The sequence below is a fragment of the Impatiens glandulifera genome, chromosome 7 (assembly GCF_907164915.1).
Source record: "Impatiens glandulifera chromosome 7, dImpGla2.1, whole genome shotgun sequence".
Taxonomy (NCBI): domain Eukaryota; kingdom Viridiplantae; phylum Streptophyta; class Magnoliopsida; order Ericales; family Balsaminaceae; genus Impatiens; species Impatiens glandulifera.
In genome coordinates, this window is record NC_061868.1 from 12,056,599 (window position 1) to 12,128,687 (window position 72,089).

A 72,089-nucleotide genomic window follows, 5' to 3' on the forward strand; every position below is an offset into this window, starting at 1 on the left:
TATTTTTATTTAACTTTTCTAATTATGATTTAATTATCACAATAATTAATCATAATTTACTTTTTAACCTCTCCTTTCGATTATTTTGAATTTAAAAAATTCAAAAAATTGTTTTAATATTATTATAAATTAGTAATATTATTTTAATATTATAAATTGGGATATGTAAAATTTTCATATTTACGGTATTATATTTATGTGTTGATATTTGATTAAAAAAATTCTTAATTAAATGAAATGCAATAATTAAAATTAAAAAATAGTACCAAACTTAGTTATGTAAAATTTAAAAAGGTAATAAAAAGAATAATAAATATTAAAAGACATTCTTTTCATTATTTTTGTTTTGAAAAAATAACATAATGTCATTAAATAAAAGACTCGAAACGGTAAAGGATTACATGAGTTCAGGATTTAGGCAGAACAAACATTTGCTAAAACTGAATGAACCAATAAGATGGAAATAGATAAAACAACTAAAATGAGAACAAAAGTTAAGGACACAAACAAAGAAACATGGAGCGCCTTGAAATCAGAAGTAATGGTGACTTTCTCTTATACAATGCTCCATCTTCGAAAAATCAACCAATTTATTTCAAAAGAGGGAATTCACCTTTGTTAGAAAAATTACATAAGTCAATTTTTAAACCGGACAACACTTACAAGTTTTGAATATTTATTCTAAATAATCAAAAAGAGAGAAATTGTTAGAAAAATTAAAATAAGTTAAGTTTAAACCGGCAAAAGTACTTAATCAGCTTCAAACTCTTTATGCAGGTACAACTCAAGCCACACCGGACCGGTTGAGACTTTATGTTAAGATGATCCGGACATTATCAAGTAAACCGGTTTGTCTACCCTCACTGGATCGGATGAAATATAAATCATATGAAGCATCAATTCCGGCTGGCTCAATATATCGAAGATCTCAAGGCCAACGGGAAAATTATTTAAAGTGATGAAATCTATGAAGATGACGTAATGAAGATTTCTTGGAAATGCACAAAAGAAAGATCCGATATAAAGCATGAGGGAAATCTAATCATTGCAGATCTTAATAAAATGCACAAACAACCCTCATGGTACAGGCGGCTACCTTCGTGCATGACTGTCACATGTACAAAAAGCAAGGCTACCTACTCCAGCCGGTTCGGCTGACCAATCAATAGATGAGAGAGAAATATGACCGTTGTCATATTCTCTATATAAAGGAAGCCAGGAGCAATAGAAAACATACAACGCGCGCGAGCTAGAAACAACTCAGTTTTCATATAATCAAGCCCGAAAGACATCCTGAGTTGATATAGCTTTTCTGATTCAAAGTGAAACAGTTATAAAATAAATCTATGTATTTTACCTTGTGTAAAAGTATTACATCATTGTGTGAGTGGTGTAACCGACGAGCAGTAAATAAGACTCGATCGGAGTGTACTTGTGAAATATTCTAGTTAGTGAATATCCTTCTCACTGTTTGAGAAGAAGGGGTGACGTAGGAGAGTTTGCTCCGAACATCCATAAAAATTTGTCTTGTGTTCTTTATTTTATATTCCGGTTTACTTACTCTAACCGAACCGAAATACTATTCACTCAAACCGAACCGACCCTCTCTCCACCTTAACCGACTCCTTCTAATACCTTCCAAACCGAATTGTGTGAGTTGCTTCAGATTGAAACAGATATTTCCGCACTTGAACTCGGTTCAAGAGTCTGTGGCAATCTGTGTAGTGTTAAGAGCGGTTCTAGTCTTTAACCGGATTAGTTCCAATTAGTGTGTGTTGTGTTGTATAAGCGATCTACCTTTAGCCGAATCCCGGTCTCCGATCGGCGATCCCGATCCTAACAGAATTCACCTCCACGTTCGAATAAGTGAGTTTCCATCAAAGATAATTTCATTCCAAATAAACTCCACATTATTTTGAACCCTTGAAAATTTTATTGTGTTCCTCTCCATCCAAATATGATAAATATTGTTTGCAAAGAATCACTTGAAGACATTTGAACTAAAGGCATTACCCGTTATTTTGATGATTGTCATTTCCTTCATATCAGTCCATTCTTTTGGGAAAATATGAAGACTTATTGATGTAGAAAAATTACCCAAAAGTAAGGAAACAAATGGGAAGTCCTCAAAGAGATGGTCAATGGTCTCCTCATTTCCCATACAAAGAAGATAGCTGGGATCCGGGATATTCATATACCTCTTAATTCGATCGCGTGTGTTATGTCTTTCACGAAACATCAACAAACAAATGAATTGGTGTCTAGGAATAATTTTCGTGTACCACACTAAATGGGACCATGGAACCACATCCCCTCTATTGTGAAAAATATTCCATATTAATCCCGAGTTAAACCTGACTTCATTTTCAACACTCCAAACTCAAGAATCCTCACAATTATTAAAGTGGCGGGAAGGTAGAGTATTGAGGATGCTCATACCTTCTAGAATTCCCCTCGGAAGGTTACTTCATTCTCCATTATTGACTTATTGGACAATAGGCAGTTGACATTTCCGTCTTATTTGAATAAGAGAGAAGACACTATTATGAATAATAGGGTGATCCTCGAACTAGGGGTCATGCCAAAATAGAGTTCGATTTTCAATCCCAATATGAAGTTTGATCATCTTACCAACACTATCATTGAGCTTCATAATTTTTTTAAGGGACCATGCCATTTCCATCTTAATATTGGACGTCCATAGGATGATTTCCATTTTAATGAACCTCGAATGAACCCATCTAACCCATAGTGAGTCTTGTTTTTTCTCCAATGCCCAAAAATGTCGATATGTTAGAGTTTTATTCTAAGTAACGCAGTCTTTAATTCCAATTTCACCTTTTTACTTTGGCTTACAAACATCAAGCCACTACACCTTTTTTCCTCTACGCCCTTGAGCTAGATGAAGTTCTTCATCAATTGATCAAGCTCTTTCATAACTTTCTTTGGGAGGACCATCTGTTATGTCTAGTATCTGATGATGCCCATAGAAACTCTCATGATTAATTCAATTCGTCCTGCATAAGATAATCTTTGTGTAGCCCATCCCATGATAGAGTTATCTACCTTTTTAATCATTGGCCTAAAATGAGAGATTTGGAGTTGTTTTGACTATAAAGGGATATCAAGATAACTAATCGGTGATGACCATTCATTGATTCCATGATGTCGAAGATGCTTTCCTTTGTTTCCTCATTCACACGGTCATATAAGGCCATACTTTTACTCTAACTAATGCTAAGATTTGTAACACTAGAAAAAAATATTGTTAATGCATCCTTGATAATTTCGACAGATTCAACATCAACATGCATTAAGATGAATAAATTGTCTACGAAATAGATATGAGTGAGTCTTTATTCCCTATAATATGGATAGTGAGTAAATGAGAATTACTTTAGAAGCATTTTAAAAATGCACTCAAAGATCTTCATGATGAAGACAAAAAGGTAATAAGACAGTGAATCCCCTTGGCTAATCCCATTTTCCCCTTTGAAAACTCCATTATGGATACCATTCACGGTAACAATAAAGTGAGGAGTAAAAACACACTACATAATCCACTCAATAAAAATGCAAGAAAAAACTAAAACAGTTAAGAACTCTTGAATAGAACTTCATTTAATGGAATCAAAAGCTTTTTTGAATATCCACCTTAAAATCCACTCGAGGTGAAATTGACTTCCTCGATTGATAAATTGTAATATGGTCAAAAGGCCGGATATGGAGACAACTTAAGTTGGGATAGCTAGATTGTAGTCTTTGTTCATTGTAATCTGTTTTCGTAATGTGATTTGACTACTACCATTCATAAATTGTTGGGTCTTTTGTTTTTCATCTTACAATCAAAACTACGGGTTGTTTAGTTTTGATTATTGACCCTCCCACTTTTGGGCTTCTTAATGAAATGGTTTTAACCGTTTTCTCCCCCCAAAAAAATTGAATATCAAACTTAAAATCCATTCGAGATGAAATAGACTTCCTACCATAGCGCTTTAATAATCTCTACATAAGTAAGATGTTAAGGGAAATAAATTTACTAAGGATGAATGTCGATTGCCCAAGACTAATCAGGTTTTTAATAACAGTTTTAAAGAGTTTGGCTATGATTTTAAAAATAATTTTGTATATTACATTTCAACAAGATATGGGACAGAAGTCTTGAATCCTTTCGTCGCTTAAGCAACATACGATTCTAAAAGAATTTCAAAATTTCATCACTAACACTTTGTCTAACGATCCCCTAGTTAGCCTTGAAGAAGGTAGCCTTAAAGCCATCCAGCGTTGGACTTTTATCGCCTTTCATGCAAAATAAAGCTTTCTTTATCTCATTTGTAGTAACCATCTGAATGAGCTTCTTGTTATCCTCCTTTGTAACCTTCCTAATTCCAATCTGGTGTAGGAAACCCAAGTAGCTTGAGGGTTCATTTCTAGTGCCAATAAGCTCCCAATAGAAGTTAATATCCTCCTAGTGCATCTTATTTTTCTCTTGAGTCGTACTCTCATCATTCCATTTGAGCCGAAAGACACAATTTAAAAAATTTCTAATAGAAAACTTCCGATAGAAGAAAGTTGTATTCTTGTCACAAAGCGATAATAAATTTTGTCTTGATTTATGGAGGGGAAAACTCTCCTCACATGAGCCGAGTTCACGAAATTTAGTCAAGGATTCCTTATCATCGTCTTGCTTGTGGCTCATACCACGATAATGTAGATATATGTTCTGGATTGCTTCCATCTTGGATTTAACTTCTAAAACTCTTAAGGAAATATTGCTATATATTTCCTATCAAGATTTTGAAAATTGATGCTGAGAAGCTTCAACTTTGAACTTACTTGGTACATCTTAGATTCATGAATTTGCTCAGCCCACACTTTATCCATAATGTCACTGAAATAACTGACATTCATCTAAAAATTAAAGAACTTAATGCTCTTTTAACTCTTTCTTCATTATCCCACGTTTCGTTAACTAATCATATATCAATGCGACTCTTCTTCATCGAATGAAAGACCAAGTAAAGAAGTTTCTAAAGCACGCTGGTTCAATACAACCCATGTCCTTAATACAATCATTGAAGTCTAACACCCCTCGGGTAATTTCATAAGTTGGAGACCTTTCATTCGCATGCCTAGTAACATCGAAGTCCCCAATAATAGACCATTGTTTTCTATCGTCAATACTTGCCCTTACTCTGCTCCAAAGCTCTGATCTTCTGATGTTATCTGAGTTATTACCATAGACAATGGCAATATTAAGAACATTGAAACTCTTCTTTCCCTTAATTTTAACCATAATAACTTGATCATTGTTATTAATTTCTTTAGCTTCAACCATCTTTGACTCCCAAACAACAAAAAATTTACCGGACCTCCTATTCGATTTATGAATAAAATTTCACCTATCAGTAAAATAAAGTGAACTAATTCTATCAATGTTGTTCAACTAAACTTTAGTCTCAAGGATTCCTATAACCGTAATTTTCTCCTTCTTAATAATTCTTATAATTTCTTTGCACTTGAGGGGATCGTTAATACCCCTGATGTTTTAAGTCGTAATAATCATAAATGTTTGTAGAATCTTTACTTCTGATTTTCCTCCTCCTACTTACTTTTATTCCTCTTCTTATTCTCCATTTTCCTTGACCGTGGTGTTTTAGACTCAATAGTGTTGACCTCTTTTCTAGAAGGTGATTTTGCATTTTCATTTGAAGGCAACAGTTTCAAACTACTATAGTCCTTTCTTAGGCTAGAATCACTTGCTTCCAAGGAGGTATCGTTTGTAGTGGGGTCGTTGGTATCGACATTTTGCCTTGCATTCATTGCATGTGCATCCTTGGAAGGAAGATGCGATTCGATAGTTGTTTGATTTGTTGCATCAGGGTTAGCGTTTCTACCTAAATCACTCTTTAGCCAATTGAGATTATCTAGTTCCACATTCGTTTTCCTTGCTTTTTCATTCTCCAGGTGTATCTCAATTCCCTTTCTCTTCTTCCCATCATTCTTCCCATTGAGTTTATATATTTCCTCATTTTTTCTTTTACATGTTTCCCTTTCCAAGCATATCACACTATCCTTGAACTTATGCCCTTCATTCTACTTTGTTGTTAGTCATTTCTTGGAAACCAAATTGCCATTTCTTTTGTACAGAGGAGGCCATATCTGCCATTTATAATGAACTTGTTGAAGCTCCATTGTATAGTCGTGCGCTTTCCTACTTACATATGATGTTGTATTTGTGTCCTCGGTTTTCCTATGATTTTCATCATCGTCATTAGCATCATTACTTTTCCAACTACATCATTCACATTTCCAACTGCTTCTTTAACTATTTTGTATGTGTTTTCAACTTTGTTCCCTACTTTAGTGACCAAGAGATTCTCCCTATCCCTATCTTATGAAATACTCTCACTATTATGCTCGATTTGCACCACACTTTGACCATTGTCATCATTCTGCCTCATTTCCCCTTTAAGCCCTACTCCTACGTTATCATTCTGCATCTCTTCACCTTTGCCATTCTGAATCGCTTTCTCAACTTTGTCGTGATTATCTTTATCGGTGTTTATCCAAGTGACTTATCGCTTTTTGGGCATTTGAGAATTGAGTGAGTAAAGGTTTTACATTTAATACACCTATCAGACCTCCATTCATAATAAACTCCAATGTGGTATATATTTCCCAACATATCAACAAATTCTAGCTCATATGGAAAGATGCTTTTAGGATGAAACTCAACATCACCTTGGCAGTAGACGCTTTGTTATCACCATCAATGGCAGTATCCAACCTCAAAGGTTTCCCTAGTAGACTGTTAAAGTAGCTAATTGCCCTATCATTGCATAAGTGTGGGGTATGTCTCAAATGGTTAATGAGATCTGTTCCAATTTCGGGGACTTTTTATTAAGAACCATACCTTCTTTCCATTTTCATAACTTGAAGCATTGATTTGATATGAAGTAAAATTCATTGTCATATCTTTTCTTAGTTTCACTCCCGTTTCAAAATTGAAGGAAGTAATAACCAAAGTTGTTCATCATCAGCTTCTCAAGTCCCTCATTCTCCCAATGGCTAATAATCTTTAACATTTCTGAATGGAGCCTTATAACCCCCTATAAAATGACCAACCATGACAGAGTCCCATGCACGGACACACTCCTTTTCAATCTATAGAGGGATTTAAATTTAGAACGGGGGTTGAGAGTAGTTACTCACTACAACAAAATATACTTTCAGCGACCCTTATATGCCAACCCATATTAAGCGTGGGTAAAAATTAAAAGAAAAAAACTTTTGCCAACCTTTATATCTATACCACCACCTTTATTTTTTTTATATACCAACTTTGTAACTTTGTTAAAACCTTATAATTTAAATATTCTAAATTTTAATAATTTTTATATTTTATTTTTAAACTTTGTAAATATTTTTTTTTAATTTTTTAATTTTTAAAAAATTAAATTTGACTTAAAATTTTGTTAACATTAAAATTTAATTAATATTTTTTATATAACATAATTTTTAAACTTTTTATAGTATTATTAATATATGTCTTTTATTTAATTATTATTTAAATTTAATTAAATTAAAAATAAAATATGAGAGAGTTCATTAGTTTCTGAAGTGTTAATATGACATTTATCCCACATCGGAGAAAAAGAAGAAGTTTTTGGTATATAAAATATGAGAGAGTTCATTAGTTTCTGAAGTGTTTTTAAGGTTATAATGTGCTGGAATATGGGTTCACCCTAAGGGTTTAAGGTTATGTTCATTAGGTACTTGAGAGTTGATCACAAATGTGATAATAGTAGAGATAAAAAAATAACATCTAAAATGAAAATAGAAAAAAAAAAATTAAAAATAGTTTAAAAATAAAATAGACTTTTAGCGACGTTTTTTAATTTTGCCAACGCTTAAATAAGCGTCATTAAAACTTTCGCCTTTCGGCAACGCTTGTACCGACGCTTAAATAAGCGTGGTAAAAACTTGCGCCCACCCTGCTTCTGGCGACGCAAGAATAAGTGTCGGTAATGTTTTTGGCGACGCTTTTAAAGGTTGGCAGAAGTCTTTTTAAGCGTCGCCGAAAATCATTTTTGTTGTAATGACTGTAGGAATAAACTCATTCATATAAAATTTTGCCTTTGTTTGAGTTTGATAACCCTTACCAAACATTATTGCTTTGCTAGGTCTGGTTTAGGACTGTCCGAATATGATAGGTCCTCATTTTAGCACATTTCCCAAATTCTTTCATTGTCTTAACTGACTAATCAACCATCTCATCATACTCAGTTATTTTGAGTAAGTTTCAATCATGAAGGTAGAAGACATTAGTGAGTTGAGTGCTTCATTCATTAATCATCGTTAGATCTTGCCTTTGAACTTGAGTGGTGGATTTTTTATTTTGGTTTCTCATGACTGTCAAATTTGCAACTTCGTTTCGCCTCATGATCCAACTCTTAATTTCTTCACTATTAGCCATCATAGACTCACTTCCTTTATTTCCAGTTTTGTTGTTGACATAATTAGTTGTATTCGTTTTTGGGCTTTCCTAAGTTATTTTGTCATCCACTTCCCTTAGAACATTAGGTCCATTCCGCCTAACACATTTAGAATCAAAATTTGTTCATGTTCATCATTTAATGCAACATCAAGGTTCAAATTTCTTACATCACTCTTTTCTTGATTAATATCTATACTATCCACAACCTGCAGCAAAGTTAGATCATCATCATACTCGAAGAATGCTTCATCACCTAGATTCGGATTCACATAAGCAAAGGTTTTTGACGTTCCATCAAGACTTTTCTCGAGAGGGTGATTAATTTCATCATTATTTAGAATCTTCATGCATAATAGTTCATTAGTCTGGTTGCTCACTTCAGCTGCCTTTTCAGCATCATGCTTCATTAATTATGTAAGCAACTCTGCTATATACCCAATCCCATCATCCATTTATTGCTCAGAATTCAATTTATCAGTATTGTTTTCATAAATATCATCATTAGATGTCTCCTGTGATGCAGTTTTACCTTCTCACATATTACCCAGTATGCCATCATGATTGGCATCATTTGTTATTTCAGAATTCACACTCAAAGGATTCGAGATTGTCTTTGCAGATATAGTCCCAATAATAATAGTATTTAATCTAGAAAAGTTGTCATTTATTAAAACAGTTTCATCGTGATCAAACATATTTGTACTATCATTACCTAAGGTCCTATAGCATTCAGCCTTCAGCAATCACAATATTGGCATTCTCAGTCTCATAATATCAGACATACCAGGAATTTTTTAAGAGTTAAGGAGAGAAGCAATATCTGAAGTGAGTTTTAACTTAGATTTCAGCATACCTTTGTTATCCATAAGTGAAGCGGAGACATTGTTCTGTAGTCCTGACTTCCCGGTTTTGGTTGTGTGCTTCTCTTTCCCAACTTTAGATGCATGGATTGGTTCAATAGAATTATTCTTCAATTCAACATGGATGGACTTGGATAATTCTCTTTTTCGAGTTTGAACACTAGACGGACGTGTAACAGACATGAGAAAGGCTAGCCTTAGATGGGAGAGTCTCCAAAAGAAGTTGTGAAGATAGGGCCTCACAGCAAGGTCAGGTTGCAATCAACACACAGAACATCTGAATGCTTAAACAAAGGCTATCAAGAATCAATTTGTTAGAATTTGAAATTCTAAATAATTATAAAAAGCTAGCAGACTGTCATGTTGTAACAAGTTACATGATATGATTTAAGCAGCGAAATGGAGATAGCAAGTTGTACATCCCTAAATGTTCCTTGCCAATGCAAGCGGGATGAATCAGAACGAATCTGATTCTATTGTAATTATGTGTAAGAAAGAAGGAACATGATGGTGTTTGTAGGGATTTGCGAATTCCGTCGGGCGTATTTTGACAACAAGCAGACCGGCACCCCTAAGGCCTCTCATTCAACTACGTCGTGTCGCGTCGCGTCGTACCGTCGATCTCCCAGAGATCAAGGTTATTAAGAGAAATTATTTTTATGATTATTATATACTTTATTTCAATAATTCGTATAAATATTAAAGTTTATAAGTCAATATATCTTATTTTTAAATAAATTATCTATAATTTTGTAGTTAAATACTTAAAACGTTTTAAATAAAATAGTTAAACAAAACCAGAAATATTGTATGGTAAATTAAAAATATTGGTATAGTATATTTAGGGATGGCAATGGGTTTGGGATTGAGGATTGGGAGTGTACGAAACTCAAACAAGATACTCGATTTTATTAATATTAAAAATATTTTTTTATTAAAACTTAATATGACTTTTCAAATTTTTCATCATTACAAATCTATCATAAATACATCATTTAAGTTAGTCTTATCCACACTCCACTCCAAATATCATCATAAAAATACTCCACTTCATTTTTAAATTTTTTATATTACCAAGAAAATACTCTACATAAATCTTGATCTTCAATTTTCTTTAATATCAAAATATTACATCATTTCATCGTTCTTCATATTTAATCTTTTAACTTTTTTTCAACTTTTATTTTACTTTTCACTCTAATTTATCTTCTCAACATCTACTAAATAAGTATGTAGGTAAGTAATATTTTTATTTTATTTTTAATATTTTTATATTACTAATTTTAAAATTATTTATGTTTTTTTCTTCAAACTAATTTATAATCTTATACTTAGTTTTTTAATCGGGTAATGAAGTACCCGTTGGGGATCGAATATCCGACGAATTAAGGATGGAGATAGAAGTAGAGATACCCTTCGAATTCGGGATCAAATAATAAAATTTAAATCAGGTTCAAAAAGAGGTACTTCTAAGTATATTAGCTTGATTTCCGAAGGATCATACATTTTTAATATGGGTCGATCGTACATGGATCACTTAAAAAGTTAAAAGTGATGGATCATATATACATCTCTAAATACTTCTAAATACATCTAAAAAAAAAATTACCGTACAAATTTAACATTAAACTCTAATTTCTTAAAAAAAATTAATTCAATTCATTATTTGTTTATATAATTATTAAAAAAGGCAGAATTTACATTTATTCGCTCGTTTTATAAAAAAAAAATCTTTTTATGTTTTTAAATTCAATCCCAAAATTTATTTTAAGTCCACCTAAACTCTGAATTCCGGATAAGTTCAGGTTAATGTGGATTAATTAAATTTGGATGGATTTTCCTTTAAACTAAAGGAAAATATTGATGAATTATACGGAATCATTCAAATTCTTAAATATATTAATTTGTTTTTAAATACAATAAAATTAAATATATTAAAAAAAATTTACTATTGTAATTTTGATCATCATGGTCGGTTCTTCGTTTCAGAACTTTTTGATGAGCTCAACTCGTATTATTCAACTTATATGGGCAAGCTATATATTAAATAGCTCAAATATAATTTATGTTAAATATTATATTTATTTATATATGACTTTGTGCTAGGATTTTAAATTTATCCATAAACTAAAAGTATGTTACATAATCAATTTAAACGCTTTGAATTCTCCTCTCAAATTATTCTGTACATTCTTCAAAAAAAAAAAAATAATGAAACGAATCAAAAATCATCTAATATAAATATTATATTAAACATACAAAAATGATAGTCAAATCACATAAATAAACTATATTGTTTTTTATGAAAACAATTAATTAGAAGGTCAAAGTTTATAGTATGTAGCTGCTATTTTATATCATTTTATAGGTGTTTATCATTTTCCTCATCTAATTTTCACATTGATAATTTTAAATTAACATGCACATTTATAAAATTTTATAAAATAAATAAATAAAACAAAATATCGCATAATTAAATGATTATAGTATAATTATATTATTTTGTTGGACAAAGTAAACATATCAAAATCCTTAATACATAAACAAATATTTTAATTGATTATCAAAAATTAACATACCCATATCAAAAATATAGTAAAACAAATATAAAATCACCTAATAAAAAATAATAGTAAGGAGACAAAAGGATAAGTCAAATATATCGATTGGTTTTTGACTTGATTTTAAATGTTTTCGATGGGTTTATCAATTTTCTACTCTAATCTTTTAACTCACAATTCTAGCTTTAAGTGAACTTTTTTAATACTATAATCACTTTAAAAAATACTTGGAATTGTTAAGTTCAATTTATAACTTTATATATATATATATATATATTATATATATATATATATATATATATATATATATATATATATATATATATATATATATATATATATATATATATATTATAGATATACTTTTCATCTATGTTTATCGTACCATGTACATTGACCAAATGTGAGTATTTAACTTACATCACCAAAAATACATAATTAAATAGAATGGTATACATGTAAAATTATGTGTTATTTATTTTATAAAAACACAATTAAATAGAATGTCAGAGGTAAAATTATGTGTTAAAAAAGCTCACTTAGACGTATGTATTTGTACAATTAGCTCACTTAAACGTGTGTACTAATAAAAAGTCATTTAAACGTATGTACTATCAAAAATTGGCTCATTTAGCCTCTTTTAATAACCATGGTTAACTTTTATTTTTAAATTCATTTAGCCTCTTTTAATAACCATGGTTAACTTTTATTTTTAAATTTATATATTTATTATTTAAATATTAATATATTTTCTCTCTCTTTCCTTTTTACTAGTTATATTTATTTTAATTTTATTTTATATATATGAGTATTCATCATTAATTATTTTAACTCTATATTTCTTCTTCTTTTTTATATATATTTTTTATATTCACATTAATTATTAATTATTTTAAAATTGTTTGATCCCAATAATTGAATATAATAATGAAAATTCTTTTAAAAATAAATTTTCTTCAACACAAAAATAAATTAATTAAGAATTGAATAATAATAAAAACTCATTCATCAAACACTAAAAGAGTAATAATCAAATATTAGACAAAACAATTCTTTTACTACTAATATAAGTCGTGAATAAAAATTAAATAAAAAATTATTAATTTTATTTTTATTTATATTAAACTAAATAAGAAAAAACTTTTTTCATTTTTATTATATTAAATTAAATAAGAAAAAACTCTTCAAAAAAAATATTATAGTAAAACATAAAATTAATAAATAAGTTGTTAATTTAAAAAAAAAATATGAGAAATAAAAACTAAAAAAAAAAAGATGAAATGTAAAAGATAAATTAATATTAAAATAATAAAAAATTTAAGAATAAAATAAATTATCTAGTTTAATTAATGAAAAAGAAAAAGAGAGGAAATATATTAATATTTAATTAATAAATATATAAATTTAAAAATAAAAGTTAACCATGGTTATTAAAAGAGGTTAAATGAGCCAATTTTTGATAGTACATATGTTTAAATGACTTTTTATTAGTACATACGTCTAAGTGAGCTAGTTGTACAAGTACCTACGTCTAAGTGAGCTTTTTTCCTTATTTATTTTATAAAATATATCGTTTATGTTTTAAATAATTCTTTATCATTCAAAATATATATATATATATATATTATATATATATATTATATATATTATATATTATATATTGAGGTTGCATTCAATAAATAAATTCTTAGTTTAGTTGGTTAAAATATTAGATATTCTTTAATTTAGTTCGTTAAAATATTAGGTTACTAATCTAAATGTTACTCGAGATCATCTTAATTATTTTTAATTTTAGATTTAGTTTTCAATTTAAATGACCGGTTTCAAGTTTTGTGTACGGTTAATCCGCAAATAAACACCGTTTACACTAACATAATGATTTGTGTGTGCAAACACTCATTGATTTGTAGTTAAGTAATATATATATATATATATATATATATATATATATATATATATATATATATATATATATATATATATATATATATATATATATATATATATATATATATATATATATATATATATATATATTAACTCAACTAATTTATAAAAATAATTCAAAAAGAAATTGAATTATTAAAATAATTTTCTAAAAATTATAGACTTAATCATGAATAAAATAATATTTTAATTATTCTATCTAAATCAGGAAATAATATAGTTTAACAATTTTATTTATATACTATGAACCATTTAATGTATTTTTTTAAATAATTAATTTTAACTTTTTTAATAATAATTAATTTAGCTTAAATAATATTATTTAAATTTTATTTATTATATTAAATTTAAATTTAAATATAAATAATAAACTGTTATTTTTATAAATATTAATATTTTTTAATATTTTAAATATGTTTTAAATCATTTAATAAAATATATATTTGTATAAATATTATTAAAATGAAATTTAAAAATATTTTATGTTTGAAAAATATTTTATATTAAAATTTAACATATACTTGATTAAATAATAAAAAAATAGTTTTTAAAAATTAATTAATATCATAAAGAATAATAATTTATTTAATAATAAATTTATAGCTTTAAAATTAATATTTTATTATAATATATAGTATTATAACTTTATACATTTATTTAAATTTCAAAATTTAGAATTTTTATTATATAACTTTATATTTAATTTAATAATTTATATAAAATTATTATAAAAACTAATTTTGTTTTTCATTATTTTTATTTAATATTTTAATATAACCTTATATTAAAAATATTAATATTTTAAGATTTTATTTGTTTATAATATATAAATAATTTAAATTTTATAAAAGTATAATAATAATTTAGTTTTAATTCCAAAATAATTAATAAAAAAATTATTTTTTCAAATTTAATTGATAAGTTTTTAAATAATAAAAAGAATATTGTAAGTTTTATTATTTTAAAATTTAACATAAAAAACTAAATTTCTTTTTAAAATAAATATATTATAAATTTATTTATTAGTATTTTAAAATTAAATTAAAATAAAATCATATTAATATTATTATTTAATTTATTATTAAAACATAATATATATATTTAAAAACATAAAATAAAAAATTCTATAAATTATTCTTAAATATAAAATATAATTTAGAAAATATTATCATTTGATATGTGTAATCATAAATTAATATGCCTAATCGTAGAAAAGAGAAAAGTGAATTACCTTAAAAACATTATTTTTAATATATTAATATAAAATAACTAAACAACACTTAAAAACAAATAAATTTAATCATAACTTTATTATATTTACAAACATATTTAATCTATAAATATAATAAATTAATATTATATTAAATAATATTTTATATAAATCTAACTATACAAATATTATTCCAAAATAATGATAATTTGTTTCTTAATTTTTAAAAAATAACAACTTAATTATAATAATAAATTTTTTATTTTTATAAATGATTAGTAAAATATAATTTTTTTAATAATAATAATAAATTATAAAAAAATAATTATATTTTATAAATTAATATTTTATTAATTTAATTATTTATTATTATTAAAATAAAACGAAATATTTAAGTATCACTGGAATTATGATAAAAACAAAAAGAAAATTAGTATAATTTTTTAAATCATCTCTATTAATAAATTTTATATTTTTATTACAAATGTTTAATTAATAATTATTTATTTATATTAAAATTATATTATATTATGATATATTAATTATTATTTATATTAGTTAAATAAATAAAAATAATAATAAATTTATTAAATAAATTTATTTTTTAAGTTTTTTAATATCTTTTTAAAAATATTTTATTTATATAAATTAATTTTTGTTATTAACTTTTTGTATTATTAATTTAATAATTAAAAATTAAATAATTATAAATTATAAAAATATACTGTTTTTTTAAATATAAAAAAGAAATGTATTATTTTAAATAAACATATAAATATATATATATATATATATATATATATATATATATATATATATATATAAAAGTTATTTTTATCAAATTATAAACTAAAATTTTATAAATATATTATTCTAATATTTAAAATAATTAAATTTATTATTATAAAGTTTTAATTTAATTTTTAAAACTTTTATATAAAATATTATTTGTTTGAGAAAAAAAATATTTATAGAATTTTTTTTCTTTAATTAAAATTATTAATAATTATTATTTAAATATGTAGTTTTTCTTTTTAATTTTAGTTATATTTTCTAAAAATGATTAATATTATTTAATAGTATTCATATTTAAATAAATTTATTTTTAATATTAATATAAATTTATTTATTATATTAAGTTTTATAATATTAATTAAATTTTACTTTTTAATTAATAATAAATAATAAATATTATATATTTATTATAAAAAGAATTATGAAAATATATTTATAAATAAATTAACTATATTTATAAAAAACATTAAATATCTAAGATTATCAAAATATTTGTTAATAAATAAATAATAAACTACTACAAAATAAATATACTTATTAATGAATGGATTGATTTAATAATTGAAAATAAAATAATATATAATTAGTCAAAAACAATTAAACATATTTATTTATCTATAAAATATTTATTATTTTAAATAAAATACTAATTCAACTAATTAAAATTTTAAGTCACTTATATTCTCTTATTAACTAATATTAAGAAAATAGTTTTTTTTTTTCATTTATATATACTTTTGTGTGTACCAATAACAAAAATAAAAAATCAAACTAAACACATATTCAAACTTGTTAAATAAAACATGACAAAATAAAATGTATTAAAAAATATTATAACATAATATACATACACAAATTCTAAATTATAAACATATTAGAAAAAAGAAAATAGTTTAAACTTATAAATTCTAAACATTTAAGATTGGAAGAAGAAAAAAATTGAAGAAGTTATTATTTTCAATAAAAAAACAAATTAAAAAAATATATTTTTATATTTTAATTAATATATTAAATAATGTGATTAATTATCGAATGAAATAAAACAATATATTTCGATATGATTAAGTCTTATTAAAGGGTTATGCAAAAAAAATTAGAATAATAAACTGAACTGAATTGTAGCTATAAACTATAGCTATAACTGGTTTAGCATTTCTATTGATTCTGGTTAATCATATCCATTTCAGTTAATCAGTTTCTTAACTGGTTCAGTTATCGATTAAACTACTTTTCTACTAGTTTAATTTACAGGTTAAAGCAACAATAAGTTAATTTTATATTTATAATTCATACATAAACTCTTGCATTGACCTTCCTACTCCAAGCTATAATATCAAACCTTTATATCAATATGGATAGTCAAATACAATTGCAATTCCATAAGGTATGTTTGATAACTCTGGAATTTACATTAAAATTGAAGAGTCCAATTTTAATTCTTATATTGGTTAGACACTTTAATATTAAAAATTAGAATTTGAATTTGAATTCGAATTCGAATGAAATTCAATAGAGTGTAATTTGATAGTTCTCAATTTTAATCTTTTTAAGTCGGAATTGTACTTTCAAATTAACACATTTTTCACGTTTTTGACATGTTTAACACGTTTTTCACATATTAAACACGTTTAACATGTTTTTATGTTTTTGACACGTTTAACACGTTTTTGACACATTTAACACGTTTTTCACGTCCTTAACACGTTTTTAACACGTCTAACACGATTTTCATGTTTTTAACACGTTTTTGACACGTTTAACACGTTTTTGACACGTTTAACATGTTTTTCACCTTTTGGCACATTTTGCACTTTTGGCACGTTTAACAAGTTTTTCACATATTTGGCACGTTTAACACGTTTTCATGTTTTTGACACATTAAACATGTTTATCATGTTTTTGGCACGTTTAACACGTTTTTGACATGTTTAACATGTTCTTTTACGTTTTTGACACATTTACCACATTTTGACAGATTTTTCACGTTTTGGCACATTTAATAAGTTTTTCACATATTTGGCACGTTTAACACGTTTTTGACATATTTTCATGTATTTAACACGTTTAAAACGTTTTTAACACATTAAACACATTTAACACGTTGTTGACACGTTTCACATATTTTTATGTTTTTGACATGTTTGACACATTTAAAACGTTTTTAACACGTTTTGACACGTTTAATAAGTTTTTCACTTATTTGGCACGTTTAACACATTTTTGATACGTTTAACACGTTTTTACGTTTTTAACACGTTTAACACGTTTTGACACGTTTTAAACATTTTTGGCACGTTTAACACGTTTTTAATACGTTTAATACGTGTTAAATGTGTCAAAATCGAATCCCCTCTTCTAGCCTAGTGGCAACAAGATGTGGATATCCCCAGGCCTCCATGAGGTCTTGGGTTCGAGCCCGTCAGGCGGCAAGTTCTGTGCCTGGTTAATTGGTTAAATATGTTTGCGGGCTATGTACTTAACCCGCGGGGATTAGTCGCACTCCATAGGAGCAGCGGAACCCAGCGTTCTAAAAAAACGTGTCAAAAACGTGTTAAATATGCCAAAAATATGTTAAAATGCCAAAAATGTGAAAAATGTGTTAAACGTGCTTAAAATATGTTAAACTTGTCAAAATGTGTTAAACGTACCAAAAACATGTTAAACATGTTAAAAACGTTGTAAACGTGCCAAAAATGTGTAAAATGTGCCAAAAACGTGTTAAACGTGTCAAAAATGTGGAAAACATGTTAAACGTGTTAAATATGTCAAAAATGTGTTAAACGTGTCAAAAACGTGAAAAATCTATTAATCTTATCAAAACGTGTGAAAAACATGTTGAACGTATTAAAAATGTCAAAAACGTATAAAATGTGTCAAAAACGTGAAAAACATGTGAAAATGTGAAAAACATGTTAAACGTGTCAAAAATGTAAAAACGTGTGAAAACATGTTAAACATGCCAAAAACGTGTTTAACGTGCCAAAAACATGAAAAACATGTTAAACATGTGAAAACGTGTTAAACTTGTCAAAACGTGTGAAAAACATGTTAAACATATTAAAAATGTCAAAAACGTGTTAAGTATATCAAAAACATGAAAAACGTGTTAAACGTGTGAAAATGTGTTTTAAGTGTGAAAACGTGTTAAACATGTCAAAAACGTGTTTAAACGTGCCAAAAATGTGTTAAATGTGTAAAAAACGTATTAAACGTGTTAAACATGTCATAAACGTGTTAAATGTGTTAAACATGTCAAAATCGTATTAAACGTGCCAAAAACGTGAAAACATATTTAAGAAGTTAACATTTTGAACCAATATTTTATTTTACAAACATATGAATTAGAATTGAATTACAATTCTATCATTTTCCCAAACATAGGAATTAGAATAGAATTACAATTCTATAATTTTTTCAAACATAAGAATTGAATTGTAATTCAATGCCAATTCTCATAGAATTGGAATTAGATATCCATTGCCAATTTTAATTTCAATTCCCTCTCATCAAACACACCCTAATTGATTTGGCTACAACATTGGTTCTGACTATTGATACAGTTTTTCAATCGATGTATGATATTTTTCTGGGTTTTTGTCTACTAAGAGGAAGATCAACCATCTTCGCCTCTCCATTTGTTGGTGAAGTTGACAGACTAAATATGGACCTCCTTTGTCGATGAAGTTAGATTTGGATTGTATATCGCATTTGCTGGACCGAGATCCTTTGTTGGCGAAAGTTGAAAGAGATCTTCGTAATACCTACTTGTTCTCAACTAGACCCGATTAATCGATCAAAACCAATAAAACGTATACAAATGTTCAGTTACGAATATAAATGGTTATTAATAAAAATTGAAAAATCGAAATTGACAGATAGACTTGTTAACTAACCTCTATGTTTGATAAAACTGAAAATTAAGATTTGAATACTGAATTTTAAGTATTTAATGTCTTAAATATTAAGAGATAAAAAATTAAATGAATAAACATGCATTAACATTTAAAATTTAAGTATTCAATATTTCAGTTAATTTAATAAATTTTAAATTAATATATGAACAAATATATCTAGACTATTATACTTTTGTATATTACTCATATTAGTTTATAAACTTAATATAATATATTAAAGTATATAATTTAATATATTAAATAAAAAAATTAAAATAAATATTATATTTTATTAAAAAAATATATTAAATTATAATTTATTAACATAATATATATATATATATATATATATATATATATATATATATATATATATATATATATATATATATATATATATATATATATATATATATATATATATATATAAGAGAAGAAAATGAAGTTTGTTTACCTAATGAGAAAAAATTAAAAAATTAATACAACTTTATATTTATATAAATAAATAAATATGAGAGATAATGTATATAAATCAAAATAATTCTTTAGATTTATTATTTTTGTTTTTCCCTTTCCTTATAATGATAGAAACAAAGTAATTGAAGAAACCCTACGAGATAATCACAGATAAACTGTAATCGAGGGCAAAATTCTAGTGGTGCTTCCAAATGCACAAGAAACCCTAGACTAGAGAAACTTATTGAACGACACAACACAATACCGTGTCGCCCGTGTCAATCGTGTCGTGCCTCCTGTGCTTATTGTGCCGTCTGTGCCGCTTGTACCGATCGCACCTCTTTTCCAATCGTGTGATTTAATTTACCCCTCGTATGTTTATAAAACTCATTTTTTTTTATACTTTTTCGTCTGTTTCATCTTCATTGTTTTATCTTCTTTTAACTTTTCTCAACCAAAAAAATAATATATGTATATTGTGTCAATTTTATTATTTGGTTTGTAATTGCATTATATATGGTTGATAGTATTAATTATTTATAAATATTTATATAATTATAAAGGTTAAATTATAAGAAATTATATATAAAATAATGTAAATCATATAAAAATATTATTTAATTAAAAAATATATTTATATGATAATTATTTATTAATTATTTATTAATTTTAATATAATTAATAATAATAAATATATTTATTTTAATATGATTAATAATATAAACTATCATAGATAAATAATAATTAAAAATAATTTATATAAATATAAGGGTAAAATAGTCTTTTTACACATATTACTACTTTTTTTATATCATCAATCAAACACAAAATAATAAAATCTATATAATTTATACATATTTTATAGTCTCAACCAAACACTAATAAGTTATATAATTTATACTTCTAATACATTTTTATAATTTATACCCCTTACAACTTATACATAATTATTACCTCATACCAAACCGAACCAAAAAGTATTGGTGTCCAGTATATTAAATTTCTGAAGTATCATAAGGGTCACTTAAAATTTTGATGGATCATATATACATTTCTAAATATGAGTTCAATTAAATTTTTGGATTTTCCTTTAAAAAAAATATCTCAGTCAAATTCTTAAATATATTAATTTGTTTTTAAATGCATCAAAATTAAATACTTATAATAAGATAAAGTTTTATGGTTGAAAAACAAAATGTAATATCACCCCAAAAAAATCAATTATCTTGACAAAAATATAATAAAAAAATACAATATCAACTTTTTTTATAAAACAAATAATTATTAGATTTGATTATCCCAAACAACCTTACATAATTTGAGTGTCTACATATACATATAAAAAATTAAATCAATTTTTATAACAATATGTAGAACCAACACAATTATTTTAGGTCAAGGATATCAATCTTGGAAAAGCAGTTTTGTGCTCATGGTAAGAGGATCATGATGATCACCATTATCCGTATCCTTTCAAATTATTCTGTACATTCGACCAAAATATAGTACAACGAATAGAGAATCATCTAATTAAATTATTATATTAAACAAAAAAAATGATAGTCATGGTATATAAAAACTACATTGTTTTATGAAGACAATTAACATGTCAAAATTTATAATACATAACTTTGTATTTTACATAATCATTTTAGACGTATTTATCATTTTTCTCCTAACCTTCACATTGATCCTTTCAAATTATCATTCACATTTATTAAAATAATAATAAAATAGACAATAATAAAATATCACACAATTAAATGATTATAGTAAAAGGAACCGAAAAAATATACATTATATTAAAATTAGATTATTTTGTTGGACAAGGTAAACATATCAAAATTGATAATACATAAATAAATATTTTACCTCATTTTAAAGGCATCTTTAATATTCTAATTGATTCTTTAAAATTAAAATGCACATCTCAAAATGAGAGTAAAACAAATAGAAAATCATCTAACTAAAAAAATAATAATAAAAGACAAAAATGAGTCAAATATTTGATATTAGATGTGTTTATCATTTTTCTACTATAATATTTTAGTTGACATTTTTAAAATTGAAATTTAAACATGTTACAATTTGTGTTATAATTTGTGATTGTTGAATTTAATTTATTACTTCATTTATAGAGAGAGTTAATAATAAGGTGGTTTTTAAGGTAGTGTGTGACGGTAGCATAATGACAGTTTTGTAAATATGAACTTGTATAATTAGGCTTTAGATCCCAAGTAACTTCTCTTAGGTTTCAAATAGTCTGGTTGATGCAAGCAAGTCAGTTAAATCTTATATTCATTTCATACCATACGAGGGGAGAAGTTATTTGAAACTGGTTCTAAAGTCTCAGGAATCCCCTCCATTTAAAATGACATGTGTTACTCATGGTGAATTTGACAGATAAGTACACAAGCTTTACACATAGGCTTTACCCGAAAAAGTTATATACGGACGCGACAGAGGACCACGTTTAACAAAATCAAGCTTTACACATAGGCTTTACCCGAAAAAGTTATATACGGACGCGACAGAGGACCACGTTTAACAAAATCCCGGTTTTTTTATATGTTCGGCGTTTTTTTGTTTTAAATTTTATTTTTCAATTTATATTATCTACTTCAAGGTTTGTGAATGGTTAACCCGCAAATAAACGATCTGTTAAACTGGCATAATGAGTCGTGCATCGTGTTGTAAAAACTCGTCGATTTATAATTAAGTGTTATTATTATATATATACTAAAAATTAACTCTCCCAATTTATAAAATAAATTATTTTGAGTTATTAAAATAATTTTTTGAATTATAGACTCAATAAGGGATAAAAACTAATTTTAATCATTTTGGAAATAACGTCATCTCTGTTAAATTTCGAAATAATTAGAATCTGGATTCAAAATAATTATTTTGAAAAATAAATGTTGTATCCATTTTTTTCAAAATTAATTATAATATTGCCCCAAAATAATTAATTTGAATAAATATTATATTCATCAAATTTAAAATAATAATAATAAAATAAATAATTATTTTAGACAATTATTGTATGCATAAAATCCAAAACTATTAATATTTAAAGTAAAGAAAAATTATTTTGGAAAATTATAGGATTCATTAATTTCAAAATAATTAAATTTTGGACAAAATAAAAAATAATGGTTTTGAAATAAAATTATTATATACATCTAATTCCAAAATAATTAAAATAAGACCTAAAATATATTAAAAAAATATATAAAAAATAATATAGACTAAAATAATGTAAATTTGTTAATTAAATTTTATTTTATTTTTTTGTATTTTATAGATAATAAGAAAAAGACAAAGAAAACAGAGTCAAAGTTGTTTGGCCCAAATCAAACAAAGTCCAGGTCATGCGAAAATAAGGCGCGCAACCATCTAGCCAAAGGAAGGGCTAACGCTAGGAGACTGCCGAGTGGACAGAACGCCAAAAAAACGATAACGGAGCGACAAGTTGGACCCATTTTCTTCCTTGCGACAAACCGAATTATTTGAAAATGGTCGATGTGCATCTTCATCATCTCTCTACCAAATGAGAAAGTTGGAAGACCTACTCCTATAGCTTGTCCCATTAGTTATAGAGATAGAATTCGACTGAATAAGTTGATGGCTATTGATGACTTTTGTCCCTAATTCGATCGACTCAACCACTTGCATAGTTCAAGCCTCCGATAAACAGGATCTCAGTGAAGACAAAGAAAACAGGCTCAACCCAAAGCCCCAAGTCTTCCCCCAACAAAAATTCACCAATAAATTTTTCTTGAAATTTGTTTGGTTTTCTAAAAAAAAATATAAGAAGATTTAAAGCTCAGATATAGCTTAGCCAAAAGTTTCAACAATTGTCTAAGAGTAATTTTAAACTCACTCTAAGCTATCATTTATGTTGTAGTTAATGTTATGAACAAAAATTAAATTTTACACAACTGCGTTCATTTGTTATTTAATATTACATTTTTTTCGATTTTTTGATTTTAATTTGATTATATGGTCATTTTAAGCTTTTTGTCGACACCAAATTGAATAAAGCAATCTAAATAAAAAATACTCAATTTTGATTTTAAAATTTCAAAAAATTGAACATCTATTCTTGAGCTAGATGAAGATTAAAGGTTTAATGAGCTTCTCAACCATTTGTAAATGATGTTGTGAACGTTTTGAAAATGATCCCAAGTAATTTTGTCATGTTTGGACCAAAATCACATTTTTCTTAAAAGATCTCGAATTTGGATTTTAAAAATGTTGTAATGGATAAGCCAGTTGGTTTTAAAGAGTTAATTTTAGTTGTGATGAACTTAAGGAAATTTTTCATAAACTCGGAAGTTAAATTAACACACCAAATTCCCAAAGCTTGTTTTTTCGATTGAAATTTCTTTTTTCGTCAAGGGTCTGACGAGGCCCGACCGGTTGAATGATGACCTCGAATTATGATGAAACTATTTTAAGGGAATAAATGAAACTTCCTATGCAATTGGTTTTGAGGTGGAAGCCTGAATCGTAAAATTAGAAGAAAAATATGCACAAGGCTGGAGGTTGAAGATTATTGATAACTCGACCCATACGCCTTACTCTAGCCTGTGTCGCCAATCTAGACCCCTACGCCTTACCTAACACTCCTTGCTTCGCGTTAACCCCAATCTAGACCACGTTAATCCAAACAACGCCCAAGTTGTGCCCGAATCGGGCCCAATAACCAGCTGTTCACACCGCTCGGTCCAAATGACTTTAGGCATGCTGTTTCCTATTTTTAAAATTTTAAAAGCTTTAACTATTTTTAAAACTTTTAAAATATTTTAGAACAACAAAAATTAGTAATGACTTGTTATAATTTATTTTAAATCAACCCTTTTAAATGATATTTTTGAGGGACTTTTTTAAAAATTCTCAACATCAATTGTAAATATTGATAATATTTTAAAATTAAAATATCAAACTTAAATAAATATTTAGAATTTAGAAAAATAATTGAATAATTAAATCGTAAAATCTAATTTTTAAAATAGATAAAATTTTGTGAAGTAGAGGTCGTTCTTTAATAGGCAAGGAGGATATCGAACGAAAACTCTTTCTCGAGTATTATCAAATAGCGAACTAAAAAAACATTATATGCATTTGTTTACGTAAAATATATTTTTGATTTTAAAAATTAAGTGAAAATTTTAAAAATTAAAATAAAAACAATAGCCATTTAAAATAAAATAAATTTAAAATAAATATTTTTTATATTTTCAAATCCTATCTCTTAAAGGGATTTGAGAGTATGATATTTAGACTATTAAAATAGTTTTACAATTCTAAAAATAAATAACAAGTTTTTGATAAAAAATAAAATAAAAAAAAAAAAGTTAAAATTTGTCAGAAAATAAAAAATTTACAAACTAGGAATATCTTTTATAACTAAACTAAGTTTTTTTTATATATTTTGAGCTTTTCTTATTAAGTGTAATATTAAAGTTTTTTTTGATTTTGTATATTAAAGTATATACTATTTACACTATTTATATTTAAAGTATTTTTCTTTTAATAAATTAGGTTTTATAAATTTTCAATATTGATTAATTTAGTTTTAATAATATATTCTAAATTAAAATTATTATATTAAATTTTAAATTAAATATAAATTAATAAACTTTTATTTTTATAAATAAAAATATTTTATAATTTATTTTAATATAAATATTATTCAAATGCATTTTAAATGAAAATATTTTATATTAAAATTTAACTTATAATTAGTTAATAATAAAAAAAATAGTTTTTAAGAATAATTAATATCATAAAAAGAATAATCAAATTTAGTTAACAATTTATGTACTAATAAATTTATAACTTTAAAATTAATATTTTATTATAATATATAAAATTATATCTTTATACATTTTTTTAAATTAAAATTTAGATTTTTTATTATATAATTTTATATTTAATTTGATAATTTGTATAAGATAATTATAAAAACAAATTGTTGTTTATCAATATTTTTTATTTAATATTTTACTATAACCTTATATTAAAAATATTAATATTATAACATTTTATTTGTTTATCATATATAAATAATTTAAATTTTATAAAATTATAATAATAATTTATTTTTTTATTCCAAATTAATTAATAAAAAAACTTTATTTTTCAAATTTAATTGATAATTTTTTAAATAATAAAAAATATTTTAATTTTTATGATTTTTTAAATATAACATAAAAATCTAACTTTATATTTAAAAAAAATATATATATATATATTATAAAGTTTAATTAGTTTTTATTATTATTTCAAAATTAAAATCAAATTATATTAATATTATTATTTAATTTTTATTAAAATTTAATATTTATATATATATATTTAAAATTTTATAATTAATTAATTCTTCAAAATATATTTAAATATAAAATTATTTTAAAAAATAATAATTGATAAAATATTAAAGAACATTTTTCTAATATATAAATATAAAATAATTAAATAAAATTTATCCTATATTTATTTTTTACTAAATATATTAAATAAAAAATTTGATATTTATAAAAAAATATAAAAAATATATTGTAAATATATTTAATATAATAAAAGAAGAGATTTATTTTAATAAGTTTAGTTTTTTTTTGTTTTTTTTGAAAAATAATTTAATTAAAAACAGTTTTAAAAAATATACTCAGTTTTAAAATTTAAAAAAATAGTTTGAAATTATTACACAAAAAACATGAGTTATGATTTAGAGAGCATTACAATTATCAGAGTAAATATACGTGAGAATTAGGGTTTGATTCTAAAAATAATTTTTTTTATTAATTTTTTTATAATTTAATTAATACTGTTTCAAAAATTATAAATATTATAAAATAAATAATAAAAATAAAACTAATATTATTATTTTTATTAATACAATTTTAATATTTATAATAATTATTTAATTAATAATTATTTATTTTAATTTTTATTATAATTATATTAATATAATGTTATATTATAATATATTAATTATTATTTATATTAGTTAAATAATTAAAATAATAAATTTACTAAATAAATTATTTTTAAAATTTTTATTATATTTTAAAAAATATACTATTTATATAAATTATTTTTTATTATTTTAAAATAAACTTATATATATTTAAGTTATTTTTATCAAGTTATAAAATAAATTCTATAAATATATTACTCTAATATTTAAAATAATTAATTTTATTTATTATAAAGTTTCAATTTAATATTAGAAAAGTTATATAAAAAAATATTTTTTTGAGAAATAATTTTTTATTTATAGAATTATAGTTTTTCTTTAATTAAAATTATTATAGATATTAATAATAACTAATACCCCTTTAATTATTTCGAATTATAGTTTTTTTTATTTTAGATATATTTTCAAAATGATTAATATTATTGAATTTTAATAATATTTAAATTTAAATAAATTTATTTTTAATATTAATATAAATGTATTTATTATATTAAGTTTTTTAATATTAATTAAATTTATTTTTTAATTAATAATAAATATTAAAAATTAATTATGGAATATATTTTTTTATGAAAATATATTTATAAGTAAATTAAATACATTTAAAAAACTTAAATATCTAAAATGTATCAAAATATTTGTTAATAAATTAATAATAAACTAAATATTAAACAATAAATAAATTATATTAATGAATTAATTAATTTAATATTTGAAAATAAAATAATATATAATTAGTTAAAAATAAATAAACTTATTAATTTATCAATAAAAATATTTATTATTATAAATAAAATACTAATTCAACTAATTAAAATTTTAAATCATGAGTATATTCTCTTATTAATTACTATTAAAATTTATATTTTGTTGTACCAATAACAAAAATCATATTAAACACATATCCAAAACTTATTAAATAAAAATGACAAAATAAAATGTATTCAAAAATATTATAACATAATATATAACATATTAAACAGAAAAATATTATTTTAAACTTATAATTTTAGAGTTTTAGCTTTTTAGAATTAGAACAATAATAAATAGAAGAACTTATTATTGATAAAATTAGATAAAATAATGTTAGATTATAATTAAGTTTGGTTATAAGTTGTATGAAAATAAATAGGGAAATCGAAAACTTATTGGTTCTTTTTAACTTGTTTCACGGTTCTATCTATTAAACTATTTTTCTACCCTGATCTTCCTCCAATACAGTTGCAATTCAGAAGTTGATTATGCTAGAACATTGTTCCGACTATTGATAAAGTTTCCAATTTATGTCTATTTTCTCGGTTTCTGTCTGCTAAGAAGAAGGTCATACCATTTATGCCTCTTCTTTTGCCGGTAAAGTGACGGACTAGATCTGAAATTCCTTTACCGATGGAGTTAATTTTGATTGTCATCGCCTTTGCTGGACGGAGAAGTTGAATATAACGATACAAATACTGATCGGTTAAATCCCAATCGGTAAACTGGTTAGCTATTAAATAGTCGAGTCTTAATATTAAATAACTTAATGTATTATTAAATTGCACGTATATATTATTCATCCATCTCCAATTTTATAAATTATAGCCAAAACATAAACATTTTGAAACATGTTAGAAATAAACTTATAAATTCTAGATTTCTTTTATATATATTTACTCACATATATAAGATTTCTAAAACCTTTATTATTTTCTCACAAACATTAAATTTATACTAGTATGAAAACAATAAAAACAAGTTTGATTGGTTATCTTTGAATTTTGCTAAATTTGTAACATTTAGTTTTAGATTGACATTAATGAAACATTTGTATTTGTAACCATAACCATATGCTTTAATGAAAACCCAAGAATTCTAAATTAAAATAAATGAGAAACATATAAAAACAATGGAGTTATGTTCCACCATTGTAAATTTCCTTTCTCATCTTCCTTATAAAATTCTCAAATTTAATGTTTAACTCATCTACACTTAACAATTCAATTTCATCTTTTCCATTTTTCTTATAATCATCTACTTCTTCTTCATCTTCATTGAGTAACCTTTTCTCTTCTTCTTCAATTGGGTACTTGTCTATGTAACAATCCACCACGTCCTCTGTTTTCTCGGTTTCAAACATCACAACAGATCTTTCAAAGATGGGATTTTTCTTGATTTGTTCAACTGTATGATCAGAACCCAACTGAGAATTCCTTTCTGCAGATGAGTTGGCGATGAGAAAGACCAGAATTCCATTGAAGAAGAGGAACATGTAGTTTCTCTCACTACTGTAAGTGAACAATTTGAAAGGAAGAGATGAAGGGTAATGATCGTTGTCCAAGAAGTGAAGTAAGAAAGGAATCAAAGGTAGGATGGAAGAGAGAAAAAGGGCTTTCTTGGGAATTCTTGATTTCATCATCAATTCTCTCATCTTCAAATTTTGCATTCCTAACAAGCTTAGTTTTTTTTTTTACTTTCTTTGCCTAAAGAGAGATTACTACTTATAATGATAGTTTGAAGAAGGAAGATAGATTTGATTTTACCAAATTGACCCTCTACTGGTTTCTAGAGGCAATCCCTTTTTACAAGTCAGTCAACTTGTCTGATGTTTGTTAAGGACTTTGAAGCTTTCATGGTTTACTTTTATGGTCAATTTTTATAAATATTCAGTTTTTTAAATTTATTACTGAATTGTTTTATTTCCTCTCTCTCTATATATATATTATTCATTTTTTTCATTTCGAATTAAGGAAAAATGATTATAATTTTTTTATCAGAATTTATTGTATGCTGATATTATTTTATATAATTAAATCTGTAATTGCTAAATATTTGTTACAAAGTTTATTATCAATCTCCCAACTTCAGTGATTTCATAACACTATTGTTTCTTACAAATTTCAGTAAGTAAAGTTTATATTTAAAAGTCTTTTGTCTTAAGGTCACCATCACAATCACAATTACTTCATATTTACTTTTGAAAATGATCAAAGTGAAAAGAATTTTATGAAACAAAAAGTTTAATGAGATTCAATTAATTCCGTTTTAAGTGTGTACAAATAAGGAAAGCAGATACATTTGAAAACTAGGATCTGTGTGTAGATGAAAAATCGCGGGATTTACTAGAAAGGCTTAACCAATAGGAACATCAAAATTCAAATGTTTTAAGGGGGTGCACTTATTAAAAAGTCATAACCATGAAACAAGAAGAATTGTTGAGTATAGTATAGATCTACATATAACCTAGAATCCTAAAAACCAAGTAAACTATAAGGAAAACAAGAAAAACATTGTACAGTAAAAGAAAAACCGGAGTCAAGGTTGGGCGAGACCTTTCTTAACGAGCATATCGTAAACTCTATCAACCTTCCCCGGTTCAACTTTGTCCTTGAATAGAACATAAGCATCGGATTTCTTTGTGATCTCGCCTTTCATCACTCCTATAGACATCACTTGTTGCATATTCAGATAATGGGTAGGCAATATCCTTATCTCTCCACAAAGCCGTTTCTCCTATAACATAATTCATATGGAGTTAGAAGAATCCCAATTTGGTTGTTTTTAAGGTTATGGTTACAAAATAAAGCCATTATATTTTTAAAAACATATCAAATGATTATCATAAAGAGTGATGATCTTGTGTTCAGAAATAATGCCAGTTTCTAAATAAGTTCAATATGATGGATTTGGAAACAACTAAAAGATACCCATTTCTAAATAGGCTTAATGGAAAACAAAATTCAATGATGGGCAATCAAAAAGATTACTCTTACCGATTCCGAGAGTAAATTAGCTCCTGCAAAACCAGAGACATCCCAGATGTTCAAGGAGCCTGAAATTGCTTGTCCTGCAATTGAGAGAATATGCCATTTCAAAAATCTTTACAAATTGTCACCTTACAAGATTTTAAAGCTGATTTACACTGAGAACTCACCACTGAGACCAATTTGAATGCCATCCCTTGATCTAACAGCAATTTCTTCAGATTCTTTCCGCATCTTTTGCTCAATATATCTCTCAGCTTCAGAGGATGTACGACAGCCAGCAGCTCGAGCTTCCTGCATGGATACACAACAACTAAACGAATGACAGAAAAGCCTAGCCTGTTTTTGTAAAAAAAATAATAATAAATCTGAGACCAGAGTTTTCATTTCCTAGAGGAGGCTAGAACAGAATCTCATCATGATAACCTATTCAATCTATGAGATATCTGCATCTTAACTCAATACTCTTACCACTTGAGCTACCTGAGTGGATTTGTAAGCATTTGTCTAAAACTAATAATTGTACGATAGTAGACCAAGATTCTTGGGTACCTGAAGATCCTTAATCCTCCTCAAGATTCGGTGTTCCTCGATTACAGTTTTAAGCAGCATCTCATGTTCCTCCTTCGTATGAAACCGCATAAAGACCTTGTAACGGTTGCATATTTCTCTTTCTTCAGGAGAGAGACTCTTGTACAATGGATCAACGCATAACAAATTTCTTTGGATTATAAAATCCTTACGACGTTTCCTTTCGTCAAGCCTGTCATAATAATGAATCATGGTTAAAGGAAAATGAACGCTAAAACAGTAAGAATCGAGAAACTACCTTTTCGAGTAAATACGCAGCACTCTCAGTTTGATTTCACGCTCAGCATCTGAATCAGTCTCTTTGAACTCCATGTCTGCCAATAACTGCTCAGCTTCGTTGTCATATTCGATTTCAAACTCTTGCCTCTTCGAATTATAGCCACTTTGCTCCGTCATTGGAACCAGTGCCTCTTCAGCAGATATCCTAGGTTTTTTCTCTACAATTCCCCTATCTATGCGAGTATATATGGAAAGAGAAACCTGCTTTAGTATATTTAATGAAAATGACTAGAAAGTCAAATTTTAAATTAGACTCCTCCAGAAAAAAAAAAAAACCCTAGAAAAGGAAAATATAGTGGAATTCAATACATATAATAAAATAAGATATCCTTCCTTAAAACAATTAAAATGGGGCATCCTACCTTCCTTTTTGATATTTTCATGGACATCCTTAGCTTGGGATGTTCTCTTGGTGGCATCAATAGAAGAAAGGTTACCAACACCTGATCCAGCTTCCATTTCTGCAAAAGAAAAAACCGTCTTAGATAAGAAACTTACACACAATGAACTTTACATATTAAAAAAAATGACAAAGACAATAATAGACCAGAGTTTAAGCGGACATCCTTCCTTTGATCTTCCCCCCTGCTCAAGTACATGAAGAAGTGTTAAACGATGAAGATAACTCCTCCAAGTTTCCAATATGTCATTGCAAACCAAATCTTACTTGATTCTCATAGAGAGTGGAATTTCTTCTTTCATAGTGACTTCTCCAAGCGTAGGGAATCCTGCAACAATAAAGCGAAACAAATGCCAACATCCATTACAAAATGCCAACATCCATAGCACGTACAGATTATGGAAAGAATATATAAAAACCTCAACAAAAAAAATGGAATCAATTCCAAACATATATGACGGAGTCCTTACTTTGTCAAGGTATAAAAATAGGGTCCAATGGTCAAAGCAGACCTAAGTTACACATAATGTCGATAGACTAAAAAAATCATGCCCATAACCAACTAAAACATAAACACTAAACTGTATACGAGCCATACCCAACAATACAATATAAAAGATAACAAAACAATGAAATCAAGAATCTAAATATAAGAAATGACAAAAATAAGGAGGAAGTGATTCTGACCATTCTTGACATCCCCTTGCTCCTTGGCCATGGCAAGAAGTTCTTCTCTGTTCTTCCCAATAACATGAGACATATCCTAAGGATGCAAAGCAAGTGATCATTATAACTAAGGGCTTGTTTGATCCAAATTAACCACTATCCCATTTCACTTTAACATTTTAAGATATTAAATACTAAAAATAATTTGGTTATCTAATCCAAATAAACCACTTTTTACACCAAACAATATGTTTTTGAAAAACTGTTTTTTTCTTTTAAAAAAATATCAAATATATTACCGGAAGAGGGAAACATGGAGACTTCATATATATGGCGTTGTAGTGATCAATACACAGTGATTTGCTTTTGGTTCCCACATGCTCTGCAATTTCAACCCAATTCCCCAATCCATACATTTCAATACCCTGTGGAGGGATTAAGATGTTACACAAGTATATCATCGTGAATACAGTAGCTACTACATAATCTAATAATCCTCCAACAACTGATTAAACAGATGCAAGTACCTCTAAGAGTAATATCTCATCATCAGCATTCCAATCAGGGCATATTAGAGGGAAAGATAAATTATCCTGCAACAACAAGGAGAAGCGCAAAAATCAAAAGTGAGATCATTCAACATGTTATCGTGTCAGCAGATGTGTTCCACCAACTGAATATCCACAAGAACTCATAGTGAATTTTTCTTTTACAAAACCAGAATTAGTCTATGAAGACAAGTACATCCTTGTTTGCTGAAGGGTTATAACCTCTTAGCCCTTCATCAAACAAACCATCAACTGAAATACTGTTACTTTGTTTTTAACATACAAAGGATATTTGAGTTATTTAACCCAAATAATCTACTTTTTCATCAAACAAGTTTTTTCCAAGAAATCTGGTTATTTGAAAAGAAGAAGAAAATACCACATCAAAAATATCTAATATGAAGAAGAAAAGGACAATAAGAGTGATAACTTCAGTTCAAAACAAATTAGAAACTCTGGAGTATCATATTTAAGATTACTAACCATGACCCTGTAAGTATGACTGTTTTTGTGAGGAGTCACCTCAGCTCCAACTGAAAAGCACTCCACACAAAGATCAAAATCAGGACAAGCCGCACATTTGATTCGGATCTTTCCTGAGATGTCTTTGTTGCAATAATTACAATGGTACAGTGCCTTTTTTCCTTCGCTCATTCCTGAGCCTATCATGAACAAAAGTAACCCTGAGAAATCCTTTTCGAAATAACAAGATTCTCTTTTCATTTAATGCCAGAGAAATCTTACAATATAGAAACCCTTATTATAATGAAGTGAACAGGCCATGCAATTTCTCTAGAGCATCTTAATTGCATGTTTTCCTATCGTATTTGGACAGTCTCCATATGATCTTAAGACAATACTAGACAATTTACAACTAGTAAATTTTGCCGATACTAATGAAGTGAACAGGTCATATCATTTCTCTAGAGCATCTTAATTGCGTGTTTTCCTATCGTAGTAGGACAATCTCTTTCCTGGATCGCTTGTAGTTTAATGCTAGCTTTTAAAATACAAACTTGACTTCTTTGACTGGCTAACTAAGAGCCTAGTTTTTTACCCTTTCACTAGAGCATATTAATTGCGTGTTTTCCTGTCCTGTCGTATTAGGACAATCTCGATAGGATCTTAAGACAAAACTAGACATTTAGCAACGAGTAAATGCGAATTATATCAACATTTGGGAAGTGAACCAATTTTTGTCTAACTTATTATTATTATTATAAATGATTTTGTGAAGCAGTTTTAAGAAGAAAATACCTGTGCTTGCTGGCTCAAGATTTTCTACATTGGAAGCGGTCCTCTTTCTTTTCGATCGACTGGACATAATAAAATTAAACAGAATTAGAAACCATGATAAGGAAATTCGTCAATCACAGTATAGTGATCAATACTAATTAAAGTAAAGGAAAATTCTCGCAAATTTCAACCAACTTTGCAAGACTAAAGCTTTGACGTGGAGGAGAAACTCAAAGTACGCATCAGATAATTCAAGCATCCTAATGGTAAGAAAAAACATGTAATTGTGAAATCGGAAGTACCTGTGACTCGGATCTTCATCAGTTGTGTGAGGAACAGCACGAGAACGACCCATCTTGGAGTCTGGGCGTTGGCGGCGGTCACCGTCTCTAGAGTGTAAAGGGAAGATGGACGAGGGCTGATGAGTCTGTATGATCAGTCGAGAGTCGAGTCGGGATCGGAAAGAGAAAAGAGGGTTTGGGAATGGACTGTAGGGATTTGGTTTGTTTCAACAACAACTACAAAAAGAAAAAGAAAAAGAAAAAGAAAAAAGAAAATATATACATTGGAGAAGAAGAAGCCTTGGGCCAGTGACATCAGTTGGGCCTGCGCTTCCGGCCGGTTTAGAGAAGTTCTAGTTAGTGTAAAGAGAGAGAGAGTTATTGCTGAAAAAAATTAAAAAATTGATGGAGATATGATTGTAATTTGAATAGAGTAGTTTTGAGATAAATATTGTTCTGTTTAGGATAGTTATCTCGGTTTATTTGTAATTGATACGGAATGGAGCGAAAATAATATTTGTGTTCCTACCCCCAAACAATAATAAACACAGTTAAATATATATAACATTATTAATATATTTATTTATTTTATAATTTACAAATATTTTAGTTTATTTTAATTTATTTTTTTTATAATAATATAAAATTTTAATATAATACAATAATATATTATATAAAAATATATTTTTATAGAATTTTATTATACAATTTTTTATTTTTTAAAAATATGATAAAAATGTTGTGCCACGGAGATTTCTCAAAACAGAACATGACACGACATAGTTGACAATAAAAAAATAATCAAAGTAATACAATATGAGAATGATAAATGTATTTTATTTTGTCTCATTATAATCTCTACTTGGTAAGATCAAGTGAATTTCAAAGTTGTATTTGAAATTAAATTTTTTCATAAATTTGTCCTATTTTTCAAATGTTTCATATAGTCAAGTTTACTAATTTCAAATTTTATTTCAATAAAATAATATATAACTGTCAATGTATCTCGCGGTAATAAAAATGTATTGTTACAAGGTATATTAATGTTCAATCTTCTGTTCACATTTTATCGACCAATCCTACCTTCACATCTTTGTTGAAAACAAATCTTTTGACACATTTTATTATTATTTATTTTTTCAATTTATTTAAAATGAATTTGGATTTAAACTTTAAAATATTTTTTTTAATTAGTAATGATTTGAATTAAAAATATATATTGTATATTTCAAATTATAATTTGAGAATATGTGATTAGATTGAAATGATACTCAAGCTTGAATGTTTTAAACAATGAAGTGATTTGAATTCCTTTGAAGTTGAAGAAACTCATTGTATATATTTATATATTTTCTCACACTTTCTCCATATATATATATATATATATATATATATATATATATATATATATATATACATATACATATATATATATATATATATATATATATATATATATATATATATATATATATATATATATATATATAATTATAAAATTTTTCAACAATCCCCAATCTCATGATATATACTTATATAATATTTAATTTTTCTAATATATTTATTTTAATATATAAGTATATATATAATAACACCATACATTATATATACATATATATTATTTTTATTAACTCACCAATTAAGACAATTAAGACGCATAAAAAATATAACTTATTTTCTTATTTATTTATATTTATTTATTTAATTTATTTAATTTATATATTTAAAATATCAATTTAAGATTTTAGAACTTACAAATAAATTCAAACCCGCATTTATTAAAATATGCTTATGTGAAAATATTCTAAAAGTATTTTAATATTGTTTTATATTTTTCGGATTTTAAAAATTATTTAGAACCTCTAATTATTAAAAATAATCCCAAACAAGCATGCCCTTAAGTAGGTGTCCGGGGAGTGAAATGGGTTAGGTGTTCGGATTAGGTGCTCAAGTTGAAGCTTGATTCAACCCGAGGTCAACGAGCATGGGCCTCTAGTCAACACGGGGTTGAATTCTCGGTCGCTCGCGGGATTCCTTGGTCGAAAGACATGTTCAACCGGTTTTTTTCAATCGAAAATCAGGCTAAACTGAATTTTCTCGGTCGAAAACCAGGATTTCTCGATCGGTAGCCAATGTTTCTCGATCGTCTTCGACCTTTGGCAGAAACCTTTTGTGAAGGTTTTGAATTTTCATTGTGAACTTTCCTTATTTGATTCAAGGGTATAAAGAGTTTCGTCTCCTTGTATGAAACACATCTAACATCACTTTGAAACCTCATTCAAATAGTAGTTGAGGTTTTCAAGTTTAATTCAACATTTAAATCTTACCAATAACTTTCATTATTAGAATTAGTTTAAATCATGAAAACGTTACTAACTGCAAGTTTGAACTAGATTTTCATAATTTTGAAAATTTTGGTTTTTAAATAAACATGCTTTGAGTGGATCAAGATTGATATAAAAATCTTACCAATAACTTTCATTATTAGAATTAGTTTAAATCATGAAAACGTTACTAACGGCAAGTTTAACTAGATTTTCATAATTTTGAAAATTTTGGTTTTTAAATGAACATGCTTTGAGTGGATCAAGATTGATATGAAAATACTCATTACACCCTTAGAAATGTGTTAGGAAGCTACAAAAACTTGGTTTTAAAATTTTCTTAACTTGAATTTGATTGTTTTTTATTTAACTTGATTTGTTTCAATTGGTTTCCGTAAAAAGTTTTGAAATGATGTTATAAACTAATTCATAAGTTGAAAATGGATAATCATTCAGTATCAAAGACTAGTCGAACTGGAATGTAAAAATTTCAATTTGAATTTATAAGTTAGACTACAAAATTAATTGAAGCTTGTAAGCACTAAAAATCGACATTCCAATTTATAATATTAAAATAACTATTTTGAATTATTTTTAAATAAATAAGTTCAAAATAATTAACTTCATGGCCATAAACATATTTAAAATAATTAATTAGAATTAATTATTATGCTAATTAATCAAATTAATTAAGAGTTAAGGCCAAAATAAAAAATAAAATTTTTGGGATAAATGTTGTGCCCATATTATTTCAAAATAATTTTAGAAAAGTTAAAGGACAAAAATAAATAATTTTGATGAATTGTTGTATCAATTTCATCTAAAAGAATAATTTATTTAGATCCTAAAAATGCACAAAAAAAAATTGGTAAAATATTTGCCATATTTGTTTTAATATTTTATGTATTTAAAAAGATCAAAATTAGAGCTAAAAGAGTGAAAAAAAAAATCAATTTCAAACAATTCCTCATGTTTTAATAAAAAAAATCATAATCGGGTATAGCCGAAATCCTTTGAGATAGTTATAGTCGAGACTGTGTATGTTGAATGTGCATCAAATTCTTATCCAACGCTCTAAAGTAAGTCGCGTACCCATTGTAGTGGAAGGAAGCGCGCACCCGGGCCACAACGGATCAACAAACGTCCATCTCCCCCAACGCTAACAAAATGCCTACATTTGACGGGGCGCTGAAGGAACGTCAATGGTACGCCCAAACGTATGCGAAACGACGTTGTTTTGGCCTCTAGTCTTCATCTTCATTGCGAAGCCGAGCATATTAGCTTGAAGAACCGTAAATGATTTTCCAACTTGGAACTTCCTCTTTAGTCCACCATTTCGCCTCATTTAAAACCTAAAATGATCACCGTACGATGGTGATCATTCCTCCCTATCAAAATAGGTATGAATCATCCATATTTCGACGACTTCAGCCAAGAACAACCAAAAGACATTAATGACTTTTGGCCGATTGAGACCACTAGAAGTCACCAACCGACTTAGGAATGCTATAAATAACTTTCCTAAGTAATTCTGAAGCTAAGGAACCAAATGATACCATTCAAATCGAAAAAAATAAAAAAATATGCCATTAAAGCTTTCAAAATTTTTAAATTTTCTGTTTGAGGCTTAAAGCTTGTTTCTGAGCATTTAGAAAGCTTCCTTAAGGATCAAGAAGTGTTCTCCAATCATTAACAAGGTTCCAATCAACCTCTAAATCATATTTACAGTTTGAATTTCAAATTTTTATATTTCAAATCACATAATTTTGCATGCTTATAGTTATTGTTTATGGTTGAAAATTTATCACTAGATAATTTATACACTATCTAAATATTATAGAACCGATCAATCAATCTAAATAACAAAAATCCAATTTTGAATTTTAAAAATAAATAAAAACGAGTTTGCTATTCTTGGGATAATTTTGTTGAATCACAGCCTATAAAGCTTCCCAACATTATTGTAATGATGTTGGATAATTGTTTGGATCATATTTGATCAAAATCAAATTATTCAAAATGAATTGAAAATTTTGAATTTTTGAATCTGTCAAAACGAACTGCCAGTATTCTTGTTTTGGTACCAATGAAGTATATGTAGTATAAGGAAGCTATTGGATAGCTCCTTACACTTCAAAACATCTTTAAAATAAAACCCCGATTTTTTTATCACAAATTGTTTTGAACAAATTGATCACCATCCAGGTCGATAAATACCTTGAGATGATGATCAACACGTTCCTATAAGCTTTGTGAAGCTGCCTAAGCTCTTAAATCAAAGAATTAAAGCTAAAAAAATGAATTAAAAAAACCTGAAATTGGTATTCTTGAAGACCGATGCTTGTTAGCCTAAGACCGAGAGGTCCGATCGAGGATACTCGATCCCAACTAACCCCTCGGAACGAGAAAATCGACATTGGAACGAGAGGTCCAACCGATGTTCTTAAGCTAGGACCGAGAAGTCCGACCGATATTCTTGAATTAGGACCGAGAGATCTAACCAAGACTTTTCACCTAGGACTAAGAGATCCGACCTTGGGACCGAGACTTCCTAACTCTATGACCGAGAGTCCTAACCCTATGATCAAGTGTTCTAACATTGGGATCGAGACTCCTTAAATCTAGGAGCGAGAGTTCCAACCTTGGGACCGAGACTCCCTAACTCTAGGACCGAGAGTCTTAACCCTATGACCGAAAGTTCTAACCTTGGATCGAGACTCCCTAACTTTAGGACCGAGAGGTTCGACCTTGGGACCGAGACTCCCTAACTCTAGGACTGAGACTCCTTAGCTCTAGGATTGAGACTCACTAACTCTAGGACCGAGACTCTTAATGCTAGGACTAAGAGTTCTAACCCTATGACCGAGAGTTCTAACCTAAGGACCTAGAGCTCCCACACTTAGAACCGAGGGACTTAGCCCAAACCTAGCCCAAGACCGAGATTTTTATACACCTTGATCGAGAAACTTAGCCCCAGGCTAACCTAAGACTGATAGATTTTTACACCTACATCGGTAAGATCAGCCAAGGACTAAGAGTCCTTAATATCTCAACCGAGGGACTTCGAAACTTCGACTGAAGATTCCGAACCTCGTCCAAGAGGTTCCTTGACCCAAACAGAGAGTCTTTTGACCTCGATAGAGAGGTTACTCAACCCATATAGAGAGTCTTTTGACCTTGACCAATAAAAATGAATCTCAACCTAAGGACTCTAGTCCTAAGGCCTATTTGGTTCCAATTTTCAAAATCCATTTTTTTTTTTTGTAATTTTGGGGCTCCAAATCACTTTCTAAAAATCCCGAAAATTAGAAAATGCATTTTAAATATTTTGGATATTTCCACAAAAATATTTTAACAAAGGCTCATTTGGTGTTTATTTCTAAACCTTAATGCCTTTAAAAATTGACTGATATTCACGCTCCTATTATTATTTCAATATTTCCACCCTAGTTATTATTTGAAACAAGTACCAACATCTACATATTATTGTTTCAATATTTTAAATAACGCTAAAACCTAAAAGCATGACTAGGATTGGAAAATAATTGGTTAAAACTCAAATATTATACAATTGATTTTCAAAAGCCAACTTTATAAATAGAGATCCTTTTTAAAACATGTACGGAGGATGAAGCGCGAAAGACATTTCCCGAGTATCACCAAACTACAAACTAAAAGAAAACTCTAGTTAATACATTTGTATATGTATGCCAACTTTTATTGATTTTCAAAAATCAATTGGCGATTCTGTTTTAAAATAAACAAGCTTTTAAATTAATTATGTTTAATTAATATAAACTAATGGATTTTAAATAAAATTATAGTTTGATAAATCCCAGAACTATTTAAAATTGAACTCCGAAATTAACTATTTTTAATTAATTTCAAAACGCTATCAGGAATCAATGACATCTTATAAAAAAAGTTTTATTTTAAAAGAAAATTCTTAAGCTTTCCCCGGAACCCATTATAAAGAGGTTTTTCATGGGGTTACAAAGCTTATTATGAGTTGGAGAATACTCCCAAGCTCTTTATGAAGCTTCTTAATGATCCATAACCGAGCTTTAGAGCTTTAAACAAGATTTCAAAAAAATGAAAAGCTTGAGAATATTTCTATGGTGGATTTTATAAGAACTTGATTGGTGGCTTGAAATTATAATCATTGGCTTCGTCTTGATTAGTGTATCCTATTTATAGACAACCAATGTCAGTTGAGGATGCAAGTGAATCGAATTATAGACATAACTCGATCAACTTCATTCATTAGGCCATAATTAGTCAAATGACCGTAGGTGAAATTATCACCAAGTTAGGGTGATTAATTTTCTTTTGAATCAGTCAATTTGGTCAAGTATTCGTGAAGTTTCATAAAATCAAAGATGGTTGGAGATGTTTATTCGTTTGTCGGGAGGAAAAAGACGACTCGTATAATGAACCCGCAGTCCCCAGACATTCTATCTAGGTTCGTTAGTGGTCGTCGTCCCGTTCGAGTTTGGGCTAACAGAGTTGCCTTGGACATTAGCTGCTCTAGTTCTAAGCGAAGGTGTCTGGCTTCCGTTATAGTGGGTGATACGGCGAGTCATAGTCCATTAGATGGAGGTCAACGCTACATCGAATGACTATGTAGTCAGATGTAGTTGTTTCTTCTAATTTGGGTCGCATTGGATTGTGATCTTTTTCAAACTTGTAGCTCGATTGAAATTGTTTTTTCCTTCACTCATTTGGCATTATTTTATCATACAAAATATACACAATTATTTTAATAGACATACATATTTACTTTGTCTATTTTATTTTTGTATATTTTGGGGCTTTATAAATAATTAATTTGGAATTTAATTGGCTAAAATATTTATCCAATTTATTTATTTATTTTATTTGAGTCATTTTAAAATTATTTTGAAATGAATGAATATATATAATGATGTTTAATGTCAACAAGGCAACACGATAATTCCAGGTATAATCTACGTCATCAAGTATTTTTTCTCTTTTCTTTTATACTTTTTTTTCTTAATTAAATTTTGTTTCCCTTTTGAATATATATATATATATATTATTATTATTATTATCATATATCATCTAAATAATTATCTATATTAATATTAATTCAAAATATATAAACAATTTTTTTTTTATAAATACACCTACATTCATAATTTTTATATATTTTTATTTTATTTATATATATATATATATATATAAATATATATTTTTTTAAAATGCACCTACCTTTATAATTTTATATTTCTTTAATTTACATATATAAATAATTTTTTTTTATAAATGCACCTACTTCCTAATGTTTATATTTATCTATTATATATATATAAACATTTTTTTGGTTATAAATGCATCACCTTCATAAATTTTATTTATATATATATATAAACAATTATTTTTAATAAATAACTTACTTTCATAATTTTTATATTTATATATAATATTACATAATTATTTTATTTTTATATATATATATATATAAATATATATATATTAATAGAAATAATTATTTTATTAATAATTTTTTTTGTGTGTATGTAATACATTTTTTTATTAATAACTTCTTTTTATATAACTCTCAATCCATATACATATATTAAAATTTAAAATGTTTATTTACATAATTAGATTAATAAATTTAATCATTTGAAAGTCTTCTTTATTTGATTTATGAACGTATTAATATAATATAAATTTTGAGTGTCTTTGATAAACACACACAAAAATGAGTATCACTGTAAAATTTTTATTTATTTTTTTGTATGAGTTCCAATTAAGATTATATTGTTATGTTTAGTTATTTGAATTTATATGATGAAGAAAAAGAAGTAATGTAGTGTTTGATATTGAATGATTTATACTTAAATTAGAATTTTGTTTATGTACAGAGTACAGTTCTTAATAGTTATTAAAATTTGTAACTTTCAATCAGTTTTATTTATTCTACCGTCTTCTCCAAGAATTTTATAAAAAAAATTTTGACTATTCAAGATTCCAGGTTGTTGGTTAGTTGGTTAAAAATAGGAAGTTATTTTGTTAAAATAAATAAAATTTATTAAAAAATTGTAATATCTAAGTAAACACAAAAAAATATGATGTATATCATATATAAACACTTGATCATCATCGATCATCATCTCAAATTTTCTCTGTTTTCTATTGGGATGAAAACGATTCCTTCCGCTTCTTCATCGAAGTCATGCATTTCCACATCAGAAGAAGAATGATTCTTTAAACTTGTTTCAATTCATGCATGCATTTCCATCAACTCTTTCACATGACTCTTGAACAGCTTCTTTGTAATTGTCCATGGAATTATATTACCGTTTATTTCTTGTCGAAGAACTTACGGTAATATAATTCCATGGCCAATTATCAAGACGTTGTACAAGATTGATGTGGAGGAGTCTTCCTTCCAAGTCTTTTGATTCAAGTTGAAAGACACATTCATTCTTGATCAAGATCTATTGGAAAACATGATTTCTTAAGTTGCAGCATTTAGAACAGGGGAAGAAACTGAATTGTTTTCGTCTCATGAAAGAAAAAAGAGATAAAGTCCCTGCGCAATTGTTTGGGCTTCGGAGAGAATAAAGATCAATGTTCTTGATGAAATCGAAGACCGGAAGAGGGAGAAGCTTTCCGTATTCCCTTGCAAGCAATCGGTAGAAGGATTATGTTGAGAAATTTAAATGATTATTGGTATGATTTAATAGTTTGTTTGATATTTATTGATTAAATTCAATTTCACTTTTGTATTCCCTAGTAGTAATTAAGCAATCTGTGGAAGGATTTTTTCTGGTGCAGGGAAATGGTACGATTTATCGATACTGCAATTGGTGGTGTAGTTAAAAAGCTCCGGTGCTGGCGGTGGTGACTCCCGCAGTCGGACCCAACCACAAGTAAGCGCCGCCGTCCAACCTAGGCACCGGGTCAATTTTCATAATTGAAATTTTACACTTTATTTTATTTTTATAATAATTCATATTAAAATTTAGTAATATTAACCTTAATTTTCCGTGTTCAATTAAGGTCGTGTTTTGTTTATTCTAATTTTTTTCGTGTTCGGTTCGGATTGTACTCTTTTCCGTACATATGCTTAATATCTATATAAATATATTTATATTCAAATTTAGTGTTTATTTATATAATTAGATTAAGTAAATTTAATAATTTGAAAGTCTTCTTTATTTGATTTACTAGGGTATTAATGTAAATAATTATAATTATTTTGTATTGAATTAAGTAATTTATAATAATTAATTAAAGTCATTATTTTTAGTTTAGTTATAAATAAAATAATACCTACTTTTCCCTCTTTTATTAATTTGATGAGTATGTGCATCTAACATCTTGTCTATCCATACTTAAAGATAAAATGAAACATAATAAAAATAAATAATATAAAACAAAATATAATATAAGTTTTCTACTATAATCAAAACACGTAATACTAAACAAAACAGAATTTCAATTTATAACATTTAAATATAAAAATTACACATAAAAAATCTATCTTCTACTCCCACTACTTCTTCATGATATCTCTCCAAGAAATAATGTCTTGGCTAACTCAATTCTCCATTGTGTCCAATCATTAGATCTCTCTATAACACTTACATTGTCTCCAATTTGAGGATTCAAGTGTTGTAAAAGTACTTCTGTTATTAATTTTTCCATAGGAATTATTGACATTTCCCTTCTTATATAATTATGTAATAAACAATATAAAATAATTAAGCGACATTATGTCTTAATTGGATAAAACATAGGGCTTCTTAGTACAGCCCATCTAAGTTTGAGCAAACCAAATGTCATTTCAATAACATTTTTTTGTTATAGAATGCTTCATGTTGAAAAATTCTTCAAAATTAGAAGGTGATCATCCCATCACTCCAAGATCCTAAATGATACTTATAACATTTAAACGGCGCTAAAAAACCCTCTCCGTTTGTGTATCCAACATCTACTGAGTAATATTATTAGGAATGACAATGGGGCAGAGAATGCATTTATCATCCCCACCTTGTTCGGTTTAGAGGAATCCCTACAGGGCAGTGTTTATAAGTTTTTTTTAAAAATAAAATATTATACAATAAAATTATATAAACAGATTCTTTAATATAATATATATTGTAAAATATTGAAATTTATATTATTATAAAGAAATAAACTTAAAAATCCTATAAATATAATGAATAAATAAATATATTTGTAATTTTATATATTTAATTGTGTTTATAGTGTTTAGGGCAGAATCGAGGTGAAATCGGGACAAATCGGGATGAGAGACACAAATAGCATTCCTGACCTATCCTGTTCAATTTGGGAAAAACGCCTCAAATGGGGCAATTCGGTTTGGTTACCGCGGGGCGGTTTCAAATTGCCAACCTTAAATAATACCATGTGTTATGTAGCTATCGGTTAACATTTCTATTAAAATTTTGTAGTATATAGTCATAATACATATATATATATATATATACATATATATATATATATATAAATAAACTTACAAATACTATAAATATAATGAATATATATATATATATATTTGTAATTTTATATATTTAATTGTGTTTATAGTGTTTAGGGCAGAATCGAGGTGAAATCGGGACAGGTCGGGATGAGAGACACAAATAGCATTCCTGACCTATCCTGTTCGATTTGGGAAAAACGCCTCAAATGGGGCAATTCGGTTTGGTTACCGCGGGGCGGTTTCAAATTTCCAACCTTAAATAATACCATGTGTTATGTAGCTATCGGTTAACATTTATATTAAAATTTTGTAGTAGTATATAGTCATAATATATATATATATATATATATATATATATATATATATATATATATATATATATATTACCTCAAGGAATTTTTAAACCACGATTTCTATTAATTGCATCTTGTAAAATTTTACTGTCAGCAATAAAACCTTCTCAACCAGGTAACACATAAATGAACATCATATCATGAGAGCAAACTCCAATCATATTTGTTGTAATTTGTCCTTTTTATTTTTATATATTGTTTTATATCGCCTCCCATATTAACATGAATATATGTTTCATCTATACCTCCTAAGCAATTCTATTTAATGTATACAAAATTATTAAAAACTTGCATGTTTTTTTGTGAAGGATGAACCATTTTTTTTTTACCTCAAACCATTTCTACATTTCATTTGTATGAGAAATTTTCAAAAGCTCTGGCTTTTTGATAAGATCATCTTAAAATACGTATAAGGATTTTTAACACTTCATGCACATAATTATTAATAGTCCATTCAAAACGAATGAATACAAATGAAACATTCTTTATCTTAATATGATGACCTAGAATATAGAGAAATATAGCTATTTTTCTTTTAGAGACACTTTTAGAGTGAGATAATCTTTCCATTTTCATAAGGTTTCATAAAGGAATGAAAGTTCTTCTATCCATTCTTAACAAGTCAATACATGTAGTATCATTGTGTTTTGTTATTCTTTCTATTGTCGTTGTTCTAAGTTGTGCAAGGATAGCAAATTTTAAAAAACGCACTTAGAGAGAGAAATTTTCTCTGGAGATTTTTTTCTCACATCGGGCACGACCGGCACATCAACGCCGCCGGAGCTTTTGACGTCGGAATGATCTCAAATTTCTCCAGTAGGTGCGTCTCTTTCCCCCCTACAATCTGACCGAAGGAATTTCAATTTGAACGGAGGAATCGGGAGAAATCACGATTATAGTTTCTAGATCGGATATTTAGGTCGTTTTCGGCACAATCGGCACGATCGGCACATTCGGCACGATCGGCACGATCGGCACGAACAACACAAACGACACGGATTCTTGCCGCGACCGCGCTTCTACATCGGAAGTCAGTCGCCATCCTCCAACACCTTCGATCGGTTGTCGTGCGCCCTCTGGAACGTGTTCTGTTGTGCAAGGAACGGTCGCGGTCATCTTCTCTTACCGTTTACCGGAACATTTCGTCAAACCCCCTTCTGCAGAGACTTGACGTCAAATCGGCGTCGGTCGCCCTCCTCTTTTCACTTTTCGTTTATAGGTTAGTTCGGACCTCGGTCGGGACATCAAACCACACCGCGAGGCGCGGGTAGGTCTCCATTGAACTTCTTTATCGCCGTTTGAATCAAGTGTTCGGTCTGGAGGAAGCTTTCGTAGCTACAGATCGTTCCAAAATTGCTTAAACCCTTTCTTGTTTGAGCAATTATTTTCAAGCCCCTGATCCGGTGCGATTGGTTTCCAATCGTGCTGTTTGCGCCCACCCTTTGCTGCAGAATTCCAACCTTTGTGGCTCCTTTGAAGATTAAGCAGTTTGCGCTTGATCTTTCCAATGACTGGTACGCGCCCGTCCAGTGTAGTTACTCGGGCAAGGGGCGTCCTTCAAGTCCGCCCTGATGATCCTAAGAAGGTGCTGAAGGGGCCGTCGACAAGCAGTAAGGCTAGGTCTGATAGACGAACTCGCAGGTCTCTTAACAATCCCAGGAAGCAGAAGCCAGAAATCATGGATGAAGTCCTAAACAACGGAGAAGATGCGCCTATTGATTCTATGCCAAATACATCATCGGGTATGAGTTCTTTTCCACATGCTGATGAATTACATGAGAATAGTTCTATTGGGGATTCATACTGTAACAATATGCATGTTCATAATAGAAATGATAGGATTGAATTGATAGGAAAAGACAATATTGCATATAGAAATGATAGGACTTTAATTCCAGAAAATTCTGTTGTTACTGGACTTGCTGCACAGAATGGACCGTTAGAGTCGCTGGTTGGTACCCTAGACCTGACCAGTCATTCTGTTGGGAAATTGGATTTGAAATCTTGTCTTGTTAAAATTGATGACAATCGGGTCGCTTGTGCTGAAAATTCAGTCCCAATGTTGGAGATAATCTGTCAAAAAGGCTCTAAGGTAATGCAGGAAAATGACATAAATTGTACAGGTTTATTGGGTCCTATTGAAAGCTCAAAATTGGGGTCTGTTTCTGAATCGGGTGAAAACATTATGTTGAGATTTATGTCTGTTTTGAATGATCCTACTGAAGTTGGTACTGGTGTTCCTATTGAGGTAAGTATGACAGAGCTGAATAAGACTGTTGATCGAGAATTAATAGGTTCAAAGAATATTACAAGGTCGGGGTCAGTTTCAGAAGCAGGAAAACATGACAGTTTGGGTAATTTAGGTGCAGAGAAAGATCAGAAAACAAATTTTACCGGTCCTACTAAAGAGGATGCTAAACTGGGCAAAATAGATCATTTTGAAATTGCCTCTACAGGGTTGGAGATATCAGCTGCTCAGAGTCCATTAGGTCCAAAGAAGGATATAATTTCAGAGTCTTGTTCTACAATGAGAAAACTTGCAAATCTAAAAGTCTCGGGTTCCATTAATGATCAGAATGCTAAGTCTACCTGTCCTGCTAAGGATCAAATGGAAAGTCAGATATCCAGACTATGTACTAGGCTTGAAAAAGGTTGGACAGAAGACACTAAATGCGCCCAGGATTCTAAAACAAAGGCTAAAATTGCAGGATCTTCTAAACAGCCTGCACATCTAGCTGAAACTGTTAAAGGACATAGTCTAACAGAATCTGGAAACACTGAAAAAATTGGATCTGAGTTAGAGCTATTCATGGAAATAAATTCAGCTAAATTAGAAAAGCCTAATAATACAGATATAAAGGATGATGAACTGAACTTGATTGGTATAGCCAATGGTGAAAGCTTGACTGGAAATTATATTGATTCGTTGATTGATGACATCATGAATGACAATCTGGGTCTGGGTATGGATCTCATGGAAGTTACAAATAAGTTGGGTCAGAATTTAAGTCAGGGTATAAGAGATGAAGAATGTATGAAACTAGAAGAATTAGCCAACGGTTTTCGCTTGGCCGGGTCTGATGAGGGGTTAGCCAACGGTTTTCGCTTGGCCGGGTCTAATATGGGGTTAGCCAACGGTTTTCGCTTGGCTGGGTCTGAAAAAGATAATTTGGTTGCAAAAAAGTTGGGCCTAACAAGGGTGGATAACATGAATATTCAAGTCATTGATCCTGAACACGCCGGTCCTGGATACACTAAAACTACTCATGGCATTGGTCATATCTCTTCAAATGCCGGTCCTAGCTCTTCAAACGTCGGTCATAACTCTTCAAATGCTGGTCCTAGCTCTTCTAATGCCAGTCCTAGATCTTCTAATGTTAGTCATAACTCTTCTAATGTCGGTCCTATCTCTTTAAATGCCGGTCCTGACATCACATATCCACCTTCTACCGGTCCTAATCGCCAAGATAATAAATCTACTAACAAAGCTATGAGCCACCGGTCGAATCAAAAGAACCAAAGAATAGATGTTGATTTGGAATCAGACGATAGCACTGACTATGATGAAACAATAATATGCGACCTCGAATATCATAAATCCATGAAGAAGATATCGGCAACAAAGATCAAACCAAAAGCAAAGAGGCATAATTCTTTCAAAACAAGTGCTGAAATTGAAAAGATCGATCAAGAAACTAGATCGAATAATTCTAAAACAGCTAAGAAGGGTAAGAATGAATCGAAAATCAAAGAAAGAAAAAACATGAAGGCAAATAACTCAAGTTCTAAGAAGAATGCTGAAGTAAATCCCAAGGAAACTGTGACACCCGAGGCTAACCCTGAGATTTTGAACCTGGGTGCATTTTCTCCACTCGTTAATCTGGATCCTGAAATGCCAATTGATAGTATTCAAAAGAGGAAAACTGATACACAAGAGAAGAGCACTAAAGGGGATATTCTAAAGAAGATCGGAACAATTGAAGGCAACGGTTTTGTGGGAAATATAAGGGTTAGATGGGCCGAAAAGAACAAACAAGTCAGGAAAGATAGCATCCCTGAAACTGTCACCTCCTCGGCTCCTCCTATTGCTGCAATTCCTGGCAAAGAAAATACTCAGGCTGATAACAAGGATCTTACTGCTGGTCCAACGTGGTCAATGAAGAAAAACGAAATAGCAAATTTGGCAGGACTGAGAAACCAGATGAAGAAGTTATTTTTCCAAATTAATAAACAAGAGATTACGATGCCCCAAGAAAGAAATGATCAGATGAATGTTCAGTTCAAAAGTCACTATCTAAAGAATTGGAATCTCTTCAACAAAGACCAATATGATGAAGTGATCAAGTGGACGGTTGATGCCATGAAGGAAATTTCGAAATGTAATAAAACAAAGGTGTACACTATCATGAGCAACCCAAATAAAACTTGGCAAGAAGGAAATGTGTGGAATGGAAATGCCATGAGCGATCCAGAAAAGGGAAAATTCCAGATAGACACCTTATTCCCAAAGGTAATTACACTTGATCATCCGCACCGATTTGAGCTCCCACCCGAAATTGAAGAAAAATGTGTCAAGACATGGGAGTTTGTCATAGTTGGTCATTTTATGGGCAACATGAAAGCACCATTTGCTGAGGTTAAAAGAACGTTGATGGGTCAGTGGGAATCCTCTGGTCTAGAGAGGATCACAATCAATGATCACAGATTCTACTTTCTATCCTTCAGGAATGGAAGCGAAATAAAGTCGATCATAGAGAGCGAATATACTTTTATCAGGGGAAAAAGATTCAAGTTGTACAAGTGGAGCGAGGAACTTAATACTAATCATAGACCGCCTGAACTTGAACAAATCTGGGTAAATCTCAAGAATGTTCCACCACACATGTGCAACCCGATGGGCCTGGCCTATATTTCAAGCATTATAGGCAAACCACTTATGTTTGACCCAGCAATGGAAGGTTACGAGCGTGCATCTGTGGCCAGAGTTAGTGTCGAAATCCATCCAAGTAGCTCTCTTCCAATCAAGCTTGAACTTAAAGATAGACTGGGAAATTTATTTGACATTGAAGTACAATACGAATGGAAACCAAATCGATGTATATGTGTAGCACTTTCACACACGCTACGAATAAATGTCCAGTCAATAATAATCTAAAATCGAAGGCCAATAACAACACTCATGTAAGCGATATCAATGACTCTAACCAGGCTCAGGTTGAGAGAAATGTGAACAGGTCTGAACTTAACAGCAATGAACGCACTAAGGATGATAAGATGGGCAACCAAAAGCAAGAACAGATAAGGGTAAGGAAGAAGATAGGAAAAAGTATGAAGTGGGTAAGGGTACAAGCTGGCCCTACTAACGTTGATCATATTGGTCATGTTCAGGGCACCGGTCCTAGGGATTCTGTTTTCTCAAGAATAGGTCCTGTTCAAAATGTCAGTCCTGGTCAGGGTATCGGTCCTGATAAAGCTGGACATAGGCACACCGGTCCTAAAGCTTCTCATAAAGCTACTGTTCCTAGCCATATTGACCATATTAAGCCTGGTCTTGGACTTGTTGATCATGAAACTACTCAAGCTACCGGACTTGCTACTACAGGTCCTGATGAAAAATGTGCAACCATTGCTGATCCCGGCTATATTGGTCCTAATACTGGCACAAGTCCTATTATTGTGGATGATACTATTGTTGGTCCTAACTCCACCGATCCCAATACTAATCAAAGAACTGGTCTTGATGTAACTACATGTCCTAGTTCCAAAGTTTCTGAAATTCAAAGATCTATGGGACGGGGAATACTTGGCCCATATGAAACAAGCAAAATTGGATCTAAAGGCACTCCAATAGGTCGTGAGTCAACTCTTCACAGTTCTAGGAATGCAAACAGGAACCTAAAAAACAATGTCATCAAAATTCGAAATGACCTGACCCTTGGGCTCAGAGCCACCTTTCGAGATGATGAACAGGAGAATCTTGGAATAAGTAATAAAGAAGCTCTTGAGAATGGACTGGGAAATCTTGGGTTTTATGAAATCAAAAGATCAAGTGCAGAAGAAGACAATTTGGTCTTGAATAAGGCAGTGAACCTTAATTCTGAAGTAGGGCGAATAAAAACCGATAACAAACATGAATCTAGTAGTGAAGAGGTTCAAAGTCAGAAAAGACCTACTAAAGTAGAACACGATGAAAATCGAAGACAAAGCAGAAAGATCCTGGATCCAGAAGCTATTAAATCTATCACGGGAGAAGATGAGATCTACATGAGGCAACCCTCACTCAATGACAATAGTATTCCATGTAATCAAACTGTAGCCATTGAGGATAGTGAGGCAAGTGATGCTTATGATTTCTCTGATGAAGAGGTCCAGGACAGTCTGGAAAGTCAGGAACCCAACACTTATATTCATTCATGAATATAGTGACATGGAACATAAGGGGACTCAATGACCCTCTAAAATGTAAAGAAATTAGGAGGATCATTGAGAATCAAAAGATCACTATTATGGGTATTCTTGAGACAAAAGTCAAAAGTCGGAACGTTGAGAAGGTTAGCAAACTGTGTATTGATAGTAGCTGGGAAATCATTCACAACTCAAATGACAAAACGGGCAGAATCTGGGTTATTTGGGATAACAAAGTTGTTGAGGTGATGACTCTTTTTTCGAATGATCAAGCAATCCTAGTGGAGGTCAAAGATAGAATCACAAGAATCGTGTTTAATCTTGCTATTATCTATGGTAGCAACTCAAGCACGGAAAGAAGACTCCTCTGGAATTGTCTTAGAAACTGGATCGGTATTGATAAATCTTGGGCTGTCCTCGGTGATTACAACGTAACTAGAAACGAATCTGATCGTAGCCCAGAATCTGAAATTACTCGGGATATGATTGAATTTAATGACTGCATCAGAGATATGGGTTGTATCGAGCCTACCAATTCTGGGAACTTCTTCACTTGGTCTTCTACGAGAGGGAATGAACAAATTAGAAAAAGTAGAATTGACAGATGTCTGGTAAATGAGAACTGGATTAACCAATTTCCGAGAAGTCAACTTCATGTTTTGAATCCGGGTATATCTGATCACTGCCCGATTAAATTGTTTTGGGAAAAGGAAGAAAGGTTCAAAAGGCCCTTTAAATTTTTCAATTTTTGGATGGATAACGATAAATTCAAGGGTATCCTCGAAAGCGTATGGTCAACAGATGTCAGAGGTTCCAACATGTACAGGGTTTCTGAGAAGCTTAAGCTCCTGAAGAATCATCTCCAAAGCTTTGACAAGAAGAAGTTCAGCAATATCTCCAATAGAGTTCTGGCTGCTAGAGAAGAACTGGAAGAGGTTCAGAAAAAGTTATTAAGGGATGATAGTGATGAACAACTCAATGAAACAGAAAGATATGCGCTTGAAAACTTCAGGAAGCTGAGTATGCTTGAAGAGAATTTTGTTAGACAGAAATCAAGACAGAGCTGGCTTTCGTTGGGTGACAAAAACACAGCTTTCTTCTACAGAAAATGCAAGGCTAGAAACATGAGAAACAATGTGTACAGGCTGAAGAATGATGATGGTGAATATGTTCAGGGTCAAAAGGGTGTCCAAGATCTGGCTATTGATTTCTATAAGCAGCTTATGGGTACAAGAAAGCAGCATCAAAGTCACCTGAATACCTTGTATCAAATTATTGATAGGAAAATCTCTGCAGAAGATAGTCGCGAGTTGATAAGGGTGGTCACGAAGGTTGAGGTTAAAGAAGCTCTATTTAGTATTGATGGGAATAAAAGCCCGGGTCCTGATGGGTTTAATGCACAGTTCTTCAAAGATAATTGGTCGGTTGTGGGTAAAGATGTTACTGATGGGGTTCTGGAGTTTTTCAAAAACAGGAAGATGTTAAAGCAATGGAATACAGCGGTCCTAACCTTGATCCCCAAAACTGCAGTTCCTGAGAAAGTACAAGATTTCAGACCAATTTCCTGCTGCAATGTGATTTATAAAATAATTTCAAAAATCATTTCTAAACGTTTTAAAAATGTTATAGGAAAAATAATAAATCTTAATCAATCTGCATTCATCCCCGGTAGGACAATCTCTCATAATATTCTTCTCATGCAGAGCCTATTAAAAGGCTATGGGAAAAAGAAAATATCCCCGAGAGTGGCTTTCAAAATAGATATCAAGAAAGCTTTTGACTCTGTTAGATGGGAAGCCATTCGAGACTTTTTGGTTGTTTCTGCTTTTCCTATGATTTTTATCGATTGGATTATGCAATGCGTTTCATCATCCTGCTTTGCTGTTAGCGTCAATGGAGTCCACAGAGGCTATTTCAAGGGTGAAAACGGGGTAAGGCAAGGGGACCCCCTCTCTTCTTACCTTTTCGTAGCTATCATGGCGATCTTTGAGAGCATCTTCGCGATGTTCCGAAAGAATCGTCCATACATCTTTCACCCATTCTGTGAGGTAGAGGAGGTAACACATTTATGCTTTGCTGACGATTTGTTCATTCTAGTGCACGCGGACGTTGATTCCATTAAAACTATTAGGGCTGCACTAACGTTCTTTTCTGAGGTAACAGGTTTAACTATTAATGAAAGCAAAAGTGTGGCATTTTATGGAGGCGTGAAGGACGAAACAAAGCAGGACATCTTCAACATCATGGGCATCAAGGAAGGCAAATTTCCCATAAGGTACTTAGGAATTCCGTTAACTGCGAAGCAGATCGAGATCTCACACTGCAAGCCGCTGATTGAAAAGGTAAAAAACACGATATCTAGCTGGGCAGCGAAAAAACTTTCTTATGCAGGGAGGATCGAACTTATCAAAACCGTGGTTATGGGCATAGTTGGCTATTAGGCGCAGCAAATGGTCATTCCGAAGAAGGTAATGAAGGAACTCGACACACTGATGAGAAACTTTATCTGGGGTAATAGTGGAAGAGGAGGAAAGAAAGTCAAATGGACCGCTCTCTGCAAACCGAAGGACGAGGGAGGCATCGACTTGAAGAACTGTATCGAGTGGAACAAGGCTCTAACCTTCAAGCATCTGTGGGCTTTGGAGCGCAATCAAGAGTCACTATGGATCAAATGGGTGCATACGAGATTTATGAAACACGAAACTAGCATCTGGACCTGCAAAATTCACGAAGGTATGAGCTGGTCTCTAAAAAAGATTCTTAAACTAAGAAGCGATATTGCAGATCTTTATGACATCCGACTAGGGGACGGGAAAGGCACTCTATTCTGGCACGACCCTTGGTTTGAAAACCAGCATATCATCAACAAGGAGCAGTTTCAAAATACTCGTATCAGAAGGGACTGCGCAAAAGCGAAAATCAGAGACATCAAATACGGGAATTGGAACTTGCTCTTGAGAAGAATTCCAGAAGGAAAGAGGATACTTGATCATATAAGTAACATACAACTACACGACAGACCGGATATTCATGAATGGAAAGCTGAGGACAATGGGAAGCTGGTATTGAAGAAAATATGGGAGGTAATCCGGGAAAAAGCGCAGAAAGTAGAATGGGCTCCTCTTGTATGGTCAACGAAGATTATCCCTCGACACCAGTTCATTCTATGGCTCGCCTTCTGGGAAAGACTCAGCACACGTGATCGTATCAGTAAGTATATGAGCATCCCGGACGCGAGCTGTCTTCTATGCATAGGAAATGAAGAAACCATAGATCACCTATTCGGGAGCTGTTGTATTGCTTCGGAGCTTTGGGACAGATTCTATAAAAGTCTGGAGCTGATCAGTTTCCCGAGTGAATGGAATGAAATCAAAGAAGTGGCATTACTCAAAGCCAAGGGAAATAGATTTGCAACAAGCGTGTTCAAGTGCGGCTTTGGAGCAGTGGTGTATAACATTTGGCAAGAACGGAATGCAAGGTTATATGACAGAACCCGTAGGAGCATTGACGAGTTATGGAAAAATATTGTATCGGATTGCAGCGCCCTCGCGGGAACGTGGAGTGGAATTCCAAGCACGGAGCAAAACTGGAATATCTGCAGGAACTGGAATTTACCGTTTTTTAAACTCACTAGAATTGAAAGCATTGTAAACAGATAATTCATTTACGTTTTTAGCTTTTATTCAGAATGTTACGACTTCAAAATCATTCTAGGCCTGTCTAGAATGATCTCTTAAACTCGTGGTTTTTTTTTCCCGTTTTTAGGAATTTTTAATGAAATGACGTTAAGTCGTTTTCCCAAAAAAAAAAAAAAAGTTGTGCAAGGACAAATACAATGAAATGTGGATTGATATCTCTCGTATGCAAATATCATAATCATGTTTAACAAACAATAAAATTCCTATTCATTTTGTATAATTTCAAAACTATACACATTGTATTATTATTTTCATAATCATCTGCTTCATCATTGTCATATTCAACATCACTAGCATCCATCTATTAGTCATAATTAAAAAATAATATTATTAAAAAACAACATGATGCTAAAGTTATATATATATATATATATAAATTAGCATCTATTATACATATTTGAAGATGGTAATATTAAAGTTATCTATTACATATAATTGGAGACTGTAATTACACATAGTTACATAGTTGGAGGTAGTTGCAGTTATCATTATAAAGATCATATAGTTACTCTTATAAAAATCATATAGTTACTTTATAAAGATCATAAGTTGCTCCTATAAAGGTAATATAATTACTCTATAAAGATCATATAGTTACTAATATATTTTCAGTTACTCCTATAAAGATTATCATCTATTACACATAGTTAAAATTTGTAATACTAAAGTTATCTAATACACATAATTAGAGATTGTAGTTCCACATAGTTGTAGACTATAGTTGTAGTTATCATTACATATATATTTTTAGTTACCCTTAGAAAGATCATATACTCACTCCTATAAAGATCATATAGTTACTCCTATAAAAATCATAACTACTCTATAAATCATATAGTTACTCTTATAAAGATCCATATAGTTACACCTTTGTACTCTTATAAAGATCAACATCTATTACCTGAGTTGGAGACTATAATATTAAAGTTATCTATTACACATAGTTGGATATTGTAGTTATCATTACATATTGTTAGATTATGATGACCCAGATGAGTTTTGATCGAGGCATGGGCCTATGCTCGCGATATAATAATATAATATAAAATATAATTGTTTGATATTGGGTCCACTAGGCCCAGTTATGCGATCTATAAATATATGGTCTTAATTAGAGTTTTATTTATAGAATTCACACACAGAATATTTGTCATTATTGTTCTCTCTTTCTTTAAGTTGTAATCTTATACCTTAATCATAGTGATTTTTCCTCCTCGTCCGTGGTTTTTTTTCTGTCTTGGGTTTTTATGTAAATCTTGTGTTATTTACGTGCTTTCTAAGTTTATATTCATCTATTCTTTATCTTGATTATTCTTAGATTCATATCTTGTTTTTCAACAATTACTATCAGAGGCTTGAGCTTTTTTTATTCTAAGACTATATCTATTTTTGGAGATGTCATTTATGAAGTAAAGTATTCCGTTATTAGATCACAACACCAGATTTTCTTTATGGCAAATAAAGATACGAGGTTTGCTCACTTAGATGGATTAAGATGAAATTATATTAGGGTTTGATAAGATATCTAGTTCGTGGACAGTAGAAGAGAAAAAGAGGAAAGATCACAAGGCTATGATTCATATACATTTACATATTTTCAACAATATTCTACAAGATGTTCTGAAGGAGACGAGTGCTGGTGGGTTATGGTCGTAGCTAGAAAAACTATGTTTGACGAAAAGTTTTACTATTAAGATGCATCTGAAGTAGAATTTATATTTGTATTGTATGTCTGAATGTACGATTCTATAAGAGCATTTATCAACATTTAAATAAATTGGTGTTGATCTGGAGGCCTTGGATGTCAAGTGTGATGTTGAAGATTTAACATTGATTCTTTTGTGTTCGTTGCCCCATCATTAACCACTTTTTGGGATACTATTCTATTTAGTTGTGATGTAGTCACTACTACTGATGTTTATAATGCATTATTTTTTAAGGAGAATATGAAACATCTTGTTAGTCATTTCGATGGTCCGGCAGAGGGTCTTATTGCTCGAGGAAGAACCCAAGAAAAAGGTTCAAAAAGTAATTAGAGAGATAAATCGAAGTCAAGAAAACCTTGGAAGACTTACAATTACTACAAGAAAGGAGGTCCCATAAAATCTGATTGTTGAAAGCTACAAAATAAAGTTAAAAATGAGAATGACATTCTCATAGAAAAGTAGACAATTTTTTTGGCAAAACTAGTATTGATGACGCTGAAGATAGTGAACTCCTCATGCCTTTTGTTTGCGATGCGAGGTCACAAGATCATTGGATACTCGATTCTGACTATATGTATCATATGTGTCACAAGCGGGACTGGTTTTCAACATATGATATAGTTTTTAAATGTGTTATGTTAATGAGAGACAATTCATCATGCAAGGTTGTGTAGATAGGAATAATAAAAATCAAGATGTTTGATGGAGCTGTTTGTACACTTGATGATGTGAGACATGTTCCTGATTTGAAGAGAAATTTTATTTCTCTTAGTACCCTCGATTCAAAAGGTTACAAATACAATGTTGAAGGTGGATTTATGAAACTTAGTATAGGTGTTTTTATCGTGATAAAACTGAAAGAAAACGTAACATGTTATATGTTCTTAAAAACTCTACAGTTGTAGTCAATATTACTATCGCTACCTCCTCGTTATTTGATGATGACATCACAAAATTGTGACATATGCGACTTAGTCATATAAGTGAGAAGGACATGACTGAGTTGAGTAAGAGAGGACTTCTTGATGGACATAGGATTAGTAAATTGAAGTTTTGTGAGCATTGCATCATTAACAATCAGAAAAAAAGTTAGATTCTCTAAAGTAATCCACAATACTAAAGGAACATTGGATTATATTCACTTTAATCTTTGGGGACCGTCTAGGTGTCTTTAATGGGAAGTACTTATTATATGCTGACGATTATCGATGATTTTCTCCAAAAAAGTTTGGGTTTTCTATTTGAAGTAAAAGAGTGACGTGTTCTCTAAGTTTAAGGAGTGTAAGACTATGATTGAGAAATAGACAAGGAAACTAATAAATAATTACGTACTAATAATAGTTTGGAGTTCTCTTTTGAAGAATTTAATTCTCTATACAGAACTGAAGGAATTGTAAGGCACCACTCATTGTCTAAGAATCCACAACAGAATTGGTGTGGTGGAGAGGATGAATAGACCTTTGATGGAGAAGGTGCATTGTATGCTTCTTAATGTTGATTTATCAAAGTCTTTTTGGACTGAAGCTGTAGTCTTAACATGTTTCCTCGTCAACCGTTCTCCGTCAACTACAATTAATAAACAGACTCCGCAAAAAGTATGGTATGGTATTCATTCTAGTTATTCTGATTTGAGAATTTTTGGTTGTTCGGCGTATCCTCATATTGATGATAGAAAATTGAAGGTTCGATCTATGAAGTGTATTTTCATCGGCTACAAGTCCGGTGTAAAGTGGTATAAGTTATGGTGTCCTAAAACCAGAAAGGTTATAATTAGTCAAAATGTTGTTTTTGATGAGACACCTATGTTATATTCTACACCTCTTATATCTTCATATGATCATATTGAGCAAAAATTTAACCATTTTCGAGATAAATTTCAGCACAAACTTATCAAGCAGGTGGAGTTTGAAAACTAATATGAACATGTAACACTACCGTCAACTACACTAGAGTTGTCAAATACTTCACCGGTTGCATCACAATATCATATTGTTGCGGATAAGCCCATATATGAAATTACACCTCCTCGAAGACTCAATGAGAATGTTATAGTTAAATTTCGGATATTGATTTTACTGACGTGTTTTCTTCGGTTGTGAAATATATTTTGATTCGAGTATTACTTGGCATCGTGGTGATGCATATTTTGGAGCTTGAGCAGTTAGATGTGAAGACCGTATTTCTACACATAGTTTTAGATTAAGACATATATATGCATCAACCTAAAAGATTTACATGTAGGAATTTTCTTTAGTCCTAAATTCATGATTCTTAACAAATACATATTAGATTTCCTTTCAGGCTTTAATCTATAATCCTATAGATCGATAATATCTAACATGCATGAATCACATAAATTTCTCTATGTCCATAAGTTGATTAAACAAGCGGAAGCGTACCTGAATTCATGATGAAGATCTTTGAGTTTGGGTTTGCTCTTCCGATTTTCCAAGCGATTTTCTCCCTTCTTCTCTCTTACGATGGAGGTTAATGAGAAAATGAAAAGTAGATACTTGTGAATCGGGGAACCACAACCCTTTTATATTATATTTCTTTATTTTATTTATTATTTAACCATCATAAATAATAAATAAATTGACGGTTTCTACACATAACCGTTCCGTACTATTAATTATATTAATTATGTGACTTATTCAATAAAAAATAATAAATAATTAATGATCACTTTATTTTTATTGAATTCCGAATAAAAATAGCCCAAACACATTATTTATATTTATTAGTCCAATAAATCTAACAATCTCCCACTTGGACAATATATATAATTACACATGTTCATCTTTATGCGCAAATAATGTGGCTATCATAATTTAAAGTCACTCCAAATCAATCTCGTCCATTAATCACATCAACATTGAACCAAAGCGGTTTAATTACATTAGTTCGTAATTCAACCCATCAATGATCACGAATATCAATATAATTAAATGACATAGATCATAGTACGGATGTGTAACATAGAAATGACATCCAGTGTGATCCATCATGTCAACTTCTAACTGGTCCCTAATGAGATCAAAATTTTCCATAAACAGAGTGTAACAAAATTCTTTATTATCCATAAACTGCAGTAATCAATAAGTCTTTATAACATACATATATATAGAAACAAACTCCCACTAAATCTGAATATCTTCAAATAATATAACACCCATTTGAGCAGTATGCTCCAAAAAGACCTTGGGTGGTAGTCCCTTAGTTAGCGAATCCGCAATCATAGAGTTTGTACCAATATGTTCTATATATAAATGACCACTCCGAACTCTTTCTTTAACAACTAGGAACTTGATGTCAATGTGCTTTGACTTAGTTGAACTCCTATTGTTGTTCGAATACATGACTGCTGATTTATTGTCACAAAATAACTTTAGTGGTCTTTCAATTCCTTTCACAATCTTTAGCCCAGTGACAAAATTCCGCAGCCACATTCTATGATTGGATGCCTCATGACATGCTACAAATTCAACGGCCATAGTGGAAGAAGCAATGAGTGTTTGTTTAACACTTTTCAATGAGATTGCTCCTCCAGCAAGCATGAAGATATAACCTGAAGTGGATCTCCGACTATCTTGGCATCCAGCAAAATCCGAATCCGAATATCCAACGATCTCCAGTTGGTCCGATTTCTTATATGTGAGCATGTAGTCTTTAGTTCTTTTCAAATAACGCATAACCCGCTTGACTGCTACCTAGTGATCTATACCAGGGTTACTTAGATATCTACCTAACATTCCGACAATGTATGCCAAATCTGGTCGAGTACAGACTTGTGCATACATCAAACTTCCTACTGCAGATGCATAAGGAATTTTCTGCATTTCTTTAACTTCAAGATCATTCTTAGAACATTGTTGAAGACAAAATTTGTCTCCTTTAACAACGGGGGTGTTTCCTGATTTACAATCCTGCATGCCATATCTCTTTAGTACATTTTCAATGTAACTCTTTTGTGACAATCCAAGTATACCTCGAGAACGATCTCGATGTATCTGAATTCCTAATACAAAAGAGGCATTACCAAGATCTTTCATTTCAAACTTAGTTGAAAGAAATCTTTTAGTTTCATGCAGTAAGCTTGTATCATTGCTAACGAGCAATATATCATCAACATATAAAATCAGAAAAAATATGTCTGCTCCCTCTAAATTTGTGGTATACACAATCATCAATTAGATTACTCTCAAAACCAAACGAGATAATAATTTAATAAAAAATTTGATACCATTGACGAGAAGCTTGATTGAAACCATATATGGATTTCTTTAGTTTACAAACCATTTTGTTTGGATCTCCCACCACAAAATTTTCTGGTTGGTTCATAAAAATTGTTTCATCAATGTTTCCATTTAGAAACGCAGTCTTAACATCCAATTGGTGTAGCTCAAGATCAAAATGCGCCACTAATGCCATGATCGTCCTAAGAGAGTCCTTTGTCGAAACAGGGGAAAAGGTTTCTATAAAATCAATACCTTCCCTCTGAGTGAAACCCTTTGCAACAAGACGTGCCTTATATATTTCTACATCACCCTTTGAATCATTTTTGGTTTTAAATATCCATTTACAACCAATAGGTTTCGCACCTTCAGGTAATGAGACTAGATCCCAAACGTCATTGTCTTCCATAGACTTAACTTCTTCATTCATGGCAATAATCCATTTATGAGAATTAGAACTATGAATTGCTTGATGTAAGTTGATAGGATCATCTTCCATCATTTCAACGCTATCCTCATGTTCTTGGAGAAATACAATATAGTCATCCGAAATAGCATTTCTCCTTTCTCTCGTGGATCTCCGTAATGGCATTTGTTCTTGAGGTTGTTGAGTTTGTTCTTCAGGAATGTTTACCTCATTTTCAATGGGAAGATTTGTATTATTGTCTTGAAGTTCTGGAATTGCTTCTTGATTAATATCATAAATAAATTCATGATTATCATCGGTAGCAATTATAGGAATTTGAACAAATTCCTCTTCAAATACAAATTCCTTAGTATTTCTCCCCTCAAACTCAATATCCTCAAAGAACACTACATTTCCCGTCTCAAAAATAGTTCTGTTCGTGGGAACAAAAAACTTATAACCCCTTGATTTCTCAGAATATCCAATAAAGTAACAACTAACTGTTTTGGAGTCCAATTTCTTTTCATGAGGCTTATAAGGCCTTGCTTCTGCTGGACATCCCCAAATATGAAAATGCTTTAGGACTGGCTTTTTACCGGTCCAAAGCTCATAAGGAGTTTTAGTTGTTGCTTTAGTTGGAACTCTATTGAGAATATATGGTGCAGTCTTTATTGCTTCTCCCCAGAGAGATTCCGGTAAAGTAGAATGAGAAATCATGCTTCTTACCATATCTTTAAGAGTTCTGTTTCGTCTCTCAGATACACCATTCATGCGAGGAACCTGGCATAGTGTATTGAGGTACAATTCCACATTCTTCTAGGAATTTAGCAAATGGTCCTGGACGTTGTTCTCCTAATCCATCATATCGACCATAGTATTCACCACCACGGTCAGATCTGATAGCTTTAATTCTTTTACCAAGCTGATTTTCTACTTCAGCTTTGTATGTCTTAAACACGTCTAGTGCTTGGGACTTCTCACTAATGAGATAAAGATAGCCATATCTTGAATAATCATATATGAACATAATAAAATAGCGTTGACCATTCCAAGAAGCCGTAGGGAATGGCCCACAAATATCAGTATGAATGAGTTCTAAGATGTCTGTAGTTCTGTTGGCACCCAATTTCCTTATGTTTGTTTGCTTTCCCTTAATACATCCAATACAAACCTCAAAATTGGAAAAATCAAGAGAATCAAGAATTCCATCATTTACAAGCCTTTCAATTCTGTGTTTAGATATATGACCTAAACGCTTGTGCCAAATTGATGCAGAATTTTCATTTGTTAATTTTCTTTTAGTACCGCAATTACTTGTATGCAAAGTTTCATTATATGAGGCAATTGTATCAAGTAAATATAGATTATCATAAACTGACAAAGAACCATTTGCAATAATATTTGAATTTAAAGAAAGACTAAACTGACCATTTCCAAATGAACAATAATAGCCAAATTTGTCCAAAACAGAAATAGAAACCAAATTCCGTCTAAAAGACGGTACAACAAAAGTGTCTTTCAAATCCAAATAAAAAACCAGTTCTTAATAATAATCTAAAATTCCCAATAGCCTCAACTTCATCTGATTTGCCATCGCCCACAAAAATGAATCTTTCATCATCACTTGGCTTTCGGCAGCTCAGGCAACCCTGCATAGAAACACTAATGTGAGTAGTAGCACTAGAATTTACCCACAAAGTATGACTCGGTACTGAAGTTAAATTAACCTTAGAGCAAACTAAAGTAAGAGATTCACCTTTCTTTGCACGCCATGCGTGATATTTGGTGCAGTCCCTCTTCAAGCGTGTGGATTGCCGACAAAAGAAACAACTAAATTCCTCATTTTCTTTAGTTTGTTGTTTCTTTTGCATGGGACCACCTGCAGCTTCTTTAGGGTTCTTCCTTTTATTCTTTTTATCTCTGAAATTACTTCCTGAAGCCAAATGAGCACTTTCAGTCCGATCTTGCTTCAATCTCTCTTCTTCTTGCACACAATACGAAATTAACTCATTAAGAGTCTATTTCTCCTTCTGACAGTTATAACTGACCTTAAACTAATTAAATTATGCAGGAAGAGAGATCAAATGCACGAGCAATTCATCAGAAAGCTCTAACTTTAGTGCTTTTAGTTTTGAAGCAAGGTGAGACATTTCCATTATGTACTCCCTTGTGTTTCCTTTTCCCTTATACTTCATTGAGGTCAAACTCGCAAGAAGCGTGCTTGTTTCAGCCTTATCATTTTTTGCAAAACGTTTCTCAATTTCCTCAATGAATTCCTTAGCATTAGTGACTTCAGAGATATCACCCTAAACGTTTCTAGAATTCCTCGCTTAATGATCATTAGACACATGCGATTTGATCTTTCCCATTTTTCAAGGTCCTGTTTTTCAATAAGGGAACCTTGATCCGTAATAGTGGGTCGATCAATCCGAAGCACAAGGTCTAGATCCAAACACCCGATGATAATCAAAACATTTTCCTTCCAATCCTTAAAGTTATTTCCATTCAGTATAGGAATAGAATTGACATTGACAGATATTGTAGATGCGGAAGCATTAACTGAAATTAAACAAAAAAAATACTATGAACACATTTTTCACATCTTGATTAATAAATTCACATTGAGATTTTTCTATCAACAAAAACAAATATCTAGCACAACATTAATATTTAGTCTTTGAACAGAAATATTAACTTGTAAGTGATATTTTGTGCAATGATCAAATACTGACAATAAATCCTGTCAAACAATGATTCTATCTTTGGATTGAATTATTGTTCACATGGAACCGAATAATCGTCACATATTCATCATCACATGTACTTCTGTAATTCGGCCCGACAATATTAATCTATCTTTGGACCGATATAATATCCGCATGAATTATAGACGTACTTATCATTTAAAATCCATATACCGAATCAACATTCACAAGATAAATTACTTTGGTAATATGTTGTTTCAATTGATAGGTTAGAAAAATAAACTCCTTAAATCTCAAAAACCGAATTGAATTTATTAATTAAATTCTTAATTCCTTAAATTCTTAATTATTTTCTTAATATTATTTTATTTACGTCATAATATTATGAAAGAGATACATAACTCATAACCCTTATATATATTTTAAATATAATTCTTTAAAAAAATATATATAATTCTTTAATTATATTTTTTTATGTTCCAAATAAATATATATGACATAATAATTAACTATTTTATATATATCTCCTTATAAATCTCGGTTACATTTTCTGTAAATACATATATTTAATAATATATATATCCTTAATTATATTAATTATAGGTTAGGTGATTTATTTATAATAAAATCTTTATTTATTAAATAAATAATCAAATTTCTGAACTTTTCAAAACTCAGTCAAACTTAATCTTTAATTAATTGTTTATTTTTAAAAAAATCTTTAATTAAATATTTATTTTAAAAAAAAATAAATAAGAATCGCAAACCCTAAAAATCATTCTTCTTCAAATCATCATCTTTACTACGATATCTTAATTCATGATTTAATCATAATATGATATCATAAAAAAAAATCTTAATATCAACAAACTAATTGGCTCATATACCAATTTGTAGGAATTTTTTTTAGTCCTAAATTCAATTCATGATTCTAAACAAATATATATTAGATTTCCTTTTAGGTTTTAATCTATAATCCTATAGATCGATAATATCTAACATGCATGAATCACAATCTTAATACATAAATTTCTCTATGTCCATAAGTTGATTAAACAAGCGGAAGCGTACCTGAATTCATGATGAAGATCTTTGAGTTTGAGTTTGCTCTTCCGATTCTCCAAGCGGTTTTCTCCCTTCTTCTCGATGGAGGTTAATGAGAAAATGAAAACTAGCTACTTGTGAATTGGGGAACCACAACCCTTTTATATTATATTTCTTTATTTTATTTATTATTTAACCATCATAAATAATAAATAAATTGACAGTTACTTACTATTAATTATATTAATTATGTTAATTATTCAATAAAAAATAAAAAATACTTAATGATCACTTTATTTTTATTGAATTCCGAATAAAAATAGCCCAAACACATTATTTATATTTATTAGTCCAATAAATCTAACATTACAGTCTTAAGAGAAGATGATTATATTTTTTATTTGAAGAAATTCTCTTATAGTTTAAAACAATCGCCAAAACAGTGGTATAAAAGTTTTTACTCTTTCATGACCACTTATGACTTTAAGAGAAATGATTTTGATATTTTTGTCTACATCAAAATCCTTTATATGTTCAACAATTTTTATGTTAGTAATGTGAGTTCTATATTTATAACTCACTCTCAACTCTCTTCAACTATGTCACCTCAGTCCGATAAGCATATCAAATATTTATTACGAGCTCTCTATTTAATTTTATTTTTGCATGACTTCTAATTAGGATTATATTGTTATGTTTAATTATTTGAATTTATTTAATGAAGAAAAAAAAGTAATGTAGTGTTTGATATTGAATGATTTATACTTAAATTAGAATTTTGTTTATGTACATAGTACAGTTCTTAATAGTTTATGTAGATTTTTTTGTTTTTTTGGCTTTTAACTATATTAAAATTTGTAACTTTCAATCAGTTTTATTTATTCTATCGTCTTTTCCAAGTATTTTATTAAAATTATTTTTGACTATTCAAGATTGCAGGTTGTTGGTTAGTTAGTTAAAAGTAGGAAGTTATTTTGTTAAAATAAATAATATGTAATAAAATATTGTAATATCTAAATAAAAAATATATATAAAGATGTGTTAACACTTGATCATCATCTCAATTTTTCTCTGTTTTCTATTGAGATGAAAACGATTCCTTCCGTTTCTTCATCGAAGTCATGCATTTCCACATCAGAAGAAGAATGATTCTTTAAACTTGTTTCAACTCATGCATTTTCATCCACTCTTTCACGTCACTCTTGTACAACTTTTTGGTAATTGTGCATGGAATTATATTACCGTTTATTTCTTGTCGAAGATTTACGGTAAATATAATTTCTTGGCCAATTATCAAGAAGTTGTACAAGATTGATGTGGAGGAGTCTTCTTTCTAAATCCTTTTTGATTCAAGTTGAAAGACACATTCATTCTTGATCAAGATCTATTGGAAAACATGATTTCTTCAGTTGCGGCATTTTGTAACCGGGGAAGAAACTGAATTGTTTTCATCTCATGAAAGAAAAAAGAAATAAAGTCCCTGCGCAATCGTTTGAGCTTCGGAGGGTATATAGATCAATGTTCTTGAAGAAATGGAATACCAAGGAAGAAGAAGCTCTCCGTAATTAGCAAGCAATCGGAGGAACATTTAAATGATTATTGGATACAAACTTCAGATATTTGGTATGATTTAATAGTTTGTATTGATTAAATTTGATTGAATTTTTTATAATAGTTTGTTTGATATTTATTGATTAAATTCAATTACACTTTTTTTATTCCCTAGAAAGCAACACGGAATGATTTTTAATGATACTGCAATTGGTGGTGTAGTTCATAAAGTTTCGGTGGCCATCTTCCAAACTAGGCACACCGGGTCAATTTTCATATTTGAAATTTTACACTTTATTTTTCTTTTTATAATAATTCATATTCAAATTTAGTAATAATAACCTAATTTTTGAATGATGGTTTCCCAGCGTAATATCAAATGTTGAGAGCTAAGAGGTTTTATCATAGTGGCAAACACAACAATACTGTAAACCTAAAATGAGTTACAGTGAGTAATATGCTATGCCTATGTGAGGAGCTTATGATGGGAAATGAGGTCTACGGCAGGAATGACGATTACTACGACCAATCTGAGCTCGGAGGTCACAAGAGAGCGATGTAACCTCTTTCAATACCGAGTTAAATGAGATGAGAAACTGCGAGCGGTTAGTTAAGAAATTGGGGAAGAAACTCTGATTGTACGCTTGATGATGAGATGAGACGAGACGAGAGAGATGCAATCGGCAAGAAATCAGAAAAATGTCGGAAGAAATGCAAATGATAGATGGTAAGAGATTTTGAATATAACATGTAGATAATGTATTGATTAAAAATTGATATAACATCCTAGTAATCAAATGCACTTGTCCAAAACTAACGCGATTAATTTGGTTTCCATTAAGTCGATAAATATGACTCATTTTTTAAATTTGTATACATAAATAAAATTTGACAACTTTATTAACAAATTTGATACATGCATTCAAGTTTATACATAAAATTGACATTATTCTCATAGATATATTTATATTCAAATTTAGTGTTTATTTATATGATTAGATTAAGTAAATTTAATCATTTGAAAGTCTTTTTAATTTGATTTACTATCGTATTAATATAATGATTTTTTGTTATGATTATTTTAGTATTATTTTGTATTGAAATGAAGTGATTTATAATAATTAATTAAAGTCATTATTTTTAGTTTAGTTATAAATAAAATAATACCTTCTTTTTTCCACTTTTATTAATTTGATGTGTTTGTATATCATTTATCTTGACTATAGAATGAAACATAAAAAAAAAAAACAGATAGTATTAAATAAAATGGAATATAATTTTTTCACTATAATCAAAAACACATAATATTAAACAAAATAGAATTTCAAGTTATAACATTTAAATATAAAAATTACACATAAATATCTATATTTTACTCACACTATTTCTTCCTGGTCTCCCTTCAAGAAATATTGTCTTTGCTAACTCAACACTTCATTGTGTCCAATCATCAGATGTCTCTATAGCACTTACATTGTCTCCAATTTGAGGATTCAGGTGTTGTAAAAGTTCTTCTATTAGTAATTCTTCCATATGATCTATTGACATTTCCGTTCTTATATAATTATGTAATAGACAACATGAGATAATTAAACGATATTGTGTCTTAATTGGATAAAACATAGGGCTTCTTAGTACAGTCCATCTAAATGTGAGCAAACCAAATGTCCTTTCAATAACATTTCTTGTTGTAGAATGCTTCATGTTGAAAATTTCCAAAAAATTAGAAGGTGATCGTCCCAACACTCCAAGATCCTGAATGATACTTGTAACCTTTAAAAGGTGCTAAAAAAACCCTCTATATTTGTGTATCCAACATCTACTAAGTAATAATACTAAGGATGACAATGGGGCGGTTCCGGGAAGGGAATGCATTTATCATCCCCACCTCGTTCGGTTTCAGGAAATCCCTGCGGGGCACTGTTTATAAAATATTTTAAAAAAATAAAAAGTTCAAAAATAAAATTATATAAACGGATTTTTTAATATAATATATATTAAAATTTTATATTATTATAAAAAAAATAAACTTACAAATCTTATAAATATAATGAATAAATAAATATATTTATAATTTTATACATTTAATTATGTTTATAGTGTTCGAGTCAGAATCAGAGTAAAATTAGAGTGAATTGGGACGGGAGACACAAATATCATCCCCGCCACATCCCCGTCCGGTTTTGGGGAAAAACGCCTCAAACAGGACAATTCAACTTGGTTATCGCGGGACGGTTTTAAATTGCCAACCTTATATAATACCATGTGTTATGTAGCTATCGGTTAACATTTCTATTAATATTTTGTAGTAGTATATAGTCATATTATATATATATATATATATATATATATTAAGAAATTTTTAAATCACAATTTCTATTAATTGCATCTCTTAAAACTTTACTATCAGTAGTAGAACCTTCTCAACTAGGTAACACGTAGATAAACATCATATCATGAGATCAAACTCCAATCATATTTGTTGTAATTTATTCTTTTCAATTTATATATATTGATTTCATATATTCTCCTACATTTACAGGAATATATGTTTCATTTAGAGCTCCTAAGCAATTCTATTTAATGTATACAAAATTATTAAAAACTTTTATGTTTTTTTTTTGTTAAGAATGAAATATTTCTTTTTACCTCGAACCATTTCCACATTTCATTTGTATGAGAATTTTGCAAAGGCTCGAGCTTTTTATAAGATCATCTTAAATACGTATAAGGATTTTTAACACTTCATGCACATATTTACTTATAGTCCATTCGGAACGAATGAATACAAATGAAATATTCTTTATCTTAATGTGAAGATCTAGAATATAGAGAAATATAACTATTTTTCCTTCTAAAGACACACTTTTAGAGCAGAGTCGGCTCGAGGTTTGGGCTGCCCTAGCCTCGGTAGAAAAAGTTCGATATACTTTTTGTTGCCCTAAGTCTAGTTTTAAAAATTGATTAAAAAAATGGTTTCTGGTAAAAAATGAACTCATAACCACATTGAAACTTTAAATGCATATCTTAAACCACAAAACTACAACATTTATGTTTAAAATTACAATAAATATAACTAAATATTTTGATATTTTTAACAAATGAGCTGCCCTGGGAGTGGGATGCCCTAGCCCGAGGGCTTGCCGGGCTTACCCCAAGGCCGATCCTGTTTTAGAGTGAGATAATCTTTCAATTTCCATAAGGTTGCATAAAGGAAGGAAAGTTCATTACATATTGTTAGATTATGATGACCTTGATGGGTTTTGATCGAGGCATGGGCCTAGGCTCGCGATATAATAATATAATATAAAATCCTAATTGTTTGATATTGGGCTCAATAGGCCCAGTTATGTGATCTATAAATATATGGTTTTAATTAGAGTTTTATTCACAACATTCACACATAATATTTGCCATTATTATTCCCTCTTTCTTTAAGTTGTACTCTTATACTTTAACCATAGTGAATTTTTCTTTCTCGTCTGTAATTTTTGCTGTCTTAGGTTTCCACGTAAATCTTGTATTATTTACATTATTTTTGGGTTTATATTCATCTCTTTTTTATCTTGATTATTCTCAGATTCATATCTTATTTTTCAACAATTAATACCAGAGCTTTGAGCTTTTTTTATTCTGAGACTATATCTATTTTTGGAGAGTCAATTATGAAGTAAGGTATTCTGTTATTAGATCACAACACCATATTTTCTTTATGAAAAATAAAGATGCAAGGTTTGCTCACTCAGATGCATTTGGAAGAAATTATATTAGGGTTTGATAAGATACCCAGTTTGTGGACAGTAGAAAAGAAAAGGAGGAAAGATCGCAAGGTTATGTCTCACACTAGTAAAAATTAGTGTTTTAACAGCTATTTTTAACGTCCGAATAATATACAGATACTATAGGTGGTTAAATAAGGTCCGTATAAAAAGTGTACTTTAGAGCTGGATTAAATAACATCCTTCTATGAAACGGACGTTAGAGGTGGGTAAATAACGTCCGTACATAAAATAGACGTTATAAGATTAAATAAATTTAGTAATTAGGGCTCATTTCACTTGAACCTTCACATTCTCCAAGCATATGAGATAGGAGTTGAACTTTCGATAGAGAAGTGCTAGCTGAATAATTCCACTTGACCCTTCATAGAGAAATGTGTTCTTTCTTCACTCGTCTATAACTCTATGTTTTCAAACAACATCTATTATGTTTGTATATGTGTTATGATTTGA

At 29.4% G+C, this 72,089-nt stretch overlaps 2 protein-coding genes across 2 annotated transcripts; both read right to left on the reverse strand.

Moving 5' to 3' along the window:
• Window positions 1-29,045: 29,045 nt before the first annotated feature.
• LOC124910701 lies at window positions 29,046-29,626 on the reverse strand. The gene has a single exon (XM_047451381.1). It carries the CDS (start codon window positions 29,615-29,617, stop codon window positions 29,102-29,104), a length of 516 nt encoding a protein of 171 aa, XP_047307337.1. The 5' UTR covers window positions 29,618-29,626; the 3' UTR covers window positions 29,046-29,101.
• Window positions 29,627-30,340: 714 nt separating this feature from the next.
• Window positions 30,341-35,184, reverse strand: LOC124945886 (transcriptional adapter ADA2-like). The gene is made up of 14 exons (XM_047486407.1): window positions 34,973-35,184; window positions 34,692-34,750; window positions 33,918-34,096; window positions 33,414-33,479; window positions 33,186-33,311; window positions 32,908-32,983; window positions 32,488-32,548; window positions 32,368-32,405; window positions 32,183-32,281; window positions 31,780-31,993; window positions 31,503-31,713; window positions 31,121-31,244; window positions 30,960-31,033; window positions 30,341-30,699 (listed from the first exon to the last, which is right to left on the reverse strand). The coding sequence occupies exons 1-14, from the start codon at window positions 35,023-35,025 to the stop codon at window positions 30,502-30,504; spliced, it is 1,578 nt and encodes a 525-aa protein (XP_047342363.1). The 5' UTR covers window positions 35,026-35,184; the 3' UTR covers window positions 30,341-30,501.
• Between the last annotated feature and the right edge of the window lie 36,905 nt (window positions 35,185-72,089).

Coding starts and splice junctions, on each gene's coding strand:
- LOC124910701 (XM_047451381.1), bottom strand. CDS start 29,617: ATGAGAGAATTGATGATGAAATCAAGAATTCCCAAGAAAGCCCTTTTT.
- LOC124945886 (XM_047486407.1), bottom strand. CDS start 35,025: ATGGGTCGTTCTCGTGCTGTTCCTCACACAACTGATGAAGATCCGAGT. Junction 33,312..33,413: donor ATGAGATATTACTCTTAGAG/GTACTTGCATCT, acceptor ATCCCTCCACAG/GGTATTGAAATGTATGGATT. Junction 31,714..31,779: donor CTGCGTATTTACTCGAAAAG/GTAGTTTCTCGA, acceptor TTATTATGACAG/GCTTGACGAAAGGAAACGTC.